A 72,089-nucleotide genomic window follows, 5' to 3' on the forward strand; every position below is an offset into this window, starting at 1 on the left:
CTGTGTTTGATCTCTGGGTTGGGAAGATTCCCTGGAGAAGGGAAAGGCTACCACTCTAGTATTCTGGCCTAGAGAATTCCATCGACTATACAGTCCATGGGGTTGCAAAGAGTTGGACACAACTGAGTGACTTTCACTTTCTGAGCACAAAAGTTACATCCGAAGAGTCTTGTTTTTAAAAGCATCTGCTGGTCTCTGTCACATTGTTTTCAACCAAAATGGCTTTCTAGGGGCACTAAGTGGCGTGGTTAGAGTCATCAGATAAACCAGTAATGAGATTCCTTGGCCACTAGATTGTTATGTAAAATATTGAAAATGTGTAGGTTTTTAGTTGATTGATGAAATTCACTCATCACTTGAATTTACATGCCAGTGGTGTGTTTGAAAGGTATACTGGGGACAGAGGGTAGGCATTGACTATTTTTAGAGATGTGGTGGGTTACTTATGCCTGGGTTGCTCAGCTCCCTGGGCTATTGTTGATAATGTGGAAACATACCCCACTGGCCTCGAGGTAGAGTGCCCCTTGCTTGGCTGCCTCAGTGGGGAAGCTGAAGGTGGTAGAATGTTTTGGTCTACACTGTGTTGTGCTTGCTGAGATCTGCTCATGGAAGTGCTGATCCTTTTCTGACCAGCACAAGGAGGACCCCTCCTTCTGAGGCTGGTGGCTCAGAACCTGCTCAGCTCTGCTGTGCCCCCACCATGCTGCGACATCCTGCAGTCCTCTGTGACTGGGGATCCTGCCTTCTTTCCTTGCTGTCTCAGATGAAGAGGAGACAGTTCTACCTATTCCTTTGGCAGGGTTGAGCTCTCTGGGTAGGTCCACCTACTTAGCGAAAAAGAACCTGCTTCTAGAACCACCCATCATATTAGAATGTGGTGCTTAATCAGACAAGTACACCAAGGCAGTCAGGGAGGGAAATATGTGAAAATTTGGCTAGTGCTGGGCTGCTTGCTGCCTAGTTGGCAGGTGGGCAGGAAGGAGCCTGTCACCTGCAGCTTCCATTGTGCTGTGCTTAGTTGCTCAGTGGACTGTAGCCCGCCAAGCTCCTCTGTCCGTGGGATTCTCCAGGCAAGAATACTGGAGTGGGTTGCCATGCCCTCCTCCAGGGGACCTTCCTGACGCAGGGGTTGAACCCAGGTCTCCTGCATTGCAGGTGGATTCTTTATCAACTGAACCTCCAGGGAAGCCCTTCCACTGGCACTGCCTAAATGACCAATGGCCTCCCCAGCCCAAATGTGCACAGGTCATCACTGTTTGGTCCTTGGACTATGAAGAGGGGCTGAGCCATGTTTGTCAAACAGGAAGACAAGGGCTAACTTACCTATTCCCTATTACCCAGTAGACATTTTCCTATGAACTAATTTTGAGTGCTGGTGGCTGAAGAACTTAACCGGATGCTTGATACTGATGTTGACATGGGAGCCAGTTGGGGTTGAATGGCCACAGTAGGTTCAGCTTGCCATCTTTTCACACTCGCCCACAAACCATCTCTTGATGCTCTTACCAGAGAGAGGCCATAGGGCAGGCATGAATCATGGGGCTTGAGCTAATGTAGTATTTTTGCATTATTATCAGATACCAGAGAAGCATAACAGGACAGAGGTGATGCTGGATGGGCAAGTCTCTTAAGGTGATGTCCTCCAGACAACATTATAAGGCATTAAATACTTTGTGTGAATGTGAGGATTTAAGACACACGGGGAAGGAGGTCACGATGTCCATAACTAGCTCCCCACTGAGCAGGGGCACAGGTCTCAGCCTATACCTGCTCCCCCAGGGGCTACTTTCCCTTAGGGTCTGAGTGCAAAGCTCTTACTCTTTATTTTCTTCCTCCTTTCAATCCCATCATTCTTAACACTGTACCAAACTCCAAGGAATTTGATTTTTGAATCACAACTCAAAAACATCTTGTTTGAAGTATAATTCCAATTTATTAACAAACCAGAATAAACAGCACAAAATGACTGTGGAAGACTAAGAAAGACAGGGGTTCATTCAGCCCAACTCTCCTGTGCATGCTGGGATAAACCTTCCCTGTGCCTCTTTGATGGTGCCCCTTAGATGGGGAAGGCCCGTCCTGCAGGAGCAGGGTGAGCACAGTTCTTCTCTGCTTCTTCCTCATGGGTGGGAAAGTCTCTCTACTCCCCTACCTCCCAGAAAGTTCCCCCCTGCAGGACCATAAACCTGCACATCTAAGACTTGAAAAACATTTTTCCACTTGGCTGCTATACTTTTTCACACCTTTGGATTCATTTTTATGAATGAAATTGTGTGTTTGAAACAGCACATCTCGACACAGATTGCAAACCCAGCCTGTTAGAAACTATTGTTCTTTCCTCCACTGCCTGATAGTCTAGATCCAGGTTGGTCCCCACAACATGCCAAAGAGAAACTAGTAAGACCTCACATTAGAGTTATTAAAAGCATGAACATAGTCTCACTTGATCCTCACAGAAACCCTGGGAGGTAGGCAGGTAGGCACAGTGGTTCCAGGATCCAGAGAACAAAGTCGTAACTGATGGAGTGGGAACCAAATCTGTGCACTCTGACCCCTGGTCCAGGGCTCCTTCCACTCCACAGGGTGAACTGGGCCCACCCTGGTGAGCAGGGTGGCTTTTCTGCTCAGGAGAGATAAGACGTCCTTTGGGCTTGCAAACAAAGGAGATTTTAAGTACATACCTCAGCAGATAGCTCAGAGGATAAACACACCTGAGCTCAACCTAGCATCAACATCGGAGGGATGAACAAAACAGACATAGGCATCTTTGACAAGGGTTTCTTCTTGTTTCCTGATTCTCATGTGGAACACGCTGGGTGCCATGACATGAATGCAGTGAAGTCCAGGAGGAGGGAAGGCATTCAAAGGACTTTTTCATCTATCAGTTTATTGATTCCCTCGCAGATCTTCTTGAGGTTGGGCCTACAGTCTCCATCGAGGCTATAAAGGGTGGAGAGGAACTCCACGTCGGCAAAGTGGTTGAAGACATGATTGATGCGCCCGTGGGTCCTGGGTGTGAGGTGTCGCTGCACCAGTTCATGCACCAGGTCCTTGCACTCGTGTAGGAGCTTGGAGAGCACGTTTCGATCAAAGGTGTATTCCACCTCATAGAAGCTGACGATGGTCATGGCGGTCTGGTTCAGCTTCTTCCTAAACTTCTCCACTATCACAACTTCCTCTGGGCTGAACTGGTTGTTCCGGTAGAGGATCCCAATTTTGATTGCCACCTTGATTAAGTCTTTCATGATCTTGTGGGCTTCCTTTTTGTTATGTATGTGCTCTTTGGTGACTTTGTAGAGCTCATCAAATATCTCGCTGCTGGTATCATCAATCAGCATGTTGGCCACAGTTTTGCTGGCTATTTTGCTCAGAATCTTCTTCTGGGCTTGAAGGGCAAGGTTCTTTGAACTAAAAACATCAGGACCTATGGTAAGAAAAGAAATAAAAGTTATATAAATATGAGAACCTTTGATTAGGTTTCTACAAGTGAAATATACTAACTTGAACTTTACATTCTTAGGGCAAAAATTCATGCCTTCATAACCCATGACTCTTTTATGAAGCCCCACCCTAGTCTGGTTACTTCACTGTCCTTGCTACATGATATGCCTGTTTACCTTCTTGAACCTTTTAAATTGTCCTTTTTCCTTTCTGGACATGGTCTTCTCATGTCCAGGCCAGATCTCATCCTTTTGACCTACTTCATGCAGAAAACCTCCTTGAATCTATTTGCTCATGGAGAACTCCCTACAATAATTATTGTAATGAAAACCATTCAGTTTTGCAAATTTACAGGAGGAAATTATTGTTTAGTGATAAGAATGTAGCACCAGTGCCGACCCCATTCCTAGGACAGACCTGGGTGGTTGATCATGGGAGTGTTTTTTGACTGAGTCTTAGAATCCATATTCATTGAGTCTAATGTATTTTTTTCACATTTGATATCTTGGAAGTAGTGATCTGTCTTATAGTCACTGTTGCTAGGTGGTAGTTGTATTGTGGTTGCATTACCTGTGTGTGCATCAATTTACACAATAGGAGACAGAGATTTGAAATAGAAGTCATGAGTACTCTTGAAAGAAATGTTGCCTCACCAATGCTCTTAATGACAGAGAACTACACTGTGTGGGAAACACAGACATCAATGCTCCGACCAAAGATGCTTCCGCCAAGTAGTAGCCTGAATATGAGGAAATGTAGAAAAACCAAACCCAGTTTATTTCCCATACTTTCCACTTTATGAACGAATGAGAACAATATATGTTAAAGGAAATAACACTATGTATAAGTAAGTCTAAAAAGAATCTTCTAATAAGAAATTGGACACAAAACTCTAAGCAGCAGTAAAAAAGCAATTATTTGTAATTTGATTGGAAACATTTTCTTCTTTCTTAAGAGCATATAAAATGGCCTCTTATAATTGATGGGGTCTTAGACTGGATGGAATACTCCATGAAGTTACCAGTTAGCTGAAACTGGTATATGAAATGAAACCCATTGGCCGTCTTCATTCAACAGTATGTATGTGTATCATTCTTATCTTCCCAAGGAGAGTCAGGTTGCCTGAGGACAGAGACAGCATCTCCCACAGCACCTAGCTAAGTCCTGGGCACAGGGATGGAATGGTATTTGTTAAGTTAAATGCTAGAGAAATTCTGCAGAATAAATCTCCCTTTGAGAACTGAGGGCCCTCTAGGATCCCAAGAGTTCTTTTCCAGCACTCTGTGGCTACATGGAAGTGACAGGCAGCAGCATGGACAGACAGATGGCCACACACACCAGCTTTTGCAATCCTCTCTGGCCCCTCCTCATCTCAATCCCACCCCCTCTGCTTACCCTGGATTCATCCCTCAATGGAATGCCATTAATCCCTGGGTGCATAAGCCTCACAAACATGGACTCAGTAAATACTCAAACATGATTCAGACACAGGCTCCAGCTCTTCCTCCACCTGTATGCCCCCTCATGGACTGGCTCCTTCCCTCCCAGCTCAGCCCTGAGTTTTCCCAGGACAGCTACTCCTGCTCATGGACCCCTTCCAGCTGTCAGCCCCAGAGGCATGGCCTGGAGTGGGGTCACTAAAGTGAGATCAGTAGAACTAAAGAAGCAGGCACCATGGGTCTCCCACGGCCCCAGGAGGCTCTCCTGAACGTCTGAGAACATAGATTCTTCAAGTAACTTCAGAGCTAGTGATCCTGACACAGCCAGGATTTTCCCTTCAGCCTCAGTATGAAGGGAAGAAACATCAATTTTTGACTTTTCCTTACTGTGAGATTAATGCCCTTCCAGAGCTGGAGACAAATAATATTCCTGCCCAGTCTGATCATCTACCATGGTCATCAGACCTTTGTGTAGATAACCTTTGTTTCCAAAACATCACATTCCTCCTCCCCATACAAATATTTACCAGGATTAAGGATATTTAAAAGATTGTGCTGCACGCTTTGAAGTCAGTTCCACAGGAGAAACTTAAAGACTTTTAAGCTTTGGCTCTGTCACCAAAATAACTGTATGCCTCCCTAGGTGGTTATTCTGTTGGGAAACAATGGAATCCAGATGGATCTGTTCTGGAATATCAAAAAACGAGTAATTTCTTTGTAGACACAGTTCCCCAAACTTGAGAAGATATTTGAAGAGGCACTCTAGAAATGAAGCACAGAAGCAACTGACCAACTAACTATGTGTCTGCTGAAATATAAGCTCTATGGGAACAGGAGTTTGTGTCCAAGCCCCACTGGACTCAGTGGGCCCACTGGACCCAGGTGGCCCTTGGCAGCTATTGTTGAATGAGGGAACACTGGCTCTGAGCCAGGCACTTCATGGCTTTACCCCGAGAACTGTGGGAAGCTGATGTTTTTACCAAGGCTTTCTTGCTAGCCAGATTCCAAAGGGTCATCACACCTTTTGCTCTTCTATCCCCATAAGAATTTTGAAAAGCAAGTACCTCCTTGCATATTTTTTAACTTGACAGCAAGTATTTTTCACCTTATGGTTAAACAGTTATAATTTCAAAATAGATTACATGTCTAGATATTTTAAACATTGATACTTTAAAATCAATGTGTTAAATTATTCTTTTAAAAGTATCCAGTGTACACAGCGCACACCACAGTGATAATAACATCCATTATTGTCCATTTGAAAATGACAGGAGCAAGCTCTTCTTTAAAAATGAGAGCTGCTACATTGTTTTTTTTCTACTTAAAACTGTATATCTATGACATCTAGAGAACTTTAACTTATTATCTGTTTTTATGCTTGAAAATGTTTTATTTGATCAAGCCATCCATAATTCTCTATAACCAGAGGATACATAAAAATTGAAATTTAAATTAAAAGATAATTCTAGTGATCAAAATCTCCAATCCTTAAAAAAATTCCTTAAAAAGTTATCATTCTAATTATTTTGGGTAGAAGTATTAAACTGTTATAAATACAAAACATAAAAAGTAGTTTTATTGGGCATGTACCTCCAAGTGAGATTAGTAGAGGCACGTCATCACTTTGTTTGACCAGGTTTTGCACCCCAGTGAAATGTATTCATATTTGTACCAGTAAGATTCTTCATGGGTGGGAACTGCATGACTGAACCAGTGGAAAGAAGGAAGGTTCACTGTGCTTTGACCTCAGATTGTTGTTCTGACAGTTGAATTTAGAAGAGTATTGAAGTGAGAAAGAGGAGTTGGACTTAGATATCAATTCCCTCAAAACTCTCCTCATGTGCTCATCGCATGGAAAGTTTCTGGACTCTCTATGGTGCACACACCAATTTGAATCCTGCTCTTTTATAAGAGCAGTGTTGTTCCATGAGATGTTAAGTGCTGTTCTTTTCAGAGAAATAGAGTTTCTTTTTTTTTTAAGGTTTTACTCCATAATTATAAAATACTGGTTAAATTTCCTGTGTTGTACAATATATCCTTGTAGCTTATTTTATACATGATAGTCTATACCTGTTAATCCCCCACTCCTATTTTGTCCCTCCTCCTTCCCTCTCCCAAGGAAGAAGGTTACTATGGTAACTGATTGTTTGTTCTCTGTATCTGTGAGTCTGCTTCTTTTTTTGTTATATTCACTAGTTTGTTGTATTTTTTAGATTCCATGTATAATGGGTATCATACAGTATTTGTCTTTTTCTGACTTATTTTACTTAGCATAATACTCCCTGAATAAAGAATTTCTTGATCAAAAAAGGTTTGGAAAACATTAGGTTAAACAATATTAAACAGATTTCTTTCCTATGAGACTTTAAAAATATTTCTTTAATACATTAAGGTGTTTTATCAGCTATCAGAGATGGGTGGGTATAGTTGGTAGAATAATGACCCCCTCCAAATGTCCACATCCTAGTCTTGGAATCTGTGCATGTACTACCTTACCTGGTAAAACAGACTTCATAGATATGACTAAGTTAAGAATGTGGAGATGGAGAAATTACCCCGGATTAGCCAGTAAGCCTGATGCAATTACAAGACTCTTTATAAGTGAAAGAGAGAGAGAGAGTCAGAAAAAAGACTTGATGATGGGGGCCGAGGATCAAAGGGATGTAATGTCTGGCTTCAAAGATGGGAGAGAGAACTGCATCAGTCAAGGAACAGAGGCGGCCTCTAGAAGTTGAAGCGGGCAAGGGAACAGATTACCCACTAGAGCCTTCTGAAAAAGTGCAGCCCTGCTGACACATTGGTTTTCAGAGCTATAAATTCATTCAGGGTGTCTGATCTCCAAAGCTGTGTGACGATAAATTTATATAGTCTTAAATCACTAAGTTTGTGGTAATTTTTTATAGCAGCTGTAGGAAACTAATTCAGGTGAGTAGAGTGTGGAAATGTTCTTGTTTAGTCACTAAGTTCTATCACTCTTTTGATCCCATGGACTCAAAAGAGGCTCCTCTGTCCACTGGACTTTCCAGGCAAGAATACTGGAGTGGGTTGCCATTTCCTTCTCTAGGGCATCTTCCCAACCCAGTGACTGAACCTATGTCTCCTGCTTGGCAGGTGGATTCTTTATCACTTTAGCCATTAAGGAAGCCCAGAGTGTGGTAAAGCATTTCCCAGTTTTATCTAGTTACCAAACTCTGTTTTTTGAGTAGAGTGACCAACTGCCCTGAGTTGCCAGGACTGAGGGGTTTCCTGTATGGTGGACTTCTGGTGCTAAAATTTGAAAAGCCCAGGCAAATTGGGGCAAGTTGGTTACCCTTTTCCTGAGCCACTAATGATACATAGATCATTGACCTAAAAAAGGAAGCATCATCTCAGCAGGGTAAGATGCTTACTCTTGTTGCCACACATACCACACTTCTCTACTTGCTTTTTAATTCTAGAGTCAATCTTAACCTTTTTTGGTCTCTTTTTGGTCAAAGTTTCTTTTGTCCCTTGGTTTCTCTGCAATTACTGAGCATTTATTCTTTGTTCAACTCTGTAGAAGTGCCGTGGGGGACGTCCTCCCCTCTTTCCCCAATATTTAATTGGGTTCTACTCTGAATATGGTCCTGCTGGGAGGCAGGGTAGAGACAAATGAAAGAAAATACTTTAACACGTGAAACAGCCCAAATTGGCATGAGAGAGAACAGCTGGTGGAAACTCTGGGCTCTGAAGGTGGACTTGAATGTGGATAGGTAGGGATGGCTACAATATCAGGAGGTGGTTTCTAAAGTCATTGAAATAGGCCAGCAATTTCCCCCAAATCACAAAGGCCTTGGGTGGTTTCCCACATATGTTCTCAGCAATTTCTCTTGTAAAAGAATATGTTATTTACCTACAAAGGGACTTGTGGTACAAGCTTCTATGCTGAGCCCTCAGGAGGGTCACAGGTATTGAATCTCTGAAGCCTAACAAGAGGCTAGAGCAGAGGGATTAAGGATCATCGAATTATGAGAGAAGCTTTAAGAAAGAAACAGCTACCAAGGTGATTCCCACACTCTACTCCAAACTGTCAGTACTAAAATCTTTAGAAGGAGGGCCAGCAAAAACAAGCTCCCTAACATTTAGCATGATTCCAACCTACTGAAGATAGGACCCACCAATCACAGCATGCCCCAACATGTATCTTCCAGAACACTGGTCCTGTCAGATGTTGCAGGGGAGAATATTTTGTGGTCAGCTAAATGAGTTTGTAGATGACTATATATTGTGGCTGGCTTTTGATGTTGTGCCACACTAGACAGCTTATTAAAGGCTCTAAAAAGTCCTGAAGTAAAGATAACTATGTAGTTTTATTATTTATTTGATGAAATAGCATCAAGACACCAATCTGGTCCACTCTAACAATTCCCAGGGGGAGGGCTGGAGAGCTAATACTCTTTCCAACAGGCACATGATTCAGGCGAGAGTGTGTGCACCAAGGGAGGGCTTGGGGGTAGGGGGCAGATTTTGTTTTTCAATTTATTTTTAATTGGAGGATAATTGCTTTGGGACAGACTTTTTGCATGTGGAAATCTTGGACTTGTTTCCTTGCACCCATCCTTCTGTCTCTGTCTCTTGCAGAGGGACCATGTTGGCGACTCAACAGGGAGAAGCACTGCAGACTGAGAGGAAGAGCGTGAACTTTGGAAGCCAAGGTCAGGAGTGCCCTGGGAATACCTGGGAAAACAGGTCAAACTAGTGCGCATATGTTTGTTTGGGGGAAACACCAAGAAGATCTAGGCTAGGTCATGGCAAAAACTATTCTCTTTTTCCTGCATACAAGCCTTAAAAAGGCTCTTTTAGCCAGTGACAATTCTCTTAACTACATTTAAACAACAGTACCCACTCCCCAGCCATGAAAAGTAATGGATGGTTTACAGTACCTGAGAATCTCTGAGAATGGGAATAGAAAGGTGATTATGCAGCTTGTGTGACTAGCACAAGGAGATGAGACTGAGAAAGCTGCAAAGTCCATCCTTGAGGAAAAAAAACAAGAGCTTCCTTAAACCAAGATTGATAAAGGCACTCAAATAAAAAGATTATGAAGTCAGTGCTCTGAGAATAAGCAACCTTGGACCATTACAAGGAAAGGAAAAATACCAGAACTCTGTTGGGAGAATGGTGTGGCAATGGGAATGAACTAGTTTGAAGAGAGAATGCAAAAGGTAATTTGAGTGGACCCTTTACTGCATGGAAAAGTGTTGGGGCCAGTCTGAGCTGATGCTTCTATAAATGATGTTTAGCTGTAGCACAAGTGATGTTTCCATGTTTGTAGAAACACTAAGCTCTCCTGGATGGTGAAATGCCAAGCTGGTGGTGATAAACAGCAGGAAGGGTGAGTGGGCAGAAAAGAGGCAGATGAGCTTCAGCATGGTAAGAGCAAGGTGGTGCATTCTGGGAAAAATAAATGATGGTTATGAAAGATGACAGGATCTCAGCTGTCAGCTACAGCCCAGAGAAGAACTCTTGAGCATCAACCCAGGATGTGCTGTGGCAGAGAGGGGCTGGGGGACAGACTTGGCTCTTTTCTTCTTATTCTCAGGACCTTGTAACTTCTCTACCTCTGATTAAAGAGTGTGTGTAAAACATATATGGCTGTATGGATAGCTGTGTCAAAATTATAAAATTATCTGTAATAGCACTCACACAATCTCACTTCACTTCTGTAAACAGCTTAGGAAAATGGCAAGGAAGAGAGTAGGCTAAAAATTGTTAAGTAGAAGTTAGGGGTGGAGAGGGTACCATGAGAAAAACAATCTGTGGTGCTTAATAAGCACCATCTGTCAAAGTAGGAGGCCCAGAGTACAAAGAAGTGGGGAGGGGAGTCCCCAGGGCACAAGGAGGGGTAGAGGGTGATCTGGGCAGAGGGTGATCTGTGATTGTCCATGTTTCTGGTGCTCAATCACTTACACTTCACTGGGTTTTTGTTTTGTTTTGTTTGCTTTATTTGAGTGTAGTTGATTTACAATGTTGTGTTAGTTTCAGGCATACAGCAAAGTGAATCAGTTACCCATATACATATGGCCAATCTTTTTTTAGATTCTTTTCTCATATAGGTCATTACAGAGTACTGAGTAGAGTTCCTTTCTATTTTATATATAATAGTGTGTATATGTCAATCCTAATCTCCTAATTTAGCTGTTGGAAATAAAGTTTGAGCAAGTCTCCTTGAGATGGAGCAGCCCGACAAACTACTCTGAATGTGAACTTTCATGATGAACACCCATCTTCTGCTCACCTGCACAGGCACCCAGAAAAGCTGAATATACTAGTCATGTTCTCCTACCTTGAGGACAGAGCCCCTGGGCTCACCCCTGCGTGCCTGCATACTCAGTAGCTCAGTCATGTCCAACTCTTTGCTACCCCATGGACTATGGCCCACCAAGCACCCCTGTCCATGGGATTTTCCAGGCAAGAATACTGGAGCAGGTTGTCATTTCCTCCTCCAGGGGATCTTCCTGACCCAGGGATCAAACCCGCATCTCCTGCGTCTCCTCTACTGGTAGGCAGATTCTTCACCACTTGAGCCACCTGGGAGGCCCATGAGAAGACCCAAGGTCTCCAAATTCCCACCACCTGCAATAAGAAGCAAGCAGCTTGTGGGTCCCGTGGGTGAGTCACCATGGCTTGGAAGGGCAGCAGCCTCCACCAGGCACCATGAAGGGGTGTGAAAAATGAGAACATTAGAATTTTATTTCTGTTTCCTTGTTTTCTAATGAGATCGATTAAGCTTTACTAATATTTAACATTCAGGCTGACCCTGGGACCCACCGGTGTGTGGCAGTTTAAGAAAAGAGGAGAAGATTCCCCTATTCCCCAGGGGGTGGGGAAGTATTTAGTGTGTATCTCTCATTTCTTTGTTCCATTTCAGCAATTTTGGCTTATTTTGGCATATGTTTATGTGTGCTTGGTTAAATAGACTTACTGCTTATATTATTTAGTTCTGACTAAACTAACCATTCAGAGAAGGCAATGGCACCCTACTCCAGTACTCTTACCTAGAAAATCCCATGGATGGAGGAGCCTCGTAGGCTGCAGTCTGTGGGGTCGCTAAGAGTAGGACACAACTGAGCAACTTCACTTTCACTTTTCACTTTCATGCATTGGAAAAGGAAATGGCAGCCCACTCCAGTGTTCTTGCCTGGAGAATCCCAGGGACCGGGGAGCCTGGTGGGCTGCCGTCTATGGGGTTGCACAGAGTTGGACACGACTGAAGCGACTTAGCAGCAGCAGCAGCAAACTAACCATTATGAAATGGACCAATGATTTCAAAAGATTCTTGCAAGAAACAAAACTGAGGCCTGAAGATAATACACTAATCATGCCAGCACAAGTGAGTAGCAAGAAAATGGCAGAGCTGATGATTATCTTCCTCATCAAAAGAGGTTTTCCACAGCCAAATTATAAGGTAAAAGTAATGATCTAATCAGATCAGACAAGAAATGAGCTATAAAAATTTCAAAAATTCTAGTAAGATTATTTGAAGTATGGATTTCATACACTTGTACTTGCCTCAAGATATCCCCCAAGGCAGTAGGAAGTCGTGGCAATTTGCAAGACACTGAGTGCTGAGTGCTAAGTCCCTTCAATTATGCCCGACTCTGTGCAACCCTATGGACTGTAGCCCGCCAGGCTCCTCTGTCCGTGGGGGTTCTCCAGGCAAGAATACTGGAGTGGGTTGCCATGTCCACCTCCAGGAGATCTTCCCGACCCAGAGATCAAACCCGCGTCTCTTAACATCTCCTCTCCTACCTTATATCATCAGGCAGGTTCTTTACCATCAGCGCCACCTGGGAGGCCCAGCAAGACAGACACATTGTGATTTTGATCTTAGCTTGTACTGTGGGTGAGGGTAAGAGGCAATAAGGAACAGCCTGGGTGACTTTGGGGGAGATGGATGAGTCAGGGGTGAGGCTGAGTGCTTCTTCTAGCTTGGAAGACATGAGGTAGGGGATACTAAGGCGCCACCAACTCAAACAAGCATCTGGGAGAGCGTGTGTGGGGAGGATGACTTCAGGCCTGAGCATGCTGAGTTCTAGGGGTCCCGGGGGCCTGTACAGCAGGCATCTTCAGCTTGACATGTTCTGCCCTGAGCTTCCCATTTCCCCATTCAGACCCAGTCCCTATCCATCAAGCAGTCGACAGTGAAAAGACCTAGCTTCCTTAAATAATTAGCCAATTAAAGATCCTGGGGGATAAATAGGTTCTTCCTTTAAAATGCAAATTCCTCGTTAAAGTGTAGTCTCTACTCACTGCTTCCTGGGGATCACATCAGAGCCGCATTGCAGCCCTCCTAGGGCTCCTCTCCTACTTCATGGGCCACCTCCCCACCAAGAAAACGGATTATTTTAAAATGAGGGTAGGAAGTGACAGGAAGGTTTCGGTACAAAGGATTGAGGTGGAGGGTAGAAGGAGGAAGGACTGATTTGTCAGAGACAACCAAGTGCAGAGGAGAGGGTGTTGCAATAGCCCGTCTTCACCCACCCTGAGTCCTGCCTCTAGCTTGGGCTTGAAAGAAAGTGAAGTGTTATTTGCTCAGTTGTGTCACTGAGCCTGCCAGCCTGCCAGGCTTCTCTGTCCATGGAATTCTCCAGGCAAGAATACTGGTGTGGGTAGCCATTCCCCTCTCCAGGGGATCTTCCCAACCCAGGGATCAAACCTTGGTCTCCTGCATTACAGGCAGATTCTTTAACATCTGAGCCACCAGGGAAGGGGTGCCCTTAAAATCTTGCCCTTGGCTAAGGCCTGGGAACAGTCACAGACTTTTGCTTTGCCCTGGGTGGCTGCTCAGTCCTAGAGATTCATTCATCTAGCAATCAGGAATGAGGATTTGAGTGTTTTGTGTGGGGGGGTGGGGACCAGACATGATGAAATTTCCTAGCTATATTGGAAGTTTTAGGGTGCTGAGAAAGAATATAGGAAAGCAATGGTAGACAAAACAAGGTGCCTTCATAGGAAATCGTATTCAGACTGTTGCAATGCCTCACACTGAATAAGTACACTTTAAAGGCAACATTTAATGACCTTCAAGATGAAGACTCTTTTTCATTTCCAAAAAAAAAAAAAATCCCTAGGCCTTGAAATAACCATTTCAGGTGAAGAAATCTGGCAGGGTCAGCTGTAAACTCTTCTAGCTCATTATCTCACTTTGTTTTAGACGCCCCCAATCCACCCACCTCAGCACTGAGGAATTCGCAACTCAATTAATAATCATGTCAGAGATAATGTTAACTACAAGCACAGATTATGTACCCCAGGTAGTGTATACTATGTATTTGATCCTCACAAAAGGGCTGCAAAAGGAAGACTGTGAGTCCTATTTTATAGATGAGGAAACTGAGGAACAGCAGATTTAAGTAATTCATTTAAAACTATGAGACTAGTTAAGTAAGACAGCTGAAGTTGAGCCAAATAAACTCTAGACAAAGCCTGCAATCTTTGCCTCCCTGCATCTGCTTTTAGAAAATTGTCCCTGGTTCCCTAATGACTGTGATTTCTCACTTATTTGAGAAATTAAATAGGTCTCAATTAAAATCACCATCTAGCACTGAGATTTACATTTCATCATTTTTAAAAAATATTATCCCAAAAAAGCCAGTCTTATGATGTGACAGAACAATACTACCTATTGATCAAAACTTAAAGGTAGATGTAGCTTTCGTTTTGAGAGGCCATTCTATATATTTGAACAGAGTTGCATACTGGCTTTGTTTTTCATATTGATTTTATAGCTAGTTCTGAAAAGTGGAAGAGTGACAATTTTACTTAACAGAACTAACTGAAGCAGATACTTGTGAAGTCACTGGGGTAGGGTGTGTGTGTGTGTGGTGAATCATCTCCAACTCAACAGGTTAATTTTGGAGATCTGAGAGATATTTTTGTCTCACTGCAGTAGAAGAGCAACTCTCACTAAAAACAACATCTATGATATAGGATTTCTTTAAGCAAAGCTTATTCACCCCTCCCCCAATCTCTCTTGCATCTAACAAATAACAAGTGTGTCTCCCTGAACAGCAGGTCATACTCAGGCATAATAAAATAATAAAAATAGAGTCTATATATGTAGTGCCTTATGCACAGCAACTCATCGTATCCTTGCAACAATTCAACATGCAGGCACTGATCACCACCATCATCATCATTTTACATACAAGAAAGTGCAAAGTGAGGATCAGTAGCTATTTAAATGCACCATTTAGGAAGTGGCAGAGTTGGATTCGGGCTGCCCTAGAGTCTTGTGCTTCAACCCCCCACACCAACCTGCCATTCATGAGGTGATAAACACCAATTAGTTTAAAGGCTTTTTTGAATTACTGCTCACTTTAACATAGAGATTGAGCTGGTTTTCTCCTCAGAAGAATTAACTTTTTACAAACCCATGGAGCATTTCAAATATATAGACAAAACAGAAGATAATATAACAAACCTCACTTGTATGGTCACCACACATATGCAACAAATCTTAATATTTTGCCCTCAAAGACATAGGGAGATGAAGCCCGCTTTGTTTTCAACTTTGTTTCCCTTCTGTCTCCTCAGATCTAATTGCAGCTTCAGAAGTCCATGTGTCTTTTTCTCATCCATGTTTTTATATGTTTACCTCATGAGTATGTACACATCAGCATTATACTGTTTAGAGTGTTTTTAAACTTCAGATGAAGGTATAACATTACACAGATCCTCTGCGTCTCTTCATTCAACCTCATTCTTGCAAGACTGATCTCATTAGTCATTTCATTGCTTACACGAATATATTCTATATCCATGTTTCATGTTGATGGACGTTTACATTATTTCCACTTTCTGAAAGAAAGTAAGTCCACAGTCGCGTCTCCTTGTGCACACACACAATAGCCTCCTGGGGTCTAAACCTAGGCCAGCACTGCCAGATCCTGCGCCACAGCTGCCAACTGCTTCCAGCGAGATTGCACTAATTTTCACTCCCAGCTGCAGTGTATGAATTTCCTGTGGATCCACTTCCCCATCAACACTTCAGATCCAGATTTTAAATTTTTGCCAATTTGTTAAGAACAAAATGGTACCTCATTTTAATATGCATTTCCCTGATTATCACTGAGAGTCAATATATTTTGTGTATATTGAGCATTTAGGCCTTTCTCATCTGTGAATTACTTATTCATATAGTCATTTCCCGCTTCCCTGGTGGCTCAGCTGGTAAAGTATCCGCCTGCAATGTGGTAGACCTGGGTTCGATCCCTGGCTTGGGAAGATCCCTGGAGAAGGGAATGGCTACCCACTGCAGATTCTGACCTGGAGGATTCCATACACTATACAGTCCATGGGGTTGCAAAGAGTCAGACACGACTGAGGAACTTTCACTTTCTTTTCATGGTCATTTCCCACCCAATTGGATTGTGTGTCTTTTTCCTGTTAATTTGTAGGAGTTTTTATGTATTATGGATTCTAAATCTCTGCTGATCACATTACTTGTGAAAATCTCCTCCCAGTCTGTAGCATTACCCTTTAATTTTGTTTATGGTGTCTTCAGCTATACAGAAATTCAAACTTTTATTATAGTTAAATTTATCAGTCTTTCCCTTTATGGTTAGTGGTTTTTGTGAAAGTGGAGTGAAAGTGTTAGTAGCTCAGTCATCTCCAACTCTTTGTGACCCCATGGACTGTAGCGCACCAGGCTCCTCTGTCCATGGAATTTTCCAGACAAGAATACTGGAGTGGGTTGCCATTCCTTTCTCCAGGGGATTTTCCTGACCTAGGGATAGAACCCAAGTCTCTTGCATTGCAGGCAGATTCTTTACCATCTGAGCCAACAGGGTAGTGGTTTTTATTTTGTGTTAAAAAAAATTATTTCCTGCCATGAGGCAATAAGTGAGTCTCATATATTTCCCAAAAGTTTTAAGGTTTTGTTTTTCACATTAATGTCTTTAATCCATTTGGAATTTATTTGTGGGTACTATAGAAGGTATATTTTTCTCTTCATAATTTATTCAGTTTATTGAATAGCTCATCTGCCTGCTACTGATCTGCCAGGCCACCTTTTTCTTGTCAAGTTCCATATTGCAGAGGTCTGAGTATTTTACTCTCTTCTATTGATCATTTTGTCTATTTCAACACCAATACCACAAATACTTATAGTTACTTATAGGAAGTCTTGATTGGCCATAGGGCAGTTCCCCCCATTTTATTTTTCTTAGAAATTGTTTTATTCTTGCCTTTACTCTTCCAAATGAATTTTAGTGTCATTTGACCAAATGAACACCTTGTATTCATCTGAGGTAAACTGATATGTGTATGATAGTAAACTTCCCATTCATTAGCATGATATAGCTCTCCATTTAATCAGAGTATCTTCTCTGTCTTTCAACAAGGTCTTACAGTCGCACCCATAAAGTTCTTGCGTATCTTTCATTATGTTTACTTCTAGGTACCATATAGTTTTGTTTGCTACTCTAAAGTGTACTTTTTTCTACTATATTTTCTAAATGGTATTGATAATGCATGGGAACCCAACTGATTCCTGTATTGTTGCTATTGCTCAGTCGCTAAGTTGTGTCCCACTCTTTGTGACCCCCATGGACTGCAGCATGTCAGGCTCCTCTGTCCTTCACTATCTCTTGGAGTTGGCTCAAATTCATGTCTGTTGATCCCTGTATATTTGTTTCCAATTGAAAAACTTTGTTGAGTTCTGAGTCCTAATAGATTTTATGTAGCACTGCTTGTAACTTTTAATGTGGATAGCTACATTGCCTGCATAGAATGATTGTTTTCGTCTACCTCCTATTTCATTTTCTTGCCTTATTGCCTTAGTAGGAAACTGAAGTACAATACTGAATAGTAAGGGTGGTATTTGGCATCCCTGTCTCATTTCTGACTTTAACAGGGTTGCGTCTAATAATATTTCCCACCACATATACTGTCTGCTGTAGATTTCTGATGGATACTGCTATGAAGTTAAGGAAACTTCCTTTTCTTTCTAGTTTGCTAAGGCTTTGTTTAAGGTAAAAATATGTATCTAATTTTATCAAACACTTTCTTTGTACCTACTGAGATGATTATATGGCTTGTCTCTCTTAATATGTTTATTTAACCAATTATTAAGAGACTTTTTAATTTGAATCATCACTGCATTCTTAGGATAAGCTGCTTTACTTGGTCATGTATTTAATATACTGTAGAAATCTATTAGTAAATATCACAGTCAGCATTTTGCAATTATGCTCAAAGGTGAGACTGGTCTTTAAACTTCTTCTATTATAGTCTTTGTCTTATTTTGATGTCAGAGTAAACTAGCCTCATAAAATGGATTGGGTTGTTTTCTCTTTTTCTGTTTTCTGAGACTGTACATGTCAGACAAGGATAAATGGTCTTTTGAAGGGTTAGTAAAATGTGTCCATAAAAGCCACTTGTGACTAGTGTTTATTCTGAGAGTAGGGATGAATGAAGAATCAATTTCTTTAATGTTTCCTGGTGTAGAAGAGCAATAATTCCCTAAAACAGAACATTCTTATAATTTTTTATTTAACAACTACTTTAAGCTCTTGAGAGCTTAAAATCTAAAATCTTAATCCAAAATCTTTAGAGTTTTATTACTTTCCCTAGAGCATCCACAAAGTAGGTAGTCATTCTGAATGGTAGATCACTCTCAGGAGTAAAGAGACAAACACTACCCACTGGCATAATTTTTAATATTGTTCTTCTTGTTTTGTTTTAAGAGGGGAGACTGGGGAGCTGTTTCTCAAAATATTTTCTTTCTTTAATAAGTTTATTATAAAAATGATACATGAGCACTGAGAACCATCAGAAAAGGCAGATAAGCTAAAAGAAGAAAGTAAGCACCCCATGATCCCATCGGCATAATGGTTAGCATGTATATATATTCTTCAAAACACTCTCCCAGGCATAAGCACTTTCATATTCACTAACATGGGAACAATGATCACTATTTTCTAATCTGCATTTTCACTTAACATTCTGAGGATATCTTTCTCTGTCAATAAGTAGATTATATATTTTTTGATGATATAATTTCCCCCTGCTCTGATTTTCCCATTTCCTCTCCCAATTCTCTCTTGAAAGACTTTAATTTGTTCACAGTTTTTGCTACAAAGAACCTGGAGACAGTAACAAATAACCTAGCACCAGGGAACACTGTGGAGGAGCTGGAAGGCTTTAAGCAAATACTGAAAATGTATTTGCTCCACTCATGACAAAGGTTGGAAGCTAGGACAAGCATAACAAAGGGTTATGAGCGTTCACCGAGTGCCCAAGGCTGGGAATGGATGACGAAGCGTCGTACGCCCGGCCTTGAGGTGTTCGGAGGCTTCCTTCTGACCACCTGTTTCTGGGAGCAAGGACTGTTGTTTCATGATAAGACTCCCTTTAGAGTTTTGCCAAAGCTATGTTATGGCTCGGAGAAGGCAATGGCACCCCACTCCAGTACTCTTGCCTGGAAAATCCCATGGACAGAGGAGCCTGGTAGGCTGCGGTCCATGGGGTTGCGAAGAGTTGGACACGACTGAGCGACTTCCCTTTCACTTTTCACTTTCATGCATTGGAGAAGGAAATGGCAACCCACTCCAGTGTTCTTGTCTGGAGAATCCCAGGGACAGGGGAGCCTGGTGGGCTGCCATCTATGGGGTCACACAGAGTCGGACACGACTGAAGTGACTTAGCAGCATGTTATGGCTTGGGTGGTAGGAACTGTATTTTATGCTTGAATGCTTTGATGTTTTATCGAGAAAGGCTATGTGCAAGTCTGCTTTATGCTCTGCTCCCTGAGACCATATATCTGCGAAAGCTGGAAAATAAAATTTGTCAGTCCACTAGAGGCTGTCCCTGAGTGCTCCTTTCAGAGTGCGGCCCTCCAAGCCTTACAGAGCACAAAGAGGGGAAGGATGTCCAAAGGTGTCTCTTGGCAAATGGCAGTACTCCCTCCTAATGCTCCTTCCTGAGCCAGGATATGGCAGGTGACAACCAGAGGTAGCCCCACAAGCAGACTCCTTGGCTCCACTTACCCCCATTCCAGCCCTCCCACTGGAGGCCTGCTTGTCCATGTCAGTCAGCAGTCATACTGAAATCAGAAGCCACAGGTGGCTTCACTAGGACGGCTGTGCCCTAGCCCAGCTGGCTGAAGAAAGCCAGGTAGATGAGAACCAAACAGCACCAGCCACACAGCTGGCTCTCCATGAGGGTGGAGCCCAGGGCCCCGCATACCCACAGGTGAATCCAGGGGACCCCTGTCTGGGTGGAAGGGGCAGAGCCACAGCTTGTCTGTTCCAGCTGAAGGCCCCCTCCCAGCCAGGGACGGTGGCCCTCACACCTGAGCCCAGCCCGCCTACAGTCCTTTCCCTGTGCTGCTGTGCTGTGACTGGCGCCGGGCGCTAACAGGACTGATGCTCGGGAGGGTGTGAACCCCACACCTAGGGCAGTGTCAATCAAGCAGAAGTAGTCCAATAAATGTTACGTGAGTGTCTAGATGAATGGTTTAGCCTGTTCTTTTCTCACACTTGCAGGCCTAGATTCTATCTGTTCAAGATACATTCTGGAATAAGGTATGTATTCACAAAGTGCAGGCTGAACTGATCTCACTAAAAAAAAAAGTACTGAATTCAGCTGAGGGACTGAGTTCCATCCCTTGCCTGTCACACAGAGGTGTCTGCCTGGTCCAGTCAGGCTCTGTCTGTGCCTCCACAAGCAGCAGCAGCACCTGGGAGCCAAGATGCCTCACCCCATCATACCCGCAGTGCTCACTTCCAGCAGGAACTCTCTCCATGGCAGCAGCATCCACCTCTCCTGCCACCCCTGAGCCTTCCCCCATTCACGGCCCTTCACGCTCACAGGCTATTTTAATACTCAGGAGCTGTTGGAGATCAGAATAGCGCAGGACATGTCTGTCTCTCTGGGTGATTCTCTTTCTCTGTTGGCAGCTCCCAAACTGTTCACCAAGGCAGGCGCTCAAACACTCAGGCTCAGGCCATCAGACTGCTAACAAGGATGCCAGTAGGAAGCCACATTCAGAGCCGTGGGAGGATGCCAACTTGGTAATATGTGAAATTAGTAAACAGACTGATGCAATAAAAATGTCAATCTTTGGAATTCTCCCATTTTTGGATAGCTATAAAGCCTAAAAAGTTTTTTTTTTTTTTTAAAGCAGGCAATAAAATGAAACAAACTCTTATCTATGTTGGAAAAAATAAACAAAATATGGGCTGAGACAGTGGGTATTTAAGCCCAAAGCACTGATGCTCTTAGAAGGTGCTATAATGAGATTAATACAGTAATATGTTAACCCTCAGTTTAGTGAGCTTAAAAAAGATGAACAATTTGCTGTACTAGGGAAGTCGAAACACACGAGGGTGAAGAAACAGAAGGTTCTTCTGGATGGGAGATGATTTGGCAGCCAGTGTTATGCCTTGCTTAATATTCTACTTAAATTGGTTTTTTTCAGTGAAATAAGAATTTTTTACAATGACGTTTTTGGATTTCAGTCAATATGAACAGGAAATGGGCATATGTAATATGACGTATAGTACCCCCTAACGGTATTCTAGAGTAACTGGTTTTTTCTTGTTGTTCATGGATCTGAGGTATGAGACATGAGTTGAGACACATTTTGGAAATCCATTGGTGCCATAGTCCTACTTGGCCCAGTTTGCTGAGGGGAGTTGGGATGGTGGATAGCTTGCTCTCCTGCCAGGTCCCTGGAGGTTGGGTGCCTTAGTTCTGCTGGTACCCCACCTCTGAAGGAACCATTCTGAACAAGAGAGTAGCTGTGGAGACTTGCCTTTCTGGAAGTTGCCCGTAAGCATGTCTTTCTCTGAGGCTTCTTTTCTAAATTAAACTTTCGCCATACTTGTCTCAAAGGCAGTAAAAGCCTCCAAAGAAAGTTATTTATACTTCATGGTAATATTGGAGAAGGCAATGGCACCCCACTCCAGTACTCTTGCCTGGAAAATCCCATGGATGGAGGAGCCTGGAAGGCTGCAGTCCGTGGGGTCACTGAGGGTCTGACACGACTGAGCGACTTCACTTTCACTTTTCACTTTCATGCATTGGAGAAGGAAATGGCAACCCACTCCAGTGTTCTTGCCTGGTGGGCTGCTGTCTATGGGGTCACACAGAGTCGGACACGACTGAAGTGACTTAGCAGCATGGTAATATAAGACAGTACCACCAAAAAGTTTCATTATTTCAAATCAAGTCACTAGGCACCAGTCACTCTAAGATGCTGATAACTGCTGTCTTGGGGAGCCAGGATGCCAGGGCTGTGGCTATGAAGTTGATCCCCAAGTCTGGGGAAAATCCCCAATACAGGGAAAACTGGGAGCTGACCTGGGTCCTATCTCTCCATGAGCCCACAGCAGAGGAATGGAGGAAAGAGCCCCAGGGCACTCCCTGTGTGCTGTGGGCCCAAGTCTTCACCTTCCTGGTTTATACATCTGGGAGTTGGACTAGATGATTCTGCTCATTTGTTTAATATTCTCAATTTAATAATAACCTCATCAGAATCAGAAACTGAGTTTTTAAAAAACTTGGGCAGTCTTGAGATAGAGCCCATGCCAGTGGGAGAGACTCAGCTTTCTCTCAGCTTTCCTTCTTTCACACTGGTTTCCCTCCTGCCTCTGAGCTCTCCCTCAGCTCTGCACTGCCAGTGGTTTCCACAGTGGAATGCTTCCTGCTTTTCTGTCCTTCTGAAAACCTGGGGCATGGACCTTGGAGCCTCCAGCTTTCCTTTCCTGTGGCTTTCCTCCAAAATTACACCTCCCTTTTCCCCCCTCCCGCCTCCAGCCCCAGGGCCCTTGACTTCTCTGTCAGATGTCAGCCTGTCCTCACCACACAGCAGACTTTCCCCCAGGCTTCTCCCGGTGCTGACCTCAGCGCCCGCAGACCAAGCCGCAGACAGCCAGCGCCTGCGGGCTGCCCTGTGCTGATGCAGCTGCACACGGGAGCTGTGTCCCACATACCAGGTGCCGTTCCTCTCACCAGGCCCACAGCTCTGTCATCCCACCTCTCTGCCCCCAAGAGAAAGTGGCTCATCCTTTTCGCGGTTGCACCCATGGCTCAGTGAATCTTCTCCCCAGATCCAAGCATCTCTTGCTGTCCTCCTTCCCCCTCTCCTCTGAGCCCTCCTTCTCTCCAGAACAAACTCGGTTCTTGGGGCCTGTTCAGGGACCTTCCATTTGGCGTCACGTGTTCGTTCACTGCAAGTTCCAGGAGAGGGAGACCAGGACTGCTGTGTCTGCCATGGCGTCCCCGGCACATAGAAGAAGCTTGATGATAGATTTAAGCCTCAATCCCCAACACTGACTGGTCAGCACAGGAAGTGATGTCATGGGGAAGAGGGTGAGCCCGGGGCCCCAGGAAGAGACCTGAGGAGGGTCAGCTGCAAGAGGACAGAGGCGCTGCGGTCCTGTCCTACCCTGGCTTTCACCCCATACTCAATGGCATCAGCTCTCATGAGGTCACTTTCTAGTTGTTCCTGGGGAGTGACTGGACATGGGAGGACATTTTGTTGTCATAGCATGGAAGTGGGGGGTTCTATGGGGTATCAGTGGGTGTGGTCAGATATGTTACCTCTGCTGTAATTTCTGGGACAGGGAATGCCTGTGGCACCCTGCGACACACACTCGGGCCTTGGCTCATCTGACCTCCAACATCCCGCAACGCTCCTTCGGTCTCTGCTTTCTGGATTCCCCTGTCTTGGTTCTTCACAGCCTCTTCCAGGGCACCTCTTCCCTCTGCCCAGGCCTGAGGCCTAGGTGTTCTCCGTTTGCTCAGGACCCTTTTCTCTCTTGCCACACGCTGTCTCAGAATGTGAGATGTCATCCCTTGCTCTTCCTGATACACCTCCCAGCCCAGGTGTCTCTGCTGAGGCCCAGCCCCACATGTTACTGCTTGCCAGCCCTTTCCACCTAGATTCCCAGGCCTCATGCTCAGAGCTTCCCTCAGCCCCTTTCTCCCACCCCTCTGCAGCCTCCTCCTTGTATTAGATGTGGCTTTGCTGTCTGCTCAGTGCCTGGACAAGAACGTGGGGGTCATCCTTGCCTTCTTTCTCTCTCTCACCTCACGCATCTAAGGGGGCATTATACTGTCGATTCAGCCTCCTTCACGTCTTCAAATGTATCTGCCTCTCTCTGTCTCACTGACAACACCTTAGTACCTCATCATTTCTCACCCAAATGATTGTCTGTCTCCTCACTCATCTCTCTGCCCCCTCTTCCTTTCTGTTTTCACACTGGGCTTAAGAGTTGGCTTTCATGATGCTCCTCCACCAGGGAGAACATCAATTGACTGGCTGGCTTCCCATGGACTTGAAGACAGAGGCCAGACTCTTGAGCATGGGATGCTGGTTGCTGAGCTCACCTTTCCAGCTTCATCCTCCACAGACTCTGAGCTCCTGATTCCAGGCAACGCACAGGTGTCACCTGTCCTGCTCTGTCATGTCTGGGTCCCCTCTGCACCTTTATATATTCTGTTCCCCTGTGCCTGAACTTTGGCTCTGCCCTCACTGCCAATTCCTATTCAGTAACCTCCAGGGCTCCCTGAAGGACTTCTAACGTCTCAGCAACTTTTCTCTGCAACTACTTTTCCCTCTGTTATATTCTTATCACCATGGAGAGCAATCATCCATTGGTTGAATGAGTGACTTTATATCTCACCAGTCTGTGAACAACTTGAGGGCAGGAATCATCATTAGTTTAACACTGCAACTTTAGCCAGGAATTGAAACATAGAGACTGTTGCATGAATGAATGGCTAACAGTCTTGACATTTTATTGAAATCCACTCACGCTCACGTCAGGAACAATAATGATAACTGGAGCGGGTGAGGTCTCAGGACACTGATGCCTGCTTCCTCCACACAGGGGCCTGAGGTTGCCACACTGCCCCTTCCCCACCTGGGCATGGTTGCTCTGAGCTGACCAGTTACTTTTCTTTATCATTTTATTTCTAAAAGTCTTTTTTCAAAGTAATACAGGTACATTATTTAAAAAGTTAAATCCTTCTATAAGGCTCATAATGCTGTAGACTCTGGCCCACTTCTGATGCTGGCTTTTTGGAGGCAAAACACTTTATAACCATTGCAACTAATAATTACTAGTTATTAGTAATTACTAAGAATTATGTTTAACTTCCTTTCACAGAAGGTGAGAATTTAGCTGTCTTTTCATTTCTCCTTCCACCTTCCAGTTTGGTTCTATTTCAATATTTGTTTAAATCAAACTTAAGTGATTACATTTCTGTGATAGAGATACCATTCATAGCTGAGTCATATATATTCTGTCACTTCCATGACAGCATTTCCTTTCTTATTCATCTTGTTTTCCCAGGAGTTAAACACTGCCTTGTATTTCGTTTGGTTAGTTTTCTATCTACCGGGCAGTAATTCACTCTACTGGGTAGTAATTCACTCTTAAAGTTCTAAGCAGAATATAAAGTGTTTCACAACAGGTTCAAACAAATCAACTAATCTTTCTTGGAGACTCCTCTGGGAGCGCTGTGTGCCCTGGCTCAAATCTGGGTGCAAAGGTCTCTTAGCCTGCTCCAGGCTCTCAGCCCAATTCTTCCTTCATTCTTCATTTCTTCTTTCCTGTATCCATCTCTTGTTTCTTGGTTCTCACAGCTTTCTCTTTCTTAACTTGCTCCCCATTTCAGTGTAACACTTTGTCCAGTATATGCATCAGCAAACTACCTTAAAGGGCCAGAGATTAAGGGCCAAAAGTACAAAAAAGTACCTACAAAACCATTTACAATGTAACCATTAAAAAAAGTAAAAATGCTTCTACCTTGTGGGACACACAGAAACAGGTGACAGGCCCGTCTTGGGCTGGGGATGTCAGCTGGCTGACTCCTAGTCTAGCAGCTCCCTAAGGAAGGGAGCACAGTGAGGTAATTTTTTTGAGATCTACTTTATCATGCAATGATTTAGTCTACCTCACACACTTGACTGATAGTCTGACTGTGCTCAGAACTCTCTCACCAATCATTCGCCTTGGGAATTCAAAGATACTGCAACTCTGTTGCTTAGTCCTCAGCTATGTAGAAAACTAGTGCCTTGCTTTTCGTTTTTCTTTAATTTTTATTGCAGTATAATTGTTTTATAGTGTTGTGTTAGTTTCTACTCTACCGCAAAATGAACTAGTCATATGTATACATGTGCCTTGTCGCTTTTGGACTTCTTTCCCACTCAGGTCACCACACTGCATTAAATAGAGTTCCCTGTGCTATAGAGTATGTTCTCATCAGTTACATATTTTACACATAGTATCAGCAGTGTATATGTGTCGATCCCAGGTAGCCATAAATTTGTTCTCTACCTTTGTGTCTCTATTTCTGCTCTACAAATATGATCATCTATACTGTTTTTCTAGATTTTGCATATATGCATTAATATATGATATTAGTTTTCTCTTTCTGACTTACTTCACCCTGTATGAGACACTTTGGGACCATCCATGTCTCTGCAAATGACCCAACTTTGTTCCTTTTTAGTGGCTGAGTAATAGTCCATTCTATATATGTGCCACACCTTCTCTATCCTGTCCTCTGTAGATGGACATGTAGGTTATTTCCATGTCCTGGCTATTGTAAACATGCTGCTATGAACACTGGGGTGCATGTATCTTTTTAACTTATGGTTTTCTCTGACTAGTGCATTAAGAGCCTGGTTTTTCTCTCTGGAAGCTTTTAATATCTTTGCTTCATAACAAGTCTCCAGTCACAGCCATTTATCTTGGTGTTTCCACTGCCATAGTCCCTCTAGCACTCTGGAGGGCTTGTGGGATGGGTGGGAGGATCAATGCAGAGGAAATGGAGAGGAACACCTAGGTGGGAGGGGCTGCAGGGAAGCAAAGCACTAAGGATGAAGCAGAGATCTGGGGCCAGGGAAACAGGCTGGAAGGGAGGTTAGAAGGACTTGCTCCTGGGGTGGAGGTAAGAGGTCAGAAGGCCCCAGCTGGAAGCCAGCTTTTCTCAAAGTTCTGGGCTCTTTAATATTAAAGGGGGCTACTCTCCAGGGGGGTAGGCTCAAGAAGGCTGGGGCAGCCATCTCTGGCTGCTGCAAGCCAAGTGGCCCTCAAGAGGTATCACCTCACACCAGCCAGAATGGCTATCATAAAAAAATCCACAAACAGTAAATGCTGGAAAGGGTATATAGAGAAGGGAACCCTCCTACACTGTTGGTGGGAATGTAAACTGGTACAGCCACTATGGAGAAGAGTATAAAGGATTCTTAAAAAACTAAAAATAGAGCTACCACATGACCCTGCAATCCCACTCCTGGGTATATATATGAAGAAAAACATGATCCAAAAGGAAACATTCATCCCAGTATTTATGGCAGCACTAACTACAAGAGCCAAGACATGGGGCAGTCTAAATGTCCATTGACAGAAGAATGGATAAGGATGATGTGGTACAAATATAAAATGGAATATTACTCAGCCATTAAAGAGAATGAAATAATGTCATTTGCAGCCATGTGGATGGACCTAGCGAGTGTTACACTAAATGAAGTAAATCAGACAAAAAAGGAGATAAATGATATCCTTTATATAAAAAGGAATACAAATGCACTTACTTATAAAACAGAAAGAGACTCACAGACTTTGAGAACAAATTTATGGTTACTGGGAGGAAGGCTGAGAGGACGGGATAGTTAGGGTGTTTGGGATGGACAGTGTACACACTGCTATATTTAAAATGGATAACCAACAAGGTCCTACTATATAGCACATGGAACTCTGCTCAACATTATGTGGCAGCCTGGAAGGGTGGGGAGTCTGTGGGGAGAATGGATACATGTTTATGTATAGCTGAGTCCCTCCGTTGTTCACCTGAAACTATCACAACACTATTAATCAGCTATACTCCAATACAAAATAAAAAGTAAAAAAAGAGAATTGGTCAGGCCTGTGGCCCCTCTGGCTTCCCTGCCACCTGACCAGCTGTGCTTAGTACTCACCCCTGGTCTTTATCCTGCCGATATGACAGTCTCAGACCCTAGTGACCACTGACCTTCACCCCTCTTCAGACTTGGCTCAGACCTCAGCCACTCTCATTGGGTTGTAACAATCAGTTCAGTTCAGTTCAGTCGCTCAGTCGTGTCCGACTCTTTGCGACCCCATGAATCGCAGCACGCCAGGCCTCCCTGTCCCTCACCATCTCCCGGAGCTCACTCAGACTCACGTCCATCGAGTCCATGATGCCATCCAGCCATCTCATCCTCGGTCGTCCCCTTCTCCTCCTGCCCCCAGTCCCTCCCAGCATCAGAGTCTTTTCCAATGAGTCAACTCTTCTCATGAGGTGGCCAAAGTACTGGAACTTCAGCTTTAGCATCATTCCTTCCAAAGAAATCCCAGGGTTGATCTCCTTCAGAATGGACTGGTTGGATCTCCTTGCAGTCCAAGGGACTCTCAAGAGTCTTCTCCAACACCACAGTTCAAACGCATCAATTCTTCAGTGCTCAGCCTTCTTCACAGTCCAACTCTCACATCCATACATGACCACTGGAAAAACCATAGCCTTGACTAGATGGACCTTAGTCGGCAAAGTAATGTCTCTGCTTTTGAATATACTATCTAGGTTGGTCATAACTTTTCTTCCAAGGAGTAAGCGTCTTTTAATTTCATGGTTGCAGTCACCATCTGCAGTGATTTTGGAGCACAAAAAAATAAAGTCTGACACTGTTTCCACTGTTTCCCCATCTATTTCCCATGAAGTGATGGGACCAGATGCCATGATCTTCGTTTTCTGAATGTTGAGCTTTAAGCCAACTTTTTCACTCTCCTCTTTCACTTTCATCAAGAGGCTTTTTAGCTCCTCTTCACTTTCTGCCATAAGGGTGGTGTCATCTGCATATCTGAAGTTATTGATATTTCTCCCGGAAATCTTGATTCCAGCTTGTGCTTCTTCCAGTCCAGCGTTTCTCATGATGTACTCTGCATATAAGTTAAATAAGCAGGGTGACAATATACAGCCTTGACGTACTCCTTTTCCTATTTGGAACCAGTCTGTTGTTCCATGTCCAGTTCTAACTGTTGCTTCCTGACCTGCATATAGGTTTCTCAAGAGGCAGGTCAGGTGGTCTGGTATTCCCATCTCTCTCAGAATCTTCCACAGTTTATTGTGATCCACACAGTCAAAGGCTTTGGCATAGTCAATAAAGCAGAAATAGATGTTTTTCTGGAACTCTCTTGCTTTTTCCATGATCCAGCAGATGTTGGCAATTTGATCTCTAGCAGAGCTATTTTTTTTAATAATTTTATTTTTGGCTTGCATTTATTTACTTTTGGCTGTGCCAAGTCTTCGTTGCTGTGCGGGCTTCCCTCCCCTACTCTCTAGTTGCCATTCACAGGCTTCTCATTGTGGTGACCTCTCTTGCTTCGGAGCATGGGCTCTAGGCTGCTTGTGCTTCAGTAGATGTGGCTCCCAAGCTCTAGAGCACAGGCTCAATAGTTTGTGGCGCACGAGCTTAGTTATTTTTAAGGCATTTGGGATCTCCCTGGATCAGGTATGAAACCTGTGTCTCCTGCATGGCAGGGAGATTCTTTACTACTAAGCCACCAGGAAGCCCCGAAGAGCTAATTTATGTGGAGAGGTTTTTTTGTTTGTTTTTTGTTTTTTTTTTTTTAATAAAAATGAAATAAAGAAAACCAAGAATGGTTGGATCTAAAGTTCTTTACTCACGAGTGAGTGCCAGCTCATCACTGACTTCCCTCCTAGAATGAAGGGAAAGACAGGTGATAGTCTCTAGAGATCCTGCTTGGGTGCTTATAGAACCTGCCAGTCTTAGGATGTACCAACCATCACTCTCAACATAAACACCTGCTTCCTCTAGGAATGTACTCCTATCTCTATTATTCTTCCTCTCATATTCTCTGATCTCTCCTTTAAAATCCACAGTCGTCATATTCCCCCACTTGCAATTAGTAAGATATGGCTTTTCAATAAGGAAACTGATACTGCTTTCCACTTAAAGATTAAGAAAGTGACTTTTTTAATGGAAGGAGGAACTTTTCTGGCAGGGTAAAAATGCTTAGTTACTATATGTTTTTATATCTGAGAATGAGTAAAATAATCATCAGTATCAATATAAATTCAGTTCAGTCACTCAGCTGTGTCCAACTCTTTGTGACCTCATAAAATAATCATATTTTATAATATAAATCAAGAAGTAAATATAGACAAAATCCTAGCTGATGGGGAATATCGGTTATTAAGGGTGAATGGTGCTAATTTAAAACTAGGTTAAAAAACTCTAATTAATGTGAGTCTAAAGGGTGAACATCTTTGTTTCCTATGAGTTTCCTGACTGGGCTATCCCTATTTGATGGACTAGAGTAAAATAAGATGGAGATAGGGAGGCAGCAAATAATACTGGGGCCATGATATCTCTTATTTTCAGCTCCAAGATACAAACAAAATCCAATACATTTCTTCTTTTTCTTTTATTATAGTTAATTTACAGTGTTTAGTTTCAAGTGTTCAGCAAAGTGATTCAGTTGTATAGATTCTTTTTCAGATCCTTTTCCATTATAGGTTATTACAAGATCTCAATAATTTCTAATTCCTTCAGAAATAGATACATATAATACTTAATATCATATTAACTTTTCAATGGGCTTCCCAGGTGGCTCAGTGGTATAGAATCTGCCTGCCAATGCAGGAAATGTGGGTTTCAATCCCTGGGTTGGGAAGATCCCCGAGAGATGGGAATGGCAACCCATTCTAGTATTCTTGCCTGGGAAATCCCGTGGACAGAGGAGCCTGGTGGGCTGCAGTCCATGGGGCCACAAAGAGTTGGACATGACTGAGCGACTAAACATCAACAACAACATTTCAATAATGAACTTTTTTGGAAAGACAGATCAAACTTGGGGGTGGAAGACCAATATCTCTGAAAAGCTAATAATCCTGTTAAAACAGAATTTTAAAGCCTCTTCTTTTTTTCAAATCGTAAAAGTAGTAAAGACAAAATCAATGTGAGGATGAACAAGTGGAAACTGAAAGTCACTCATGTTTGGGATGGGGGTCGGGAAGGAGCAGGGTCAGGGACAGAGGATGTACACACTGCTGGTCAGCAAGCAACAGCAAGGCCACAGTCTAGAGCCAAAATGGCTGAGTCAGCAAGCTCACCCAGCAGGTCCATTTGGCTTGCAAGGTCCTTGGCCTCAAATCTATAAGCTCATTATCCACTCTGACAATTCATGCTTCCCATACCTGGCATGGGGGCGCAGGCCAGCTGGGCTCAGAAGGGAGGGTGTGATAAGGTGGAGGTGCAGAGCTGAAGCCAGGGCAGTGGGTAAGTAGGAAGGGGGCTGAGGAGAGAAGTCCAGAATTGCCCCCACAAGTGAGCCAGCAGGAGCCCAGGAAAAGAACCCATGGAGGCCTGGTCTGATGGGGAAGAGGATCATGGGGAACAGAGGGAAGAATGAGTGTCAAGGAAGAAAACAGAGGGACCTGTGACAAACCTGCAAGAAAGTCAGAAGGATGAGCAGTGGACAAGTCCACTGGATCTCATTTGGGGTGGCTTTTAAAATCAAAATCTGCTGAAAGCTATACATTCTCATTTAGTATGGAAGGAAAGCAAAAAAGATGGAAATTAAAATTGCCTACAAACTCATCATACAGAGTGGTTAATTCTGTTCCAGGATTTAAAAAAAAATAGTTCATGAATGTGAACGGAGGGAGAGTTTCTTCCCCTTCTCTCTATTAAAAAAAAGGGGTATGTGATCTATGAAACAAAAACAGACTCACAGACATAGAGAATAGAACTGTGGTTGCCAAGGAGGAGGGGGGAGAGGGATGGATTGGGATTTTGAGATTATCAGATGCAAATCATTATATACAGGATGGATGGACAACAAGGTCCTACTCTATAGTACAGGGAACTATATTCAATATCCTGTGATAAACTATAATGAAAAAGGATGAAAAATAATATGTATATGTATAACCAAGTCATTTGCTGTATAGCAGAAATTAAACAGGACATTGTAAATCAACTATATTTCAATACCAGTTTTTAAAAAGGGATGTATTGATATGTACGTATAGGTGTATGGGTGTACATGTATAAATAAATATACATGTATATATGTGTACATGTATGTATATAGCAAAATTACGATCATAGATTATCAAGCTTTCTTCATATAGTATAATCAAACATCTATATTTTTTCCAAATTAATTTTTCTTAATAGCTGAATAATATTCAGGTAAATAGGTAAATATATGCTTGGGTTGAATGCGGCTTCCCAGGTGACTCAGTAGTAGAGAATCTGCCTGCAATGCAGGAAAGGCAGGAGACTCCAGTTCAATTCCTGGATCGGGAAGATCCCCTGGAGGAGGAAATGGCAACCTACTCCAGTATTCTTGCCTGGAAAATTGCATGGATAGAGGAGTCTGGCGGGCTACAGTCTATAGGGTTGCAAAGAGTTGGATATGACTGAGCAACTGAGCACACATGGAACCTGATGGCCACCCCAGGGATGTGAGGAAACAGATTCTGAAATGTTTCTAGGCAGTGCTTCAAGGTCATATGTGACTCCAAAGTCTGGGCTTACGTATTTTTAGGTTGAAGATTTAGATTTGTTTCTGCCCCTCCCATTTTTTTTGGGAGGGGGATGTAGCTTTAAATAGTGGAAATCTACCACTTATTTTGTGATCTGGGGTAAATAATCTCTGTGGATGTGTTTCTTTATCTATAAACTGGGAATAATGCCTGCTTTATCCATTTCCTGATTTTGCTATGAGATCAGGTGTATAGGAGATTTCACTCTTCTTATGACTTCACAATTTAATTTTGAATGACTCGGTGGCTGGTGAGGCCACCAGAAGAGCTGAGAGAGGGTGAAGGAAAGGTAACAGTCCAGGTACAGCTGTGCTGCATTGGGGTGTCTCCTGGACAGGAAGGAGATGATGCCCAGATGACTTTGAAGGGCATGATTCTTGCTCTGGAGAGAGGACCAGGTTAGACCACAGCTTTGGGAACCTTTAGCTTCATGCTGGAAAAATGGGCGGGCTTTTCCAAATGAAAAAGGGCTTCCCTGGTGGCTTAGAGGGTAAAGCGTCCGCCTGCAATGCGGGCTCAGGGGTTGAATCAGGGGTTCAATTGAACCCCTGAGTTGGGAAGATCCCCTGGAGAAGGAAATGGCAACTCCCTCCAGTACTCTTGCCTGGAAAATCTCATGGACAGAGGAGCCTGGGAGGCTGCAGTCCATGAGGTCACAAAGAGTCGGACACGACTGAGTGACTTCACTTTTCCACTTTCCAAATGAAAAGTGGGCAGGCTTTCCCAAATGAAAGTGTATTGTTAGAAAAGAACAAGGCCAAGAGCAAAGCCTTAGGAGACACAGGTAGAAAAAAAGTATTAATGAGGGATGGCAGAAGGGGAAATTGAGGAGGGATACAGGGAAAAGGAAGTGGAAGAGGAACCAGAGATCAAACTGCCAACATTCGCTGGATCATAATGAAAGCAAGGGAATTCCAGAAAAACATCTACCTCTGTTTCACTGACTACGCTAAAGCCTTTGACTGTGTGGATCATAACAAACTGTGGAAAGCTCTTAAAGAAATGGGAATACCAGACCATCTTACCTGTCTCCTGAGGAATCTGTATGCAGGTCAAGAAGCAACAGTTAGAATCCTGCATGAAACAACTGATTGGTTCAAGATCAAGAAAGAAGTATGACAGGGCTGTCTGCTGTCACCCTGTTTGTTTAACCTATACACTGAGCACATCATGAGAAATGCCAGGTTGGATGAGTTACAAGCTGGAATCAAGATAGGTGGGAGAAACATCAACAACCTCAGATATGCAGATGATGCCAGTGTAATGGCAGAAAGCAAAGAGGAACTAAAGAGCCTCTTGATGAGGGTGAAGGAGAGTGAAAGAGCCAGCTTAAAACTAAACATTAACAGATAAGATCATGGCATCCAGCTCCATTTCCTATTCTTGGGCTGTAAAATCACTGTGGATGGTGACTGCACACATGAAATCAGAAGATGATTGCTTCTTGGCAGGAAAGCTATGACAAACCTAGACAGTGTGTTGAAAAGCAAGGTCCATATAGTCAAGGCTGTGGTCTTCCCAGTGGTCATGTACAGCTGTGAGAGCTGGACTGTAAAGAAGGCAGAATGCCAAAGTATTGATGCCTTTGAACTGTGGTGCCAAAGACTCCTGAAAGTCTCTTGGACAGCAAGGAGATCAAACCAGTCAATCTTAAGGGAAATCAACCCTGAATACTCATTGGAAGGACTGATTCTGAAGCTGAAGCTCCAGTATTTTGGTCATCTGATGTGAACAGTGGACTCATTGCAAAAGTCTCTGATGCTGGGAAAGATTGAGGGTAGAAGGAGAAGAGGGGATCAGAGGATGAGGTGGCTGGATGGCATCACCGATGCAATGGACATGAACTTGGGCAAACTTCAGGAGATGGTGAAGGACAGGGAGGCCTGGGATGCTGCAGTCCATGGGGTCTCAAACAATTGGACACGACTGGGCAACTGAACAACAACAACAACAACAGGAAAAATCAGGATTACATACGATCAGAGAAACCAAAATTTAAAAAAAGTCAAGAAAATTCACATTTAATTCCCACCATGTACTGCTCTGGGCTGCTAAAAGTTGACTGTATTAACTTAGCTCTGCCTGCTTTGTTTGACTGAGATTGAATCAATGAATTAAATCTTAAGGGTGAGAGAGAGGCTAACACAGGTGAACAAATTTTCCTCTTTCTTTATAAAGTAAAAAATCAATCTAAACAAAGATTAAAAGCATATTTAGAGAACTAGAAATGAATAAATCTATTCCCGAAGCTGGAAGTTATTAAGTTCAAAGTAAATTAACCTTTGCAATTGTCGCCATGCATCTATAAAACCTACCAAATTATTCTTGGGTATTAAGAAAATGTAAAAATATTCTAAGGGCTCCATGTAGGGCTCTCCTGACTGGTGAAGTGGGCCCTGTACATGGGAAGGGCGTGGTGTGGGCCTGTGGTGTCTGACTTCGGGGCAGCTGTGCTGGGAGGTAGAAAGCTCAGGAGAGCAAAGGGGAAGGGGATGGCAAGAACACGGTGGATGGTGTCAAAAGGAGACATGGGAGTGGTCCTTTTGATATCCCAACACCCAGAATTACTCTGATCCTTTTTTAAAATTACATCTGTTTGGGGGAACAATAGAGCCAGAATATCTGGCTTCCAGCTCTGGTGCTGATGCTGTCTGGCAGTGTAGCCCATGTTCTTACTAAACATTTCAGAAGTGGGGCTCTTGTTTTCTTACAAAACTTCCTCCCTCAATAAACGTCTTGCATTTTTCAGGATGGCTTTTGGACCACACTCTTTTGGAAAAGCCCCTCTATTCTTGGGACTCAATCTCATTTTCTTCTTTGTACTGGTTTTGCATATTCTGTCATGAGCTTGCATTCCTTTGGTTGGAAAATAATGCTACTGAAAGGCAATAAGTAAGAAACCCACACCCAAACCCAAGCTGTTCAGCTCAGTGTCTCGTTATTGTGCTATAGTCTCAACTTCGAGTTTTCTCTTGCTCTTGAGTCCAACTGGTCACCATGTCCTGGTGATTCTATATCTAGAATGATTCTAAATACTGGAGTGGAAAAAATGCCTAAGTGCACTCTGATAGAAGCAATATTTGTTTGGCACCTCTCTTGACGCTGCTTTTCAACGCTCTCTCCTCTCCGTCTCCTCCTCCACCACGTTGCCAGGACCCTAGACGTATACATGGCTGCAGGGTCCTTCCAGGACCTTCTCTCCCTGAGAGCTGCTTTGTGCTGCTCTCCTCTTCTTCCCTCCTAAACCAGCTCTTACTAGCTCCTGTTTTGGAACCCATGACAGCCCCTCCTTGCCCATGTATTATTGGGCCACTGCAGGAAATGTCTGCAGCTTAAAACAGGGCCTTCTGGAGGTAGAATGTCCTAAGCTACCAGTAGGAGCCTGAAGAAGGAACCTTATAGTCCAAGGGCGCTGTGGGAGCTGGTGGCGGATGTAAAGGAGCTTGGTGGCATCTACTGATCTAACAACAGAGTTTACCTGGTAAAGAGCACCGTGTTTGGAGTTTAGACTGGCTTCATATCCACTGAGAAACTGAACATCCCTGAGCAAGTTACTTAACCTCTCTGTGCCTCAGTTTCCTGGCCTATACAATGGAGCTACTTATAGTACCTAACCTATAAGGCCTGTGTAAGTCTTAAATACCATATAAATAGTTAACCTGGTTTCAAATACATTGTATGTGCTTAAATAATCTAAAATTAAGTACAAATTCAAAACATCACTGTTATTTTACATTCAGTACCAGCCCTCTGGGACTGGTCTCTGGCTGGCAAAGACCATTTCTCATCTTGTTTGGTATATGCCACAACTTCTTAAATCTACTTTCTCTACCTTGTGACCTGGACCTCAGTCTTCTCTCCCTGACTTTCTTAATGTCATTCCAAGCAAACCAAGGAACCAGACTCAAGTGGGGTAGGGAAGAGCTGCTGCAGAGGCCTGCCAGGCAGACAGCCCCCTTCACTTCCCTCCCATATTATTCCCCGAAAATCTGGTTATATCTTCCTAGCATAACCCTCAGGCCCCAAATTAGGAATGCGGGATGTGTGTGTTCACCAGAACAACCCTTTACAGAATTTCCTCCCGCACATGAAACCGGATGCCTCCACCATAAAACATTAACTGTGAGTTTCCATAAAGCTGTGTATCACCAAAATATTTCCTTTCCAGGCTAGAAAAGTTTCTCAGAAAGCATATTTTACTTTCAAGAAGACAATCTAGAAACTAGTGGCTGCTCCTGTGGTTTTTCAGCTGTTTAAATCAGCATTTGGATACCACCAATGTGTCTCTCTCTCTTTTTTTTCCTGGAGAACTGAATTACAAAATACTGGTTTCTATTAGGGTGTGTCTAGCACTTTCTTTGCGGCCAAGCATTCCATTTTTATAGTCTGCACACTAGATTTTCCATGAACAAGCTCAATTTTATTCCTAAGGCAATGATGTTTAGGAAATCCAATATGAACATGAAGACTGTTCTAAGGCAGTTTCAGAATTTGTGCTATGCAGTTGCCTAAAAAGAGCACTTCTGATGTATAAAAAATATGTTTTGGGGGCATGTGATAATATATGTTGGGGAAAAGGGTTCTCACTACTCTTTATGTTTTCTTAGACTGGGCCATCTCAAGAGAACTTATCTGCTAAATTCTTCTTCTCAAGCCTTCATATCTATACTTGTACACAGTACAGCCCAAACACCCACCTACACAGGCATTTTACAGTAAGAGTTGGAAGCCAAGTGACTGAAAAACAAAACAAAATTATGTATATAGTGTCTTTACAGAGATTTACATGTGAATTCAGATGGGAGCCAATGGTAACTCTGGAGGAAAATGAACCAATTAAAGAAAAGTGCTAATGGAAAGTGTAACTATAATTTGGTTTTGCTGACAAATAAAAAAGCAGGTGCCATATTTTTAGGGAAAAATAATGTAGAAAATAGCTTTATATTTACATACACATACACATTCTGTCTCCATCTCCAGAAATTTACACATTGGCCACAACTACCACAACACCCAATTTGACATTCTAAATATGTCCACCCTCTCTTCCTTTTAGCCCTCTAAGGGGGCCCCCTGGGCTATGCCAGGCTTCCCATGGACTCCTGTCTGTCCCTCCTTCTCTGAGTCCCTTGGCTCATTCTCTTCCCTGTCGAAATCTTTCACTCCTTCAGGGCTGTCCTCAAGGCCCATCTCCGCCATGAGGCCTTACCCCAGAACCCCAGACCATTATGCCCCATGCTCCAAACCTGACACTATTTAACAAATTTATTTCAACTAATTTATTTGGCTGCACTGGGTCTTAGTTGCGGCGTGTGGAATCTAGTTCCCCAAACAGGGATTGAATCCGGGCCTCCTGCATTGGGAGTGCAGTCTTAGCTACTAGACTACCAGGGAACTCCCTGAATCCTCCACTATTTATTGCTGATGCTGTCAATTTTACAGATTCATTTTGGGTAGGCATTTTCTCTCCCTATGGGTGCAAGCCTCTTGAGGGCTGGGCCACATCTAATTCCATTTCTTTTTTAAAAAAGAAAAAAAAAACAACCCAAGTTTTATTTGATTTTTGGCCACACCCTACGACATGTGGGATGGATCTTAGTTCCCCTACCAGGGATCCAACCCACACTTCCTCCACTGGAAAGTGGAGTTTTAACCACTGGACCACCAGGGAAGTCCCTAATACCAGTTCTGTCTGCTACCATAGTACCCCCCACATACTGAACACAAAACAGATGATGAACCAATATCTATTGGCTTGTATGGGTTGAACAGCTGAGTGCAGATCTGTGCGATCTAGAATGGCTAATTTCATCTGGCTATCTAAATTGCTCTAATTAGGTCCAGATAATGTTCATAGCTGCCCATAGGCAGGGCTGCCACCCCTCATGAAACATGCCTGGAGAACTGTGGAGGCCACCCGTGGTAGATGCCATGGTGTACGTTCCAGGTCCCCCTTCAGGAATGAAAGGCCAAGCGTTCCACAAGCTGCTGGAAGTGCTGCCTGCAGACAGCTCTCAGCTGAAGGGGCAGGTCTGTCCAAGATGCAGGGATGGCCTGCATCTAATGACTGATCATTATGTCAGGGGATATAAAAGCCTAGTCCCTCACCTCAACTCAGTTCTGTAGGGCTTTCCACCTTCAACTTGTTGGGCCTGCTCTGCAGCTCAGCTTCTCCCTCTGCCCAGCCTGGCATCCCTCTCCTCTGTTTGTCTTCCCCAGGTATTGATCCCAAGACCCTCTCCCAGTAAACACATTGCATGCTAACCTCCATCTCAGGGTCTGCTTCCTGGAGAACCAACTTATAACAGCATTTGTAGATCCATCCATCTATCCAAGCAGCCAGCCAGCCAGGCAGTCACCTACCACTGTGTTTAGGGCACACAGGTGGTGTTGATGAGAGGTGATACAGATTAAAAAGGCCCAGTCTTTACCCTTAGGGAGCTAAGACCAATACCAGAGATGAAACATGTACAGGAATAACTGTAAAACACACAATGGAAAGTGGCTAGTGTCAAGAGAAAACATATAAACAGAGACGTGGCAGGATCTAACCTCAGGGCAATGGTGTGAGAGTCTTCCTGTACTGGCTTAAGCTGTGGCCATCAGTACCTGTGTCCTATCTGCCCATCTGATCCCAAGCTCTCCTAGAGACAGAATGGACTGTATCCTTATATCTCTTTTCATGCCCCCATACTTTCCAATACAGAGTCCCAGATAGGGCAAGTGATCTTAAAACACTGAAGCAAAGCACTGAAGGAAAGTGTTGGCAGCCCTACTTTATAGGACAGGATTTTGGCTGTCCATCTGGCTTTTTAGTGCAGAGCTCTCAGGAGGCTCCTCAAATTTCTCATTCATTTATAATGTCCATAAAACCCTGGAAACATGAAAGCATGGGACAAGGTCCTGATCCTCACAGCAGCCCACTGTGTGGTTGGGGCCGAAGCCCCTGAAAGTGTCCAAAATAAGGACGAGACCTGGGACTGTGACTGATAGCCAAGTAGTTCATCATCCCCAGGTGGTGTCCTTGCCCATGGTTGTTTGGTTGTTCAGTCCATCAATTGTTAATTTGTCAGGCGACAAATGTTACTGAATAGCCTCCACAAATAACCCAACAATAAGAATCAACAAACTCCAGAACCCCATGATCCTCCAAAACCAATGTCCCAGCATAATTTACTGTGGGTGGGGGGAGGTGCCTTTGAGCAAAACTTTGTTGTTATTCACTCGCTAAGTCATTTCCGACTCTTTGCAACCCCATGGACTGCAGCATGCCAGGCTTCCCTGTCCTCCACCATCTCCCAGAGCTTGTTCCAATTCACGTCCATTGAGTCGATGATGCCATCCAGCCGTCCCATCCTCTGTCATCCCCTTCTCCTCCTGCCTTCAATCTTTCCTGTCTTCAGGGTCTTTTCCTCACTATTAAGTATCTGATGGAAAGTCTGTCTCCTGCATTTCCCTGCCTCAGCCCAACTCAACACGCCAGTCGCTTTCCACTGTCCCTCTCCTGTTACTGCTTTTGTACAATCTGTCACCGACTTCTGTTGTTTGTTTCTCTGAAATGGCATTTGCATCCTTCCTCTTCTGCCTCGCTTAGGGATACCATCCCCTCTGACTGTGTGGTCACACCCTGGTAGCCGAGGCTCCAAGCCTAGGCCATCCCCCTACTTCATGGCTGTCAGACGTGGCTTCTGAAAACACAGCTCTGAGTCAAGGACATCTCTGCTCTACTATCAGCTCAGCTGGGGCTCCTTCAGCACTGCCAGGACCAAGTTATTAAGACCCTCTCTAGTAAGTGGCTCTCTCTACATTCATCTAATTTCATTTCCCAGTACCCCTCGGTATCCCAGAGGAGGGCATGGCAACCCAGTCCAGTATTCTTGCCTGGAGAATCCCACAGATGAGGAGCCTGGCAGGCTATAGTCCATGGGGTCACAAAGAGTCGGGCATGACTGAAGCGACTTTTAGCACACACACATGCACACCTTAGTATATGCCCTCCACTCCAATTGCTTCCCTGTTTATCTGTGCCTTTGCTTAATGGTGTCTGACTTCTAGAACACCTTATCTCCTCTTGGCTAACTACTGAATCCTACCCACTCCTTTGCCACTCTGTCTTCCTGGACCAAGCTTAGAACCTAGGGAATGGGAAAGACAGGGAGGGCAAAATCAGGAGCCTGCTGTTTTCCCACCTCCTTTATTATCTTGAGGTTTCCTTATCACATCCCAACTCCATCGCATAGATATGCCTTTCTGTGGCACCTGCCCAGCCACAGGGATGCTCCATCAGTGTGGCTGCTTGGCACCAGCTCTGGGTAGAAGGAGCTTGTCTGTTTCAGCTGGGGTAGATGATCTCAGTTTTACAAGTCAGAAAGGAAAGAAAGTGGCACTGCTAATGTTTACTCGCTTGTTGCTTCTTAGGAAAGAATCTGAATCAGTGCTGAGTTAATATACCAAGCTCTAAGATTTCTGAGAGATGGATGGTGGGTTTGTCAAAGGAGAGACTGCCAAGTTGGGTCTCTGGAAAGAATCCAGTGTTCCATAAACGCTGTCTCTTTCCTAATCATAGAGAGAACCATAAAACTACAGAGAGGCAAAGGAGAGCTGCAGGCAGCAGAATGACATAGAAGCACCATCCTGTGCTTCTTGAAAAACAGAAAATGCAGATTAGGACCAATCTTATCCACACTCCCCCTTTGACCTTCCTGTGCAGGGACTGCTCCATGAGAGAGCAGTACGGCAGATACTGCGGAGATCTTTGGAAAAGGCTCTTGTAAGGGGCACAGTAAAGACATTTCCTCACTTCTCTGCCAGTTTTTGACCAGGAAGGTTATGAGATGGGCAAAAATGGACAGAAGAATAGTGACTATCTCCCCTGTCTCCTGTTACCTTGAAGGGAAAAGGTGAACCAGTGTGTGGCGGGATTAACCACTCTTCTATCGGAAGTGGCATAAAAATGGCTAACCTCCAGGTTAGAAGGTAGACTGGATAAGGTGTTCTCTACTTTGTGCAACTTTCTCTAAAGCCAGAAGAGATGGATGGTGAAAGCAGTAGTTTTGAAGGACCCCATCTTTATGCCTTGAACTAGGAGATGAGGATGAGAAGAGGTAACTTAAAAATACAAACAAATACATCTGCGTGTGTGTGTGCATGTGCGTGCATGCGCACACACACGCACACACACACACACACACACACACAAGACAGAGTGAAAAGGAGAAAATTCAAAACAAATCTTCTCAGGCAATTACATTAATGTAATAATAATGACAATAATACTAATTGTTTTATACATGTTATAAATGTTTTATACATGTTTTATAAATGTTATTAAATGTTATCCCCATTTTATAGATGGGGAAGTTAACTTGCCCATCAGGTGGTGCTAGTGGTAAAGAACCCATCGGCCAATGCAGGAGATGTAAGAGATGCTGGTTAGATCTCTGGGTTGGGAAGAACCCCTGGAGAAGGGAATGGCAACCCACACCAATATTCTTGCCTGAGGAATCCCATAGACAGAGGAGCCTGGTGGGATATGGTCCATGGGGTCACAAAGAGTTGGACACAACTGAAGCAACTTAGAACACACGGGGGTAGAGATTAAGACCCAGGTCTTTCTGATTCCAGAGTCCAGACTCAGAACTTTGATACGGTCCATCTTACAGCAAGGCTTTTCTACAAGTTCAGGAAGGAGAGGGCATTGAGGAGGAAGCAGCCCTTCATCTCAGCTCCCTGGGAGGTGGGTACACACAAATACACACATTAATACTCCAAGACGCCCCACTTCCTCTGCTGTCCTCAGTTACAAACCCACTCAGCTTGCACAGATACGGGTCCACAGATGGAGGTCATGTTACTTACAGGGACAATGATCAGCCCTACGGATAACTTAACCTGCATCTGAAGCTGCAACAGGAGTTTCCTTTCGATAGGATGTAGCCACAGCTAGATGATGAGTTAGCACTTAGTTTTGAAGGTGTGTCACGAAGACTTTAAGATTGAAAGTAATGAATGAGACTGAATGCCATTTAGCAGAATGGCTTGTGACATTCAAATAAATGTTCAGCTTGTGAGATTCAAGCACACAGAGGAAGAAGAAATGACTGTGGAAAACGGTAAGGCAGAAACAAATGGTGACAGCTCACAGAACCGGCTGCCCTTCTTCACGGGATCCATCCAACCTCGGTAGTCACGGCTCAGCTGCTGTTAGCCGTGTAGAGGTCTTCCACACAAACAGACATGAATCCCCAGGGATATTCCTTGCTCAGCAGGCTGCCCGGAGAAGCAACCAGACCCTTCAGAACTCTTTTCCTCCCCTGTCATCCAAGTACCAACTCTTCTGAGTGTCTCCTGCTACGGCCCCCCGCCCCTCCACCACCTTCTCTTCCCCTCCTCTTTCTCAAAGCCTCCTATCCTCCCCTTCTCCATCAACTGACATAAAAGATCTGAGGGTGGGAGCTGGGAGAGCATGTTAGTTCCTGAGATTTTGAGAGAGTAAAGTTTCAGTGTCAATGTATCCACCCCCCCTCCTCCTCCTGAACTCCAGAGATATACTTAGATACACACAAACACCCACTGGAACTTTTAAATGATGGGAAGAGATCCACAAGCCACCTGTGAAACAAAAGCTTGGTGCTTCATAGTCATGGGAACATACAGGTTGGAGAAGAGCTCATGTTTATTAATTAGGTCCACACATACCTACAGAAAGCAGGTGGCCCTTGCACAGAGATAGGAGTCCTCACACACAGGCATCTTGACGATGCCACCTTGTTTCTCTGCCATTCTCCTCTCTTCCCACCCAGCTGTAGGTATTTACCACAGCTGCCCTGTGAGGTGCAACAGAACGGCAGTCACTCCGCCCTTGGCTAGGCCCTGGCTATGATTTATGGGTAAGCCACCTAACCCAGTTCTGGAATATGGAGATAATAACCACCAGGCTAGGTGCTGTGAGGATGAAGGAGAATAATATATGCAGGGCCTTTGGCACAGCTTCTGGCGCTGACCTGCCTGATTCCTGCGCCTGCCTTTCCCACAGGCACGCCTGGGCTGATGGTGCCTGCTGACACTTGGTCCCCACCCTGGGGACCCTGGTCTGAACTGGGAAGAGTGGGGACTAGTCTGGGACCTCGGATCTGTACCCGAGGACCCCAGCTCTCAGGTCACAGGTCTGCTGGCCAGGGCCAGCCTGCAGGGCGGTGTGATGCGAGGGGAGCCACGGGTACGTGTGAGTACCAGAGGTCTTCTGCCCCTGGACCCGTGGGCGGCGGGCGGAGCGGGCCAGTGGAGGTAGGTGGGCAGAGCCCGGCGGTAAGTCGACTCAAGGCTGTGGGTGGCTTCCTCCTGTTGCTCAGTATCAGGGAGAGGCGGGGGAGGACATTCATTTTCTTCTTAAGTAAGCATCCACCCATCGTTTCGATTAACTATCGATTGTGAAAAGCTGGCTGCGCCCCTTAAAGGCGAAGCTCGGCCCCCGTGCGCCAACGTGTCTGTCTCCCTGGACCCTTCGTGGGGGACCTCCTCCGCGTGTGCAGGGCAGCGATGGGCCAAGGCTTCCGCACCGGCTCATCTAGCAACCTCGGGAACCGCAACCACGAGCTGTGGTTTGAGTCCTGCCTGGCCACCCGGGGGGGCATTTTCTTCCCCGAGTGTCCTGTCACGCCTTCGGAGCCGGTCATCTGTTCCGCAGCGTCCCTGGAGCCCGGAGTTCGAGGACCCGGCCGGCTCTTGGAAAGTTATTTCAAAAAGCAGATGTGTTGCAACCCTCACTGCAGCAAACTACAGGACACGGATTTCCCAAACCTTGTCACCCGCCCCCCTACCTCAACCCCGGCCCAATACCTCCCCACCCCCTGCCCCGGCCCGACGGCCCGAGCACTGCAGCGCGGAGAGCCACCCTCAAACGCACCTACGCTCCCTCCAGCGCCCAAATGCAATGGGGAGAAAACCCCAAAGCAAAGTCAGAGCGCAGAGCCGTCCCAGTCCCGGCCTGGAAAGGATCGGACTGTTGGGGATCGGCCTCCCGCCTGGCAGCTCCGAGAAATACTCGCGATTTCCCGCCCGGGCCTCCCCTCCTCGATGCCCCAGTCTTCCTGGCGGGGCTGCCCCGACCCCTCGTACCTGCGGCGGTCCCGGGCTCGCCCTCGCTCTGCTCGCCTGAATCTGAATCCATGCCGCCGGCTGGCGTCCACAGCCGCCCGTCCGTCCCCGGGGCGTCCGGGGCCGGCGTCTGGACTCGAGCAGCCGCGTCGCACTCCAGCCGGGCGATGCCCGGCGGCCGCAGCAGGGGGCGGCTCGGAAGAGGCCAGCGCGGCCCGCTCTCCGCTCCCCGCGCCCGCCGGCCGGTGCCTGTGCGCGAGGCGAGCGCGGGGCGGAGGGTGGGGCGCGCCGGGAGAGCCGGGAGGAGGGCGGGGAGGCGCGAGCTGGGAGGAGCAGGAGCGTCCGGCGCCCGCGGGCTCCAGACTGGGGTTAAATACCCAGGGGAGGCGCCGCTCCTCCAACCGCGACCCGCAGCCCTGGACTTGCGGAGCCCGGCTAGGTCGTGCGAGTTGGCGAGGCCGAGCCCCTTCCCTTGGGGGTGGCCAAGTTTGGAGAATTCTTAGATGAAAAAGCGCCTCTACCCAAGTTGAAAAAGGAGAGGTTCTGAGTGGGAATGCTGGGGCTGCCCGGGTTCGAGTCTGACTTTACAGTTAGGAGATCTTGGGCGAGTGACTTAACTTCTCTGTGCCTATTTCCTCTCTTGGAAAATGGGGAAAATGAGAGTTCCCTTTTGTCCCGAATGGTGTGAGAGGAGTATATAAATCATGCATGTGAGGGGCCAAGAGCAGGGCCTGGCACCTAGCGAGGAAGTAAACAGCGTGCGGCAGGTAAAACTAACGCTGGTGGCTCTTCTGGCGCGGGTGCGGGCGGCCACGGTCTGGAGCCCTAGCTGCCGTCCAAGGCAGGACTCCCCCACCTGCTGGCCAAGGAGCCAAGCCATTTCCAGGCACAGACGCGGGCAAGAATGGATTTTAAAACCTTTACTTTAACACAGAGTGCTAAATTTCCTCAATACCCTCCTCCTTCCACTTTCTAAAAGAAAAAATTTTTAAAAAGAGAGAGAGAAAAAAAGAAGCCGTTGTGTACTGATTCAGTAATTAAGAGACTAAACTGGGGGAAATGCACGGAGCACTAAGGCCTGAGGGGATCCTTTGTTGTTAATTCCTGATTATCCACGCAGTCTTATTTTCTTCCTGAACTGTCAGCTCCAACACTTACATAACCTTAAGCCAGCTTCTCTACATGTAAAGTGTGGGCAGAGAACAGGGACACACTTTATTGACCTGAGCAAAATGAAATTGGAAAGAGAAAAGTCTGCTCAAAAGAGCCATTTACTGTTTCCTCTGTGCACTCGTTTTAACCTCTCCAACGACCCAGTGAGGAATTTGAAAAAAATATTTTGTTTTGGAGGTCAAAAATGGTTGAAAGTTGGCAGTTTTGAAGATAACTTAAACTGTTATCTCTCTGTTTTGAGATGTGGAAACAGTCTCTGAGCCTATGGTCTCAGGCTCAGTATGTGGGTGAGTTGGGCCTTGAAATCTGATCAGATGACTGGACTTTCTACTGACCATTAAGGTAGCGTCACAAGTGAGTTTGGCCTCTTGACTGCCTGGAGTCTGCCTCTTTCGGAGGAGGTCTGGACTTTTCAGAGTGCAAATACATTTCTCCTTTGGGTTCTCAGAAAACGTTTTCTGGATGGCAAAACTCATGGACTTAAGCTAGTAAGAGCTGGATGGATTTCGTTGGAAGGGTTTAAAGAACCCTCACTAGACATAAGATCTTGGGCAAATGGCTTAACCCCCTTAGTTTTCTCAGGCGATGGCATCTCCTTCATAGAGTGGTTGTAAGGGAGTGAGTGAAATAATGAGTGTGGAAGCTAGTTAGTACCCAATGCCTGGCACACAGTTCATGTCTGATAAATGGAAAGAACATTCTTAGATTTAATGGATCCCATTTAGAAAAACAAAATATTTTAAAATCACAATTTTAAGTGAAAAAAAAAAGTCACAGCAACAGTTGGATAAAAGTTGACACTCAAAAAACAAATAGCTGGGTCATTAAAAAAGTTTGGCATCATGGTTTTGTAGTCCTAAGGAAAAACAAGGATGATAGCATCAGAGAACAGAGCATATTGGATTGAAAAGTCATCCAGCTTCCTCTAAGAGCCATGCCTAAATTCAGCAACAGGAAATGTGAAACTTTCTCTGCCCCGCTAGACCTACTTTTCTGGCACTTGGTGGAAGCTTTTTTTAATTTTTCTTTTTGTTTGTTTTAATGGACAGGTGATCTGGGTTGAAGACAGAAATATCACTGAAACATCTACACATCTTAGCGCAAACAGGGAAACTCACTATTGGAACTTGATCAACAGTAAACAAAGTACTGGGAGTGCAATTAACAACAGAGATATATCCGTCAGTTATCAGCTCTTTACTGAGTATGTAGTACATTTTAGACCAGAGATAAGATTCTGAGGGCAGAGGGTATATGTGTATGTATGCTCAGTCATGTCTGACTCTTTGCAACTCCAGGGAGAGAGAGGGCTGGTCAGAGTGCTCCTGAGAAGTCTACGAGGTGAGTTGTCAATAATCGTAGTCACTGCTAAGTCACTTCAGTCGTGTCCAACTCTGTGCGACCCCATAGACAGCAGCCCACCAGGCTCCCCCATCCCTGGGATTCTCCAGGCAAGAACACTGGAGTGGGCTGCCATTTCCTTCTCCAATGCATGAAAGTGAAAAGTGAAAGTGAAGTTGCTCAGTCATGTCTGACTCTTAGCAACCCCATGGACTGCAGCCTACCAGGCTCCTCCGTCCACGGGATTTTCCAGGCAAGAGTACTGGAGTGGGGTGCCATTGCCTTCTCCGAGGTTTTAATCATAGTATATGTCTGTAAAAGGAGGCAGATGTAGAATGAAAAACTGAATGTGGAATTAAACAATGGAGAAGAGAGATCCAAACCAAATAAAATCTCCATTCCAATTTCCTATGATACGCAATCTGTTGTCACGGGATAGCAAGACAAAGGGAAATGACTGCTGGCACACAAGTGGGTTTAATGAGGAACATTAGTGGAACATACCTTATCTGTCCTCCCAGTGTGGAAAAATCTGTATAAGAGAAGGAAGTCCTTAAAATAGTATCGCTTGATCATCATCTCGACAAAAAAGGGGAAATCTGAGGTGTTGAATCTCAGATTTACAAACCAATCCTAGTATGTTTCTTTAAAAGAAAGAAAGAGAAAGCTTTTAGAAAAGGGGAAAGGACTTCCGTGGTTCCTCCGTATATTTTTAGAAGAATGGCCTCACTTTGCAGACTTGAATCTAGACTTATAAACCACTTTCCTCAGTGTTTCCACTACATCTTTTCAGCTTGGCTACTCTTCAGACATGAACATTTGTAACTCATATTGGTCATTTCTTAGCTTCAGCTAATGAAATTGGTGGCTTTTTAAGGAACTTTGGTGGGAAAAGCATATTTATTTGTAAGACGACAAGAAACAGATAATAAAATAGATCCATTTCTTCTAACACGATAATACTCCTTTAATCCAAGCCAGTGCTATGACTCATCTGCCTGTCTCCTCTTGTGGGATGGAAAGGGAGCTGTCTGCAACCTTCGGCAGGCAGCCGGGAGGAGAGAGGGAGGGAGGTTCCTCTCCCAAGCTAGGGCTGCTGTTCTGCTTCGAAAATTCACAGGGTTCTGGAACTGCCATTTCTTTGGGCTGAAGTGGCCCTTGGTACTTTGGAACTAGATCTTGCCTGGGACAGCCTCATTTTAAATAACTCATCTCAAGGTGGTTGCTGACACCAAGGAAGCTTCTGCCCAGAGCCAAGGTGACCTCTGTGGGGCTCTGGGCAAGCTGGACCAGTGGGATTGGAGCTTGCTTCCTATCCATCTGGCAGAACAAGATGCTGGAAGACAGCCTTGAAAGAGGGGGATTTTCCTATTTTTTTTTCCTGGCTAGCAAAATAATTTTTATTGTTACCCATCCCACCTTGCCTTATTTCAGAAACAATGCACATTACTGTAGAAAAAAATGGGAAAAACTTACAAGCAAAAGGAGATTTTAAAATCCATTCATAATTCCACCAGTGGCAGTAATTATTAGCATATCTTTTGAAAAATTTCCTTCTTTGTGTGTATAGCAGTCTGCTTTTGTAACTTGCTTTTTGCTTTTAACAGTGGTGAACATCACTGCATCTACTGTCTGACAACATGATTTTTAAAAGCTGCACAATATTCTATTATATGGGTGTACCATAGGTATTTAAACATCCTCTATTGTTGGGCATACAGGTTGTTTCCAATTTTCTGCTAAAATAGATCAGTGAATATCTTTATGTCCAAATCTTTGCACATGTCTTTAATCAGTGTCTGTCAACCTTCAGCAGCCTCCATTGTTCTTGGGAGGAAAAAACAAGACAGAAAATTATAGCTAACAAAATAATAGCTGTATCTATCCTGAAACATTAAGGTTATCAAGAATTTTAATGAGCACGATCCCTCTTGGCAGAGGATGGGTTAGTTGAGTTCATTCTTGAATTTATCAAGCATTGATTGAGCTCAGAGGGCATTTTTATGGGTTGAAGCGAGGAATAGAAAACATCTTTCTGCATTTTTTGGTGGGCACTATGTCCTCTGCACAAGCCCATCCACGTCCAGATACCTGTGGGGAGGCAGGGGTGGAAGAGGCTGGTCATTTGGGCTTCAGGCTGTTCTCCCAGGCTTTTAGTTCTGCCCTCATGAGCTGCCTACAGGACAGCTTCCTGAGCAGCAAATGCAATGATAGTGACTCTAAAGCACAGATTCAGAGGGAGAGGGAAGTTGAAAAAGAGGGAAGAGGAAGGGAGATAAAGAGGAAAACTTCATGGTCCCAATCTCTGTTGTGTTTTGGCTCAGCTTTCTATGGGGCTGCTTGTAAGCCTTTTAAACAGAAGGACCAGGATCAGAGGTTCAGCCTCTCTGGGAGTCCCCTGATTACATATGGTATCTTGGGCCCCCTGTGGCATTCCGTCTGGGGGCTGCAGGATGTGAGGGTGCTGTATTGGAGCTGTTCTTATAACCATCCGTAAGGCTTGTATATGGGCACCCTAAATGACGGATTTTGCTGTGCCATGTGTCTTCCCATCTTCCTGGATCCTTCCTTGTGTGGAAAGGGTCAGTTTATTCCTAATGGGGAGAAGGGTGGTCTCAAGACCCATGAAACTCAAGCAGCAACTAGAATCCCTCCAGTTTAGGAAGATAAGAGAGTACCCAAAGACTGTATAGGGGCAGATTTCAGCAATCACAGGTCCATAACAGGCCTTTTTGGCCACTCTTTAGAAAAAGTCTGGAACAAGTAGATTTATATATGTTTAAAGAAGAAAGTGGTGATCCCCAGCAGCCAACATGGGTTCATTATGATATCCCATTAAGATGACCATGTTAACTTTCTTTAAACAGTATCATTAGGTGAATCAAGATAATTTTATTTAATTTTAAGGCAGCAAGTATTAGTTAAGCACTCTGTGCTTGAAGTGAAGAGAGCTGACTGCCATGGATATTATACATTGTGATATAAGTAAAGAATTTGATGAAGTCTTGCATAATTCCTTTGCTGTTAGGTGGATCTAGAACTGGTTGAGCAGCACTACCCAGTGAGGCTTGATTCATAGTTCTGAGTAAACTTGAAGGGAGATCTCCGGTGGAGTGACGCAGAGCTCTGTTCTTTGCTCTGGTCTACTCTATTCTTTTTCTTCCTCCTCCTCTTCTCTTTAAACCAGCGCTTTGGAGGATGAATTTGGTTGTGCTTATCAAATGTGTGGTTGCCCTGCTAAGACAGATCAGGAAAGACTTGAAATCACGTAGGAAAAAAGTACATGGGTCTTGATAGTCTGTAGACTCCACGTGAGTGGGATGACTGCTGCATTGCTACAAGAAGGGTGGGATTAGTCCTCTGTTTCTGAGCTGGTGTTCGGGTCACCAGGGGTCTTGTGAACATCTGGTACCACATCCCAGGGAGCTCCCAGAAGGAGGGAGACCAGAACAGTGAAGGAGGTTTGGGAAGTATTCTGTATAAGGAAGTTTGAATGTCAGGCTTGGGAAAGAAAGAAAACAAGGCATGACAGGATGGACGTCCTCAGACGTGTGCAGACCTAGACTCTAGGCCGATCGGGAACTAGAGATCAGTGTTACAAGTTATGCACTATTCTAAGCTACACTCAGTATTATAAGTTGCATGCTGATCTGTAACACTGTGGGTCAGTGTTACACGAAAGCAGAATTTGTATTTAGGGCCATTCCTGGCCTGCTTGTCCTCAGAACCATCCTTGCAAGTTCTCTGCTCTGTAGAGAGGAGGACGGGCTGGAGGAAGCGCTGACCATTGCAGGCTGCATTTGCCATCCTGTGATGTGAGCTAGTTGCTAGCTAGATCTAGCAATGTGAAGCACTGGCAGAACCCTGGAGGACAGGGCAAGAAATAGCCAGGATATTCTCTCCAGCCCTCCATCCTTCAGTCCTGGGACTGTTGCTGTATCTCTTCTGCGGCTCCAGCTCCCACTAATGGACCCACTGTAGTTCCAGCTTCCATCAGGTCACCATGGCCTCTGGGTTCCAGTAATAGCACATCCTCTCTTTTTTTCCTCCAGCCCAGGATGGCAGTGGCTTCCTGCTGTTGCTAATATCTAGGCTTCCTTGGGGTTCCCCAGGTGGTGCTAGTGGTAAACAATCCATCTGCCACGCAGGAGACACAAGAGATGCAGGTTTAATCCCTGGGTGGTGAAGATCCCCTGGATAGGAAATGGCAACCTGCTCTTTCTGGGACAATATTATGGACAAAGGAGCCTGGTGGGCTACAGTCTATGGGGTCACAAAGAGTCGGACATGACTGAGCACAAACACTCCAGGTTGCCGTACTGCCCTCTGGCTTCTCAGCTCTTCCATCCCCCTGTAACTGGTCCCTTGCATTATTCTTTTAAAAATTATGTATTTTCAGAGTTGGGATTAGAACTCAAGGCTCCTGGCCTGAGATCAGCACTCTTTTCATTTCATGTTGGCTCTCTCCTCCTGTATAGATTTTTATTAACCATCCACCCATGGTTTCTATTAGTCGCTCTTTTGATCTATGGGAGGGAAAATTGAATCTCCTAAATTCTTTTTTTAAAAAAATTCTTTTGTGATTATGTGACAACCTAGTTCAATAACACTTACTCGCTAATTATTTTACAGAACAAATATTGCTCTCCAAGGGTTGAGTGGAACCTTTTTTTCCTCCCTTCAAAGCATTTTGTGCTTAGAAAAGCTAAATACACATTCCAATCTGGAAGATTCCATTTATATAAGTCTCTGATTTCAAAATGTCTATGTTGAATTGAGGGCTGTAGAAAAGGAAAGGAATGTTCAAGGCCACCCAGTCTAACCCTATCACTTTAGATGTAAAGAAACAGGTTCAGAAAGATGGAGTGGCTTTCTCAACTTTAGGGGCAGAGTAGGGCAAGAACCCAGGTCTCAGGTCTGAGTTCAAGGTACTTATACCGTCATACTTGTTTATGGGCTGTTTACTGTCATTCGCTGCATCCAGTTTTCAATCTGCTTCTGCCTTCAGTTCCCAAATCTCTTCCCAGTGTTGTCTTTCCCTTCTTTTGAACTCCTGCTTACCAAGGTTTCAGTAGCCCATCTCCACCTGGAATGGAATTATCAAAGTAGGAGTTGACTAAGCCCTTTTTAAAATTTCTTTATCTCATCAAAAACTTCCTTTGGCTCCTTCCCCTTCCCTTTTTCCTCCTCCACTCCCCCTTCTTTCCTGGATTCTCAGATTTTCCATTCTTCTCTCCTCCCTTGCCAACATTTTTCCTTCCCACCAAGTCTTCTCTTGGCCTGGCCCTTTAACCGGTCTCTCCCTTTTGTGTTCAGTCATCCCAGTTGAAGCCATCAACACTTCTAAGAGAGAAATCTTTCAAGCCCTGGATCTGATTCCTGGTTGCCATAAACCTTTGATCATTCTCTGAGGAAAGTCATAAATTAATGCCATTCCTTGGCAGGCCCCCTGGGCCCATCCAGATCACTTCCCTGGCCTCTCAGTTATGGATGTGATCATCTTAACACCTCAAACACTATAGCATAGATGGGAAATCCTCCCCTAGCCAAGAATGTAATATTTATTCTAGGTCAAACTATTAACATGTATCATCCCATGGGAATTTCCATTGTTTCAACAACTTTCTCTTTTGGCTGTCAGTATCAATCTTAGCTGGTTTTTAGATCTTTCCAAATTTATGTTATCTGGATGGTCATGAGTGATCAGATTTACTGAAGCTCTTTCAGGATAACGTCATTACAATATAATATTTGAGTCACCATGACCCTGTTCAAATGAACTAATCCTACCCCCAAACAGACACGTTGACAACATATTTCCAGTTGGCTTAATTATATTCTTCTATCCTTCCAAATTTTGTATTACTTTCTTCCAATGTGGATTTTGTCAAGTCACATACTTATCAAGAATCCAGGAACTCACTTTACCCTTCACATTCCTATAATTCATACTTTAATTTCTCTTGATGAAGTTGATAAGTCCAAGGATCAAATATTGGATTTCTGTCCCAGGAAACAAACGTAGGGAACACCCGTCTCCTTCCTTGGTCCAGGTGGTACTGCTATAAGAGTTAGCGGGAACAGAGGAAAGAGGCAGCCTTGGACACCAGAATGCTAACCCCATCGTGCTCTCCTCTCCTAGAGAGGATTGGACGGTGGGTCAGAGCAACACTAACTCTCAGTTCCAGAAATCACATCTTTCCAAAATCTCCACAGTTACCTAAGGTCCCAACAGCCTCCCAGTTCCCCACATTTGTCTTCAAATTAGTTCTGTGATTTTTTTCTGGGGGGTCTTACTTCCACTTTGGTGTTCACAGTCCTATCAAATTCTAATGCTATTTCTTCCACAGATCTCTTTTTTAAAATTTAAATTTATTTATTTTAGTTGGAGACTAATTACTTTACAGTATTGTATTGGTTTTGCCATACATCAACATGAATCCACCATGAGTGTACACGTGTTCCCCATCCTGAACCCCCCTCCCACCTCCCTCCCCAGACCATCCCTCTGGGTCACCCCAGATTTTATTCTTTCGTTTCCAAATCCACAGTCTGTCTCCTCCCAGCTCTTTACCAGTGTCTTGAATGCTGCAAGAACACACTTCCTCCGGCCCTGCCCAAAGAAACCCCCCGTACCCAAGCCAGAGCTCAGGCTCCCTCAACCATCACTCTTTTTCATCTGAGGGTTTGTGTCTTCACCACCCTGCTCTACTCCCTGTGCCCAGGAGAGCCTTGAATATGTGTCAAAACAAAGAACTTGCCAGAGTATCAGCAATGATGGTTTGTCCCAGTGCACCCTGTTTCAGTCTCTCTCTGCTTCCTGCCTTAATTTCTCTCTCTACTTGCTGATGTGTTGGCCCCTTTTCCTTCTTCCCCTAGCATAAGGCCTGCCTCCTTCCAGCCAGCCGGGATGCTTTGCTCTGACAGCTAGAGGTTTTGACTCTCTGGCTTGGCCTTAGGCCCTTGTCCCCAGAATTACCCTCATGGGAACTTTGGGCCAGCAATCCTTGGTGTTCCTGGAACCCACATCTTCTTGGCTTTGCTTCTGGACCACTAAGTGTTGGGTAATTTCTGGCGTGTCAGAGTGAAGACACCTGGATTTTTGTCATGAACTTGATGTGTGAGTTTAAATAAGTCAGGGCTGCCTGCCTCAGCCCTCTTCAGATGTCAGTTCTGAGGACCTTCAGCTTGCCATCTTGCATGCCTTGAACATATCCACCACTTCCCTGCTAATGCCCAAACCTGTCCTAACCAAGCCCCTTTCTCCCGCCACAAGACGAGGAAGGGGATGAGTCTTGTCTGTAACCGGCACTCAGCATACCCTGGGTCCCTGCATATTCACTGACCCACAGTTTCTCCTTTGGCTCTGTCCCACAGACTGTGTAAACAGTGTGCTTGGGTCTTACCTCAGTGTAAGAGGTAAGAGGTAAATGGTTTGATATTAAAACTCCAACTAAAAATCTTATTTTATCTGCTTTAAAAAATCATCGTAATATATAATGGAACTATATGTAAACTTGTTCTGTATTTTCCAACTCTCCTGTAAATGTGTTATCATAGTTTCATAATATAAAAAAATTAAAATTAAAAAATAAAGTATGCCTTCCCACAGAAGCCCCTCCCCACTGCCTGGTCATTCTAATAGCCCTTCTTGTGTACCATTATCTCCTTCTTGGGTATGGGAATACTGTGTTCAGTATTCCAAGAGCTAGCGCACTGAGATTTGTACTTCTGTTTTGTTTCCAATCCAAATTGATTATTTTTTTCAGTTTTCATCCAGATGTTTGATATCATGTAAACACAGCTTGAAAGTGTTCCTGAACTGCTTACAGATGTACACCAGTGAAATCCTTTCCAAATTATATATAATGATGCTCTATTTATATCTGCCATAGTCTCTGGCTTGAGTTTTAACTATAAGACTAAACTGGAAAAAAAGTGAAAAATTCACATATGTGGATGATTTGTCTACTTGATTAAAGACTCCAGATATTTGGACATATTCAGGAATTGACATCGTTTCCCACTGAAAGCAGGCATATCTGTAGCCATGGTATTCTGAACTGAATGTTTGTGTCCCCATTCATATGTTGAAGCCCAAAATCCTAATGTGAAGGTATTTGGAGATGAGTTCTTTGGGAGGTGATTCGGGTTAGATGAGGTTATGAAGGTGGGGTCCTTATAATGGGATTAGTGTCTTTATAGGAAGAGATAGAATTGAACTCTCTCCCTCTCTCCATGAGCTCACACAAAGAAAGGGTCATGTGAACACACAGTGAGAAGGTACTGTGCCGTGCTGTGCTTAGTTGCCCAGTCGTGTCTGACTCTTTGCGATCCCATGGACTGTCACCTCTGTCCACGGGGATTCTCCAGGCAAGAATACTGGAGTGGGTTGCCATGCCTTCCTCCAGGGGATTTTCCCAACCCAGGGATCAAAGTCAGGTCTCCCACATTGCAGGTGGATTCTTTACTGTCTGAGCCACCAGGGAAGCCCAAGAATACTGGAGTAGGTAGCTTATCCCTTCTCCAGGGGATCTTCTTGACCTAGGAATTGAACTGGGGTCTTCTGCATTGCAGGAGGATTCTTTACCAGCTGAGCTACCAGGGAAGTGAGAAGGTGGACACGTGCAGCTCAAGAGAAAACCTCTCATCAGAACCTGACTATGCTGGGACTTTAATCTCAGACTTCTAGCCTCCAGACTGTGAGTAAATAACATTTCTTTTGTTTAAGCACCTAGTCTATGGTATCTTGTTGTGGAGATTGAGCAGAATGATATACATGGGGACCGAGAGTCTGCTGCTTCATTCAGTGTATGTTCACTGTGACTCTCGAACCTGCTGTATATAAGCCAAGACCTTCTTCCTTGATGTTTGGCACCAGAAGGACATCCTGTAAGTCCTTTAGATCTACTTAATTCTCATCAAGGTTTAGTTGCAGATACAGTATTTATGGGTGAATGCATAAAAGGTATTATAGCAGATTGTATTGTCCAAAGATGTTACAGTATGGCCAGATTTCTGGCCCACAAAATTGTAAGGAAAATAAAATGGTAGTTGTAAGTCACTAAATTTGGGGGTAATTTGTTATGTATCTGTAGTAACTGTAAGAGATATACATTTCATTGATTCCTGTCAGTAAAATCCCACCCTTGAATCAAGCCCAACCAACAGAAAGCCTACCTTGGTTGGATTGTTTTTGAGTAGCCCTCAGGTGTGGTGCCCTGGTTTGTACCAACAGATAGGATCAGAGGCAGCTGCTCTGTGGAGATACTGTTGAGAGGGATCAAGGTCACTTAGAGCCTAGGGCAGGAAATTTGTGTTTCTTGGAAGCAGTTGGTATCTTACAAACACTGTGAATCTTATTTTTGCTCAGCTTTTCCTCTTTGCTTTGGCTTCTAGGAAGCTCAGGACTAATTCTGTGACCAACATGTAACAATTAATTTTATTTCTTTATATCCTTCTGTATCCACTTTTGTAAGCCCCTTAAAAATACTTTTGGAACAAGTGTTTTGATGCAGTTGGGCTATAAATGAATTAATGCAGGAATGAATGTCCCTCAAATCACCTTAGAATTTGAGAATGTTATTAGATTGAGCTAGTTCCAACATAAAGCTTTATTATAACTTTATTAAAAACCAAACATATCTTGTATGCATGCATGCTAAGTCACTTCAGTTGTATCCGACTCTTTGTGATCCCATGAATAGGCTCCTCTGACCATGGGATTCTCCAGGCAAGAATACTGGCATGGGTTCCCATGCCCTCTTCCAGGGGATCTTTCTGGCCCAGGGACTGAACCTGTATCTCTTACATCTCTTGCATTGGCTGGCAGGTTCTTTACCACTAGCACTACCTGGGAAGCCCACAAAATTGTAAGCAAAATAAAATGGTAAGATAAAACATATCTTACATTATCTAAAACAAAACTACCAGAAGCTAAAAGGGACCATCTAGACTGGAAGTTAAAAGAAATAATAATCCACTGCAAAGTAATATAACATCATTTAGTAAGTTAAACAGTGAGGCATTTCAACAGGAAAAATGTGTTTACTGAGCACCCATTAGCTCGTGGGCATTTTCTAGTTCCTTTATGTATTTAATTGCATTTCAGTTCAGTTCAGTTCAGTCACTCAGTTGTATCTGACTCTTTGCAACCCCATGGACTACAGCACACCAGGATTCCCTGTCCATCACCAACTTCCGGAGCTTGCTCAAACTCATGTCCATTGAATCGGTGATGCCATCCAGCCATCTCATTCTCTGTCATCCTCTTCTCCTGCCTTCAGTCTTTCCCAGTATCACGGTCTTTTTCAATGAGTCAGTTCTTTGCCATCAGGTGGCCAAAGTATAGGACCAAAGTAATAGATTAAATTGCATTTAATCATGTTTCATCCAGATGGCCCTATGGACATAAAGTTATCTTAAGTTCAAATGAAAAAACTGATTAGAGAGGTTGAAAAGCTTGTCCTGGTCACACAGCTAAATGGGAGAACTAAGCTTCGGACTCCATGCCCTTTCCAGTTACGGTGGGAATTGATAACCACCCTGAGGTACACATAGGTTAGAGTACTTCTCCAGGTATAGGTCAAATCCTCTTCAAGTTCAGATGCATCTCTTTCATGGGAATGGGGTTTTGCTGCAACTAGTTCTGCTGGAGGAAGGAACCAGTGGCCTGGGGCGCAGCAGGCGGGGATGGATAGGAAGCAGAGACATGCCCCCAGGGGACAGCCTCTTAACACAATCCTCACTTTTGAGCTGTTTTCTTTTCCCCCTTCCATATTAATCACCACCACATCCCACCCTCCTCAGAAGAATATCATTGCTTCTTCAAAGAGACTCCTGAAAAACTCAGATGTTGGCCACCACTGTGGGTGAGGTTTCTGCTTGTTTCTGGGCACTGGCACATAGAGAGGCATTTGCCTTTTCTCTTCACATCCGGATGGAAGAGGCTTCCCTGGTGATTCAGAAGATAAAGAATCTGCCTGCAATGCAGGAGACCCGAGTTTGATCCCTGGGTCAGGAAGATCCTCTGGAGAAGGAAATTGCAACCTACTCCACTATTCTTTGGAGAAGGGAATGGCAATCCACTCCAGTATTCTACCTGGAGAATTCAATGGACAGAGAAGGCTGGCAGGCTATAGTTCATGGGATCGCAAAGAGTCAGACATGACTGAGCAACTAACACACACCAGTATTCTTGCCTGAAGAATTCCAAGGACAGAAGAGCCTGGCCGGCTACAGTCTATGGAGTCACAGAGAGCTGGACATGATTGAGTGACTAACACTTTCAGTTTTGTGGACAGAAATTGGAAAAAGGTGTTCTTGGTACTGAAATAATTCCTTTCAATGGATTCAGCTAGGAGATCAGGTAAGCATCATAACCACGGGCTTCTAGGCAGTGCCTGGACATTCTTGCCTTTCGTATCAAGAAGGGTTCGGTAATGATCCCCTGCTGGCTGTGTCCTCTGCCAGGCAGTGATTTTAAGCACCAGAGAGAAGAAACCCAAACCTGTGGGCAAGAACTCCATCCAAGCCCTGACTGCATGTTGTCATTTATCTGGATGATGCCCCTGGAACTATGACCTAAATTCTCAAATCTCTCTAATGCCTTGCCTACATAAATGGACTTTTAGCTGCTATTAGAGTTAACCTTCTAAGTAGGCATGAGGTGATTTAAGGGGTGTGGTTTGGGTAAACCAAACAGCTCCACACCTTCTCTCCTGCTGGGCACGTGCCTAAAGTCCCACCATCAGGGATTCAGATCACAGAACCAACAGGAAGCTTTTAGTGTGCAAGAGCCTCTTAATAAAAACATCCCCAGATGGATACCTGGAGCAGATCCAGGGGAGTCCCAGGCTGAACTGCTGCCTTCTCTGCGCTCAGCCCCTTCTCCCTGTTGCAGCAGCTAGTACCTTCATTAAGCCATTGTACTCAGTCCTGGTTGGTTCTGTAGCCAATTCAGTGTGTTAGTTAGTGTCTTTCACCTACTAGCAGATGGGGTTTGGCAGTTGACTCACTCGCTCACTCATTCACACAGTTTTTGTTGAGCAGCTCCATGTTCAGGTGCTAGACATTTGGCTGGACTCTGAGGATACTGGCCAGGAGCAGAGTCCTGGCCATCATGGGGGTGTACATTATGCTGGAGGAGGCAGACAAATTCACTAATAAATGTGTCATGGGTCAGATAGTGATGAGCACTGTGAAGAAAATAAGGGGCTGGATGTGTGATATTTCACATGGGTGGACAGCAAAGTTCTCTTGGATGAAGTGACAGTGGGGCAGAAGCGGTGTGCAGTGAGCCTACAAGTGAGCCAAAGACATGGGGAAGGGTGTCCAGGCAGAGGGGCACAGGGTGTGCTGGAGGACCCTCGAGGGGCCTGAGGGAGCTGGGAGAGGGATGGGGAGGGAGTCAATGAGGAGGACAGTGGGAGGCGGGCAGGAGTGGGCATTCCACATTCCCCAGTCTGAGTGCTGGAAGGCCTGAAGTAAACCCTGGTAGACAGCACTGGCCAAGCCACGGCGTCTCTCCCAGAGAGCCAGGGACCTGCATCCCAAGCCCTGGCTTATCTGGACGACACCCTGGAAACTGCCTGCCAGTTCCCCTGGAGCTGTAACCCTGCGCCTCCCTCTGCATCAGCAAGGGCCATCCGTCTGGTGGCTCCTGCAGCGTCTCCTCCCTGCCCCTACAACCTTCCCTTGGTCATCCCCACCCCCTACCCCTGACATCAGGGTGGGAGCAGGCACCTTGCAGGTTGGTTCTCCTTAGCTCTAGCTCAGCCACCTATTGGCTTCTGTGCCACCCACTGTGTGCCTGGCCAGTCCTCCCACCGCATTCCTGTGGCTGGCTTGTTTGCACAGAATCATTGCTCAGAGCTGTAAGATGCTTTGTGGACAAACACCTTCCACCTTGTGATTTTGTTCAGGGCTCACCCTGGGTAAGCCTTTTCCTGCCCTTGGGAAATCCATTGAGTACTTGGTGTGTGCTAGGTACTGTGCTTTACACGTGTCAAGATTATCAAGATTTTCCAGTAAGATAGGTGTAACTAAATTTTATCCCTATTTTACAGATGAGAAAATGGAGACTCAGAAAGGCTAAAGCATTTGCTAAAGATCATACACAGCTGGTGAGTGGTGAAATTTCAGTTGAAACCAAATCTGTCTTTCCCCAGAGCCCCTCCCATAAAATTGAAGAGTTGAATGTATTCAGAAAGAGGTTTTGAACTGAGAATTGTAAAAGGGACAGCCCTGCAGCTCCAGCATAGAGGAGCTGATCTGTGCATTTTGCCTGCGTTGTTCACCTAGCAGGAATGAAGATCCTGAAAATTGTCCTGCCATTCCTCACCGATGATGGCTCTGCTATGCCAGCATCCCAAACCATGCTGCTCCTCTGGCCCAGAGCTCCCTGATTGCAAGTGAAAAATGCCTGCATTTATAGTACTTCCCCTGATGCATAAATGTTCTTTTTTCTGGCTTGCATGCCTGGCCTCTTACATCAAACGTTCGCCCTCTGGGTACCGTGGATTGGGAACACAAAGCTAATTATGGCTCCGTCTCTGCTGTCGTGGGCACCCCAAAGAGATGCCGTTTTGAGATGACTGCTTCCTGCCCCTGTTTTTCTGAGGAGAAGCACATGCTACTGCCTTTCCCCACAATTCCCCTCAGGTCTGCAAGTTCTTAATGAGCACCTATTACCTGTGAGATTTGGTCCTGGGCCTGCTTAGTGAGAAATGAGATCTTTTTAGTCTTAAAGAGTCAGTTAGCAAGATTAGGGGGTGAGGGGAGAAACAGGGTACATGGATGACAATAACCCATAAAACCCTATTAGCAGGCAGAACAGAGCCTTTTTCTTGCTTAACTACGTGCCTAAAAACAAAACAAAAATGAAAGACAATGTTATTTCAACAAGATGAGCCTGAAATGAAAATGGACATGATGTAAAAATTTTTTCATAGAACATTCAAACTGAAAATTATGTTTTAGTAAACTTTTCTTTTTGAAAACTTCCACATTTACCTCAGTTTTTGGAGGAATTTTCAGGAGATTATGAAGCTTCCATGAAACTGTGTAAGTCTGTTTTTGTTCAGCCTCCAGATGTAAACCTCATTGGGAAAGTCAACCCCCATTTTTAGAAATAATGGCAAAAGCATAGCATTGTGTGCAATTTCCCTTGGTTCATTTAGAGACATCTCAGTATAATTCGTTTTCTATTGCTGTTTCATTGGTGGTCTCCCCTCTTCCTCAGGGATTGCCAATGAGGCTCCTGACAGGCTCTCTCCCCAGGGGTACTTCGGGGAGATGATTTCTTCAGGAAATCATCTTAGGGTGGCAGGAAGGTACCAAAATCCTCCCTGCCACCATATGTGGCCCCAGTAACCTGCCACAGTAACCCAGATTTCACCAGTAAGTCTTTATTCCCTTTGGTGATGTGTGTGAACTTGTTTTGAGGGAATGATGGTAATGTACCAGAGCTCTTTCTGCAAATTAACTCTTGTACCAGAGGCCTAGATATACAGAAGTCAGATGTGAATTAGGAAGCTCCCTCTTCTTGCATTCTAGACAACCCTACACAACCTCTCCCACCAACCACCATCCTCTCCACAGCCTGATGAAGCCTTGGGATGTAACAGCCTTGAAGTTCCCTCAGTAAACAGTTTTCTGGCTTCTGCAGCCTGTTTTCTCTCACATCTACCCTGACGTGGAGCTCAGCCACACTAGTTTCCCTGGGGCACCCATCACGGCAAGCATTTTGTGAGGCTTGTCGATGCCCCTGAAGATTTTGAGGACATCAAAAGAGAGTTCAGTCTTCTGTCAGGCTCACCGCTTTGTCATTTGTCTTCTCTTACATCCTGGTTCTCCTGGGGCTCCAGGAGGGTATCAGCCTAGGGATTTTTTGCTGCAGATAATATAAATAGTCACCTAGATTGAGGGCTTCCTTTGCTGACAGAATGTGGCAGTTCCACTGTCCTGAAAGGTCAACCTGTCCAAGGTTTGTACCCTAAATGTCGGGTACAAGTTTGCCACATAGCAAGTGTCCAGTAAATATGTGCTGAGTGAATGAATGAGCAGAATGCCAAAGGGATGTTTTCATATGAAAATAGAACTCACAAGGTTTCTTCTGAAATGGAGACAACAGGCAGGGGTGGGAGGCTGTGTCTGGTGGTTAACCTGAGGTTGCTATGAGACATTGTTGAAGGATTAGAAATAATGTGTGTAAACCACAGGCCACAGCATGTGGGACTCAAATTTTCACTGGAGAACACTTTCCACACCCTCTAGTCCCCTTGTATTCATTCCCACAAACTGCAACCTTCGGCAATGGAATGAATTATAGGCAACAAGCAGAGTTTGGAGAAGCAGGTTTCTGCACCTAGGAAGAAAAACTTTCTAACAGAATATTCTGGAAATGGAATTGGATCCTGGTGACATCCCCTTTCTACAATCATGATGTTGAAACAGGGGGACTATACACCAGAGATATGGGTAGGGGGTGGGCCAGATGTCTTTTAGGTTTCTCTCCCTCCCCAAGAAGCTCTGATTCTATTATGGCATTAAAAAAAATTCTTTTGTTGCTTTGACTTAAAATAGGTGTGGGGATGCTGCAAATTCAAATATGAGAGAAATCTCAGGAAAATTACGTTACTAGGAAACCAGAAGGGTTTGGCATTCTTTCAAGAGAATTTCTGTTCTGCCACCATATATTGTTCCTGAGGTCTTGCCAAGCCAAATTCTTTCTCTGTGGCTAGTCTTCTTTGGGCTGGATTCTCTCCCACAATGAGCCTTGGCCACTGAGCACCAAAAGCTACTTGTTGACTACTGCCTTTCCTGCTTTTAGGTATTAAAGCAGAAAGCAGAGTTTTCAAACATACTTCTTGTGCCAGGCATGAATGTGGATTTATTCTGGACGTTTTGGGCTCTGTCAGTGAAAGCATAAGGTGTCTAGATCAGGGTTTCCCAACCTTGGCACTATGACATTTTAGGCCAGGTAGTTCTTTGTTGTTGGGAGCTGCCCTGTGCATTCTGTGATGTTTTAGCAGCATTCTTGTCCTCTACCAGCTAGATTCCAGTAGCATCTCCCTAGATGTGACAGTCTCAAATTTCCCCAGATATTTTCAAATGTCCCCTGTCCAGAATTTTCCCAGATATCGTCTTTTGTCCCCTGTCAAAATCACCTGTGGTTGAGAACCGCTGGTCTAGGTAAAGACTGGAAGGAAGTCAGTCATCTCCATGTTCTGTTGGGCTCTGTAACTAACACACTGAACCTAAAATCCAGTTTTTCTGACCTCATAACCTGGACTTAGGAGGCAGGACCTCAGTGTGATTAAGATCCAGAAACTGAAAGAACTGGATTCAAATCCTGACCCTCTTACTTCCGAGTTATTAACCTCTGTCAGCTTTAGTTTCTTCATCTGTGAAAAAGGGCAATAGTAGTATTTACCCTACTCTGTGGGCAAGAGGATTAAATGAGATAATGTTTACAAAATACTTATCATCACCTTACTTGATACTTAATAAAGCTGCAATCCATGTGGGCTATTATGACAAAACTGCCCAGGCTGAAAAAGATCATCTCTTTTCTTTTGCAAGTACCTTAAAAGTCTGCATGCATTCTTCATTAGACAGGAAAGGCTAAGTGCTATAACAAACAACCTTGAAATTTAAGTGGCTAAACACAATAAAAATGCACCCAATAGTCCATCACTGGTGTTTCTGGTAGGGCTGCCCCATTCCGGGCAGGTCCAAGCAGTGACATAGGGATACATGTTTCTTCAGTCTTATGACCCCTCTACCAGAATCCTTCTTGAGCATGAATGTTCTATGGGAAAAAAAAAACCAAAACAACAGAAACTCACAAGACTTCTGAGATCAAATATATTTGAGAAATAATGCACTTATAACTTCAGAAAAACATCTATTTCTGCTTTATTGACTATGCCAAAGCCTTTGTGTGGATCACAATAAACTGTGGAAAATTCTGAAAGAGATGGGAATACCAGACCACCTGACTTGCCTCTTGAGAAATCTGAATGCAGGTCAGGAAGCAACAGTTAGAACTGGACATGGAACAACAGACTGGTTCCAAATAGGAAAAGGAGTACATTAAGGCTGTATATTGTCACCCTGGTTATTTAACTTCTATGCAGAGTACATCATGAGAAACGCTGGGCTGGAAGAAGCACAAGCTGGAATCAAGATTGCCAGGAGAAATATCAATAACCTCAGATATGCAGATGACACCACCCTTATGGCAGAAAGGGAAGAGGAACTAAAAAGCCTCTTGATGAAAGTGAAAGAGGAGAGTGAAAAAGTTGGCTTAAAGCTCAACATTCAGAAAACGAAGATCATGGCATTTGGTTCCATCACTTCATAGGAAATAGATGGGGAAACAGTGGAAATAGCGTCAGATTTTATTTTTTTGTGCTCCAAAATCACTGCACATGGTGATTGCAGCCATGAAATTAAAAGACGCTTACTCCTTGGAAGAAAATTTATGAGCAACCTAAATAGCATATTGAAAAGCAGAGACATTACTTTGCCAACAAAGGTCCATCTAGTCAAGGCTATGTTTTTTCCAGTAGTCATGTATGGATGTGAGAGTTGAACTGTGAAGAAAGCTGAGTGCCGAAGAATTGATGCTTCTGAACTGTGGTGTTGGAGAAGACTCTTGAGAGTCCCTTGGACTGCAAGGAGATCCAACCAGTCCATTCTAAAGGAGATCAGCCCTGGGTGTTTTCAGAAGGACTGATGCTAAAGTTGAAACTCCAGTACTTTGGCCACCTCATGCGAAGAGTTAACTCATTGGAAAAGACTCTGATGCTGGGAGGGATTGGGGGCAGGAGGAAAAGGGGCGACAGAGGATGAGATGGCTGGATGGCATCACTGACTCGATAGACATGAGTTTGAGTGAACTCCGGGAGTTGGTGATGGACAGGGAGGCCTGGCGTGCTGGGATTCATGGGGTCACAAAGAGTAGGACACGACTGAGCGACTGAGCTGAACTGAACTTCTCTCTTGGAGATTCAAAGTTTTTGTTAGTGTATGAAGGACTGTGATGAATTCTACAGTGAAGAAACCCATTGAACTTTGTTTAACCCAGTGTTTCTCAATAAGTCCAACTTATTTGAGAACTGGATTCCCCCTTGTTTATTTTGCTGTATCAGCTATTAACAACACATGGAACAAACGTTCTGTGGAATGACCTGTGGGAAATCTGACTTTTGGTTTTGAGCGGAGAAATGACATCATCAGGCTCATGTTTCAGAAAGGAAATTCCGGTCTCAGTTGGAAGGTTAGTTTGTAAAGGTGAGTGACTCAGGAAAGAGGGTTTTGTCACAATCCAGGCAATGACAAGGACCTGAACCATGGCAGGGGCAGTGGGGTGGGACTAGAGATTTAACATGTGTCTTAATCTGATGGAGCTGCCATAACAAAATACCACAGACTGGATAGCTTAAAGAACAGACATTGATTTCTCACAGTTCTGGAGGCTGGGAAGTCCAAGATCAAGATTCTGGCAGGTTTCGTTCTGGGGGCCTCTCTTTCTGGCTTGCAGATGGCTACCTTCTGCTTGTATCCTCACATGGTAGAGAGAGAGAGCTCTGGAGTCCCTTCTTCTTCTGAGGGCACTAATCTCATCATGGGGTCTCCACCTTCATGACCTCATCTAATTCTAATCACCTTCTGAAGGTCCACCTTCTAACACCATCATTGTCTTCACTGTGGAGGTTAGGGCTTCAGTGCATAAATTTTGGGGGGAACAAACATTCAGGTTATAACGAGACATTTCAGCAGTAGAATCACTTGGCCTTAGCAGGTAAGTGATGGTGGAAATGAAAATATCATCATTATCTATCCCATGTGACAGGACACTAAGAGCTGAAACAGAGAACTCAGAGGCTTGGAGGGAAGATGATGTATCTCTGATGTAGGTAAGGTCATCCACGGGAAAGGTGTCAGTAAGCAGAGCAGAAGGCTCAGGGCAGAGTCTTAGAGAACATCAGTCAGGGAAGGTTTGGAAATGAGCAGTCTGAGAGGAGAGAGAAGGGTTAGGTCTGCAGTCTGTCACAGAAACCATGGAAAAGGTTGTTTCAAGAAGGCCAGTGCATTATCATTTATAAAATGGATAACTAGTGGGAAGCTGCTGTATAACACAGGGAGCCCAGACTGGTGCTCTGTGATGACCTAGAGGGGTGGGGTCGGGGCGGGGGAGAGAGGTTCAGGAGGGAGGATACGAATATAATTATATATATAATTATGCCTGATTTGTATTGTTGTACAGCAGAAACCAACACAACATTTTAAAGTAGTTACCCTCCAATAAAAAAAAGAAAAAGAAGAAGAAGGCCAGTGCAGGTATTAAGTGCTGCAGAGGAGTTTTCTGGAAAGGAGGTGAAAAGCCACCTTTGAATTTCATCTGCATTAAAAAGCACAGTGTTACAGGATGGGGAAATGGAAACTGACCTCAAGGTTTAAAGAGGCAATACAGCTAGCAAGGGTAGACACTTCTCTGGGGTGTTTGGCTGAACAGAAGGGAGTGGGGGAAGGGTTTTAGGGGAGGGAATTCTGTTGGGAAGGAAGCCAAGAGTAAGAGGGAGACAGAAGACGCCAGAGAAAAGGGGCCTGGGAGAGGGGAAAGAAAGCCCCTTCCTCTGAATGGAGGGCAGCAGGCAATATGGAGAGGAAAGCAGAGAAGCTGTGAGGTTAAGGCAGGAAAATGGCGAGAGTTTCCTTTCTTTTTAGAGATTGGACAGGAAGAGTATCTGTTAGCAGACAGAAGAGGAAGAGAGGTGCTTCTGAGGGGGCGCCACCAAGCTCCCAAGACTCGTTTTATAAGCAGATTTTTTTTTTTCCAAAATGGAAGCATCTTCATTGCTTGTGTTGATCATGACTAGTAATAGTAATAAAAATTCTCATTATTCACAAATATTGACAGATGACAGTGAAAAGTGAAATTCACCTATGATCTCATATCCCAGAAATAACCTCCATTAGGTATGCCTCTTTCCAGATTCTTCTCTCTATGCCTCTTTCTCTCCATCTCCATTTCTCTCTCTTGTGGTTTTATTGCAAAAATGGGATCATGCCTACTGCTTTGCACCCTGCTTTAAAAAGCCAATTCTGGGCATCTTTTCACGTCTGTTCATATGATTCCTACCTTTTCATCATTTTAATGGCTGCATAGCATTCCATTTTGTGGATATATCATAAAGATTTCTGTTCCTTAAATTACACGATTTAAAAAGTTTGAGAGGCCACATGGGGTTACACAGACTCAGGACTAGAAACACATAAAAAGTTCCGAAGACAGAGAACAGCCACAGGCTCCAGTGTCATCTTGGAAAATAATTCTGTTGTCTGTAACTGTTCCTACTATGATTCCTTTAGGAGATGCTTGTTCTCCTTTTTATAGTTAAACATAGTTTTTGTATCATCATTCTCAGAACAATCACTCCTTATAATATGTTATATTTGATTTTAGAATGAAAACATGCTATCTCCTTATATGAGACATCAGTCTTACTTATGTGGCATTCCTACCAGAAGGACATAATCTGAATCTAATAATGATGAAATGTCAGACAAACCCAACTGAGGGCATTCTATAAAATAACTAGCTACTCTTGCAACTTTTCTGTTAATCTGACATGATGTCTAAAAAATAAATTTGAATGGAAATACAAGTGTAATTCTTTCATTTTTTTATTGCTAAAAGACCTAGATATGCAGTTTGAAATGTTTACTTGGAAATGGTTGACTCATGACTCAGTAACCTTCAGAAAAATCACAAAAATTTAGCTTTTTTTTTTTTTTTTTTCAGTGTTGCTGAGGACTCACTATCTTTTGTTCTCAGTTCTGGTGACACACAGTTGACCAGTTTACCATTCTCCCACACTTACTCTCCTCTTATTGAATATGTCTATCCATCCACTGACTTCCCAAACATCAAAAAACTATATGTATCCTATCTACCTGAGCAGGATGTGTATCTGTAGCATTTCAGTGTCATATTAGTAATTGTGGACATCTCCCTAAAACTCCACATTTCATCATCATCCCATCCTACTGTGATGGTATAAAATATATGTAGACTTGAATATTTCCTTCCCTCCTCTTGATTTGAAGAAGGCTGTCTTTTGCCTCAACTTTTGCTTCATGTGTTACATCCTAACTCTCTCTCTCTCTACTCCCAAGTTTGGAGGAGTTTCCATTTGTCAAAAGTGTTCCAAGACTTTTCCAATACAGAAAGATTGGAGCAGAGAGGTTGGAGGGAAAAAGGAAGCACTTAGCCAGCAAACTGAACTCTGGAGTAGTGTGTTTGGAGGAAGAAAGGGAACAAAAAGGTATTCAAGAAATGTTGCTGGGAGTTATGAATGGGAGAGACAGAAGTAAAAGACTGGAATTCTTTTTGTTGTTAACTTTTTTTATTGTAACTCCATCTAGAGACTGGATGTATAGATCTGAAGTTTATAAGGGTTTTGCTATTCCTAACCTTTCTGTAGCTCCCTGTTGCCTGTAAGATAACTTTTAAACTTTTTCAGCTTGTCATGCAACCCCCTACTCTGTCCCTGATCCTGCCATTTGCCCTTTTACATTCCTTGTAGGACCCTCCTCTCCAACTTAACTGACTGCCTCGATGTCCCCCAACTATGCTGTGTGGTGTGCACTCTGCCTTTTCTCATCTTTCTCCCATTTGGAATCTGGCTTACCAGTCTCTCTTTTTGAAAACTGGCTCCCCTGGAAGCCCTTGGCTGAGCGAGTATCTCACTTCTCTGTATCCCTATGGCACTCCTTGGCTCATCTTGCTCTTTAGTTTTCATTCTACCATCTCTTCTTGTTAGTTACTTTTTCCTGCGTGTGACTGGCCTTCTCTGGCACATATAAACCCCCTCCCCCCAACCCCTGTGTCTACCTTAGTGACTGATACTATAGGCTGTAAACTATAGGCTATGACACTAAGGGCTTCATAGGTGGTGCTAGTGGTAAAGAACCCGCCTGCCAATGCAGGAGACATAAAAGATGTGGGTTTGCTCCCTGGGTCAGGAAGATCCCCTGGAGGAGGGGGGATCTTCCATGCAACCCACTCCAGTATTCTTGCCTGGAGAATCCCATGGACAGAGGAGCCTGGTGGGCTACAGGCCATGGAGTTTCAGAGTCAGACACAACTGAAGTGACACAGCACATGAAACTAAAGACTAAAAATCTTTCTGTGATCTTAGTGGTGGCCACATTTTACTCCCTGATAGCTCAGATGGTAAAGAATCTGCCTGCAATGCAGGTGATCAGGGTTCAATCCCTGGGTCAGGAAGATCCCCTGGAGAAGGGCATGGCAACCCACTCCAGTATTCTTGCCTGGAGATCCCATGGACAGAGTAGCCTGGTGGTTGCAAAGAGTCAAGCAGGACTGAGCAACTAACACTTTCCCTTTCACTTTTCACCTCCCACAGCCTGACTTTGGCAGCCAGAGGCTCTCTGAACTCTATCTAGTTCTCCCTGTCCAGAGGGCTGGATGCTATTATACTTACACTGCAGCCCCTTCCATCCTTTGATTTACTTAAAAAATGTTTAACAGATACTCAAAAGCACTTCCCACTCCCCTCACTCATGGTTGTGCCATTGGCTAGGACTTTGATGATTTTGTATTTTCAGATTTCACCTTTAAGAACGTTATCACCTTCTCTCCCCCAGTACTGAGTGTGCTAACCCCAGACAATGGGGATGCAAACACATGATCTATCTTGTAAGGCACAGTCTCCTTGAGATCTGCTCTAGTCATAGCATCTTTAGTCCTTTTTCATAACAATTTTTCTTTATTAAGACATTTCGGATATATTAAATAATCTCTATACTTAAAGGTCTTTTATAGCACTTTTAAATAAATCAATATGCCAGAAGATTGTTTTATTATAAATTCTTCCTTTACATGCAGGCATCAAAAGCTATTCCTGGCTGTTTTATTCTCTAGGCCCTTTTAAGGTCTTCCTGGCTACTTATTTTTCTGCATCAGAAAACTTCAAGTGTTTGAGTATCTTCTGCTACCTTCCTCCTTAGTCAAAGGCGAGACCTTACCCTGCTCTCCCACATCATCCCTCCCATTACTGCCTATACATCTCCTCTTTACAATATTAAGCAAAAGATAGTTTCCTAAGGTATGTGCCTGTGTTGAAAGTATTACCCCTTCAAATCAGTTCCCAGCAAGGGTCCTCCTGCCCCAGGTGTCACTCATGCCAATAGTATGAGATGGAGTTCGACTCAGAAGCATAGGAAAGCTTTATTCTTCAAACAATGAAGGGCGTGAGCTCTTGCTCTAGAGCACTAGCTCTCCTGCAAAGTCCTCGGCAACGGACCAAAAGCAGGGCAGTTTTACAGAGTGCTTGTCAGCGGGGAGGGAGCAGAGTTCTTCCTGGTGGGGTGTAGCTGTGCTGCTCACAGGTGCTCCAGCTTGAAGTGGCAGGGCCAGCATCTCTGCACACAGCCCTCCACTGCCATCTTCTGCATACGGCCCACCAAGCTGAGGTGCCAGGTGGCAGCATCTCTGCGCACGGCACACCACTGCTGCCATCTTGAATTGCAGAGTTGTCCGCAGTGTTCCTGCACAGACTGAGGGGCCGGCATAGGCACGCCGCGCTAGGAACTCTTGTCTGAAGTTCCCGGTGCTGTACCTCCATACTCGGTACCCTAGGAGCAAGAGAAACCAGACTAAACACAAGGACCAAAAAAGGTTAGACTTTATCTTTTCCAGATTTTATTTCCTGGGAATTGTTAATGGGCTTTGCTGGTAACAAATATATAACATGATCACTCAACTAGGATCTTTCCAATACTGAGACACTTTCTCAGTTTGAATTTAGTTTCCTCCCTCCCTTTCTAATTTTTTGCGAAGCCCTCTAGTTCCAACAGAGCTTACTAGCTCTGGGACTAGATCACTTACTACCTCAAGTACTACCTCACTTACTAGCTCTGTGGCTGAGTCTCTGAGCCTCCTTTTCCTCATTTGTAGGATGGGAAATACTACCTTCTTTTATACAAAGAGTCAAAATGCCCTAGCATTTTGGCATATAGGAGGAGTTTATGAGATGTGAAGTCCTTTCCACCCTCTTTCTGCCTAAAGGATATCTTAGAACAGTGGGCCTCAAATTTGCATGTATAAGAAACACCTGGGGTATTTGGAAAAAAACAAATTCCAATGCCCCATCCCCAGAGTCTGACTAATTAGATCTAGATGGGGCCTTTTTAATAACCAGTGATTGTAGCACAGGTGGTTGACAGACCACCCTCTGAGAGATCTTACATTAGAATCAGGATTGTATGAAGGTAGAGCTGGAAGGGCCTCTAGATGACCTCATTCAACACTCATTCTCCATTTGGCTCACAGAGAAACTGAGTTTAGGTGACTCACCCAAGGTCACGTAGGGAGGCAATGACTGAGCTAAAGTGGGAGCTCATGTTCCCTGACTCACAGGGTGAGTGGCTGTGCCAGGCGGCCACCTCCTCTTTATTAGGAAACAGGGCCTTTCCTGGCTCCAGTTGAGGTTTCCCTGAGCAACTCCTTGGCAATGAATTAAGGGCTCAGACTTCTTAGTCAAAAGGTCTTCTAGAAACTGTTTTCTGTAAGGAATACTCTTGTATAGCAGCATATACAACCTTTCCATTGCCTTGTTGAGAGCATCTGCAGATTAGGAAAAATTTATTCAGTTATATCTTTGATTATAGTGGGTATCTTGCTGCCCTGTTAAATTTTCTTCTGGCATTCTCTTTAATTGAAGGCTGTAATGCTTTTGAATGAAAAACATTCCTTTTGCTCATTTTAACTCTTTCACTGTAAGGTAAAACACAAATAGAAAAAAGACATACACATAAAAACAATAGGTTAGTGGATTGTTATAAGGTTAACATCCTTCAAACCACCACTCAGGTGAAGGCACAGAATTCTGCCGTCTGCCCCAGAAGTCCTTCCATGTACTCTGTCTCAACGACAAACTCCACCATCCCTCCCAAAGTAACTACAGTCATGCCTTTTATGGTTATCAT

The 72,089-nt window shown here is 44.3% G+C and overlaps 1 protein-coding gene across 1 annotated transcript; it reads right to left on the minus strand.

Annotated features, from left to right (window-relative positions):
• Positions 1–1,910: 1,910 nt before the first annotated feature.
• On the minus strand, positions 1,911–44,843 carry TNFAIP8L3 (TNF alpha induced protein 8 like 3). Its single transcript, XM_040226512.1, has 2 exons — positions 44,571–44,843; positions 1,911–3,424 (listed from the first exon to the last, which is right to left on the minus strand). The coding sequence occupies exons 1-2, from the start codon at positions 44,620–44,622 to the stop codon at positions 2,862–2,864; spliced, it is 615 nt and encodes a 204-aa protein (XP_040082446.1). The 5' UTR covers positions 44,623–44,843; the 3' UTR covers positions 1,911–2,861.
• Between the last annotated feature and the right edge of the window lie 27,246 nt (positions 44,844–72,089).

This window comes from Oryx dammah, unplaced genomic scaffold, assembly GCF_014754425.2.
Source record: "Oryx dammah isolate SB20612 unplaced genomic scaffold, SCBI_Odam_1.1 HiC_scaffold_26, whole genome shotgun sequence".
Taxonomy (NCBI): domain Eukaryota; kingdom Metazoa; phylum Chordata; class Mammalia; order Artiodactyla; family Bovidae; genus Oryx; species Oryx dammah.

Bases quoted from the DNA above. Each gene is read 5' to 3' on its own strand.
- TNFAIP8L3 (XM_040226512.1), bottom strand. From the start codon at position 44,622: ATGGATTCAGATTCAGGCGAGCAGAGCGAGGGCGAGCCCGGGACCGCC. The intron at 3,425-44,570 runs GTACGAGGGGTC...TTCTTACCATAG, and splicing joins CGAGCCCGGGACCGCCGCAG to GTCCTGATGTTTTTAGTTCA.